This window comes from Osmerus eperlanus, chromosome 9, assembly GCF_963692335.1.
Source record: "Osmerus eperlanus chromosome 9, fOsmEpe2.1, whole genome shotgun sequence".
Taxonomy (NCBI): Eukaryota; Metazoa; Chordata; class Actinopteri; order Osmeriformes; family Osmeridae; genus Osmerus; species Osmerus eperlanus.
The window spans coordinates 9,077,585-9,148,536 of NC_085026.1; the positions used below are offsets into that span (position 1 = coordinate 9,077,585).

Sequence of the window (70,952 nt, forward strand, 5' to 3'; positions counted from 1 at the left end):
AATGGAGTTTGGTACACATATGTAACCCCCCCCCCCCACACACACACACACACACACACACACACATACATACACACTCTCCATCTCTCTTCTTAAACAGGAGGCTGGCTGTCGAAGCCTCCTAAGAAGTAGCAGCCCTATGATCTGCTTTCTATACCCTCTCTCTGAGACAACGAATGGTGTGCAGTGAGACTGGCTTTTTATACTGAACAGAGACACACAAGTGCCACATCGGATTAGAGGCACCGAGGGGACACTATACTGTTAACCTGGCTTCTCGGCTGGCTTCCTGGAAGCCCGCTGGGAACACTAAGGTTTTTATTCCAGATAATTACATCAAGTGGAGGAATGGGATTGCATGACCAATAGATTTTTTGCCATTTTACTGGGAGATTATATTTGTCGTGTCTCATAACTATCTAGTCTCGTGAGTTTACAGGGTAGACAGCATTCTGATCTTTCGTGGTTACACTCTATGTTCATGCTTGTTGACGTTTGTCTTGTAATATTCTGAAGAGATGGATAAATCTAAAATTTCACAAAACGTTGACCTCTCTCACAATAAAAACAAAACATGAAGATCTAATAATGTAGTGGATAATTGGACTGATGTGCTGATACAAGTAACATTGTGTTCAGTAGTTGCTTATCCCTCAGCACCGCTCAGCCCAGCGACAGTTACGATGCAAAATTCCCAGTGTATCATTTCAAAACCTCATTTTTATATCCTTAAGCGGCAAATGTGGAGCGCCACCTAGAGACCAATCTGGCTCAGACTTTCTAAGAGCAGAAATATGATGAAGTGAAATCAGAAGTACATTTCAAACAGGAATGAGACTTAAGCCTGTCTCTTATGCTCTTAGCAAAATAAGTTGAAGTTCTAAAATATGTTAAACTTTAGTAAGCGCAACAAATGAAAATATCCTGACCCAAATGTTACATGTGGTAATATGCATAGACGTAGCTAATCAAAAGAACCTGAGGGCTGCACAGAGTGTATTCATTTCCACTTCGAGGTATTGGCTGAAAAAGTCAGTATTAGTTCCACACCAGAGTTGGAGCCAGGATTTGACTGAGGCAATGTTTCACTGGAACTTCCTTTAATCAGCATGACGCACTGTCTGCCAAGGGAAGATTCAGAGCTAGCTAGGGAAACGTAAACACAACATAGAATAAAGGAAATACATTTAAAACGGTGTCTCATGGAGGTTGAAACACAGGTTAACAGAGGCCTAGGGATGCAGCCTGGGAAATGAGTTTACAGAGGGGAACTGATATCTGAGCCTCACTCCCAAGCCATGCGCTGAGGACAAAAATTAAATAGTGTTGATTTCCATAAAAAGGAAGGCAGTCGCTCAAAAAAGGTTTACAGAAAATACAGAAATTGTGTTTTTTTATAGCATTTCCCTTATAAGAACCAATTAAAATAAATCCAATGACAATCTAGGGCTATAGTAACATCTTTAATAAGCAATCAGGGGGAAAACACAAAGCCAGGCTTGGAACAGCGAAGTGAGGATGTTCTTACAGCTGTACTTGCTGCAATCTTTCTCCCAACAGTCCAGTCTGCCAGCTTTAAATACCAGAAGGGCCCTCACAGGTTAAACAAAACATGACTAATGAGGCAGCTCAAATCACGCTACACCAAAACAAAAATAAACATCATACATGTGGATAGAAGAACCTAATAATTTAACTACAGAATGGAATAGAAATAAATAAACCTCAACATAATTAGAAATATGGGAGTCAGATAATGCTAAGGAGGCTGTTATTGATTATCTGGTGTTTCCCAGGTACTCAACAAACTCCTCTTATCTGGAAGGTAATTAGCAAGAGAACAGGCTAGTATTGATTGTTTTATTTAAAACAAAGGCACAGTAATGGTTATTGGTTGATTACATGACCTTTGGCAGGAAAGCTTCAACTTGGTCTCTGGAACTGCAATAATGACCACAAAGTGAGAAGGGAATTGCCTTTGTATTGAACAAAGTAAAAAAAAAAAAATAGAGCAAACATACACAAACATAAACATTGAATTTTGAACCGATGTGACTACTCTGATATGTTTTATATGTGAGAACTAAAGAGACAACACCTTTCCATGTGGAGATGGAGACGTTAACTTTTTTCTTGCGCAGATAATTTTGTTTCATTACTTGTAAGACAGCCCTCTGTTCCTCTGAGGAAGAGGTGTCGGTAGTATGGGGTTGCTTTCATTCTAGCACCATCTGCTGGTGAGAAATATAACAATTCCAGTGCCATGGAAATAGCACATTACGTTTAGAAATTTACATTTAGTCATTTAGCAGACGCTCTTATCCAGAGCGACTTACAGTAAGTACAGGGACATTCCCCCGAGGCAAGTAGGGTGAAGTGCCTTGCCCAAGGACACAACGTCAGTTGGCATGACCGGGAATCGAACTGGCAACCTTCGGATTACTAGCCAGCTCACTCAGCCACTCAGCCAACTGACTCCCACATACAAATGTATCAAGTGTAAAACAAGTTAAATATTTAAATGTAAGTTTTAATTAATGGGTGTACATTACAATCACACAGCCTAGTCACAGAATGTAAACAATATCCATTCATGAACATAATGTCAACTGAAAACCTAACATAATTTCTGTGTCCTCTTACGTAATTACATCGGCATGAGCAACATATATTATCCTCCTAAAGGTGACCTGAAAGTCAAATTGCGTCAGAGTGACGTACTTTCAACAGATTTTCAATGTCATCAAAGCGCGTTATTCACACCCCAGCAATCTAACAGACAGAGAGAGGAGTTGGGAGATATATGGGACAGCCCTTTTTACACTACAGCTGCACGTCTCATGCGTGCAATGGTGGTTACCCCGGAAACATGATGTCACCGTGTCAGGGGTTTGCAGTGGAAATCCGTTTGGGCTCTGTTCATGTCTTCTGCATCTTAGCTCTCAGAAGACATTCCCATTCTCTGGGAACCAAATAAAAGACTTTCCAGATACACTGTACACCTGCAGTATGTTCAAACTGTGGCACATGAAGCACAAGTCAACACAATGTCATAGTGTTTGACTAGCTTGCAGCTTTGTAGCACCTTTACCCACCAACTATCATAATATTATGATTATCAGCACTACTTCCAATTTTCCGTTTAGTCCTTGTTGTATCACTAAAAAGAGTGCATACAAGTACATGAGCAGCTATAGAAGGTCTACACATGGAGACCAGAGAGCATGATGGGATGTAAGCAGATCTGTGGCTGTCTAGACTTTCTGACATGTGGTGTTTGTATACCTGAGAGAGGAAGAGGTCCCAGACAGCTCTGTTTAACTGGAATACCTATCAGTGGGCAGTTTGCTTGTTAAAACATTCCCTGTAAATCTGGTCCCCATGGTAAAAAAGTCTACTTGACTTATTGAGCCTTCTTGAGAATATTCTTATTTTTGGTTACGTGCAAGGGAGAATAACCTCTGAGCAGCCATTCACCATTCATCAAAGAGAAATGGGATATCTTGAGAGTTCTTCTGAAAGTGTTGAATAAAGTAGTGCTTCCTTTCAAGGAAGCACAACCCTGTTCTCTGGAGTCTCTGTGGAGGGGTTTCTTCTGAGCTATAAGAAGACTGAAAACCACAGAAATGCCTCCTACTAGCTGGGCTGTGGCCTCCCTCCCTTTCCCCTTCACTCGCTCTTTCAATCCTCCCTCTTCTCTCTGCTCTCCTCTTTTTATCCTATTTCTCTATTTTATTTGTCCTCTATTTCTCCTTCATGTTCCTCTCTCTCTCTCTCTTTCTCATTGTTTCTCCCTTGTCTGTCTACACTGTCCACCCCTCTCTCCCTCCCTCTATCGTCCTCCCTCCCTCTCTCCCTCTCTCCAGCTGTGGAGCCTCCCTCTGCTCTGGGAGCTGTTGAGTTCTTATCCAGATGTTCCAAGCCTCCTTTGGGACTGAAGAATGTAACAGTGAATAACAAAAACGGTCTGGTCAGAAATACACAAACACAGTCACATAAGTACATACCACACATATCAAGAATAAGGTTTGGAAACTTTGAAGATGAAAGTCATGAGTGATGACGTTGCCCTTAAAGGCCAGTATGGTGTCTTTGACTTTGTGGCTCTAGGACACATACTGTATAGCTGTGTGTTTGTGTATGTTCATCAGAGAGAGAAAGCGAGAGATTGAAAATGACTGTTAGCAAACAAGTCCAGCCGGTTAACTTTGGACAGCTCTTGCTGGACAGCAGAAGGACCTGACAGAGAGAAATGCCCTGCTGGTCCTTTTGTTAACGCAAGTGGACTAAACAAAGACTTACTGAGGGATCTCCAGGAAGCCTATGCTGTTGGATTGGAATTCCCCTCTCTCTTGTGTGTCTCTGAGTTCTAATCTCTCAACACTGGGTTGTGAGGCTGGGGTTTCGTCTCTGACAGGACCCCACATCCTTCTTGGCTCACGCATGGCAATAAAAGCTATTATCTGAACACAGGGAGGCAATGGGCCGCTTATTGTTGCTGACAAGATCTGGCAGACATATATCACAGTAATTACTGTGTCTTTTCTTTCTTTACAACTAGGCATTGTTTTGCGCTTTTCTAGACCCCCTGCATGTTTAATTCCTGTTGATGTGGGTTTCAGCTTGGCTATTCAATCATCATTATTTCCCCTGCAACAGATTTAATGTTTACGAATTTCTTTCTTTGCTCTATTGAAAGTCAATGAGGTGGAACTGTTCAGTTTCTCACTTGAGCAAGACTTTCTTATGTGAAAAAAACGCAATGGTGTGGGGAGGAGATAAACAACGAATACTTGAAAGGGGTTGGCCTCTTAAAATTCCAAATAAAACATGATGGAGAAGGCGGAGACTTCGCCCCACCGCGGTTCTGAGTGGTCGTTATGTAACGGTTACATTGAGCGCCTCTCTCCAGCTGTTCTCGCAGGGTCCCGGGAACTGTCTGAAAGTTTGTTCCGAGCGGGACGAGATTCGTGATAGGTCTGACCCTTGGTATTGTCGTGGCTACTTTAGGAGACGTTGGATTGTAAACAGTGCCTACTTTTCCTAGACAGTGTTCTTAGATGGGATGGGGATCTGAAGAGCGCAACGTTTTGGTATTGGTCTTGCTTATTAATGGTTTGTCAATGACCCAAGAGCTTTCACTGTTTGGGCTAAATTATTTTTGTTTTAGGGAATAGTTTAATATCAACGTAATGCAACTTCTCAAGTGGCATGTCACAACGTTGTTCATGCATGGACCACGGCATGGAGACAAGTTAATTTTTAACTTCTAAGTTTCTGGAAAACTTTGTGGGGGTCAAGAGAATCTCGAAATGGGAGCGTGTCTCAACTTTGCCTCGTAACGTTTAACAGACTATAGTGCCACTACCGAGGACAACAATATGGGCAGCGGCACAAGCAGAGGGAAGAAAGTTGCACCTGCAAATGTCAGAGAAATAACCGTCTTAAACCGAGATGATAATATAGTACATTCCCTAAATGAGGACAACCCTCTTCAACCCGTAAAAATACCAACGTTTTCTAACTTTACCCTGTCACAAAACATGGCAAAGCACGACTGTCACAGCGAAGGACACCACTCCGAATTCTCAGCAGACGAGGATGACATAGCTGAGGAGCTGGACCGAGTTTTGTCTGAATATGAACGTCCAAGAGGAATATTTTCTAAAGGAACAAATTCACCGAAAAAGTCATTCATCAGGTCTAAAACATATGGCTTCTGTAGACGGTTAAACCATGAAAGAGAGTTAAATTCGAGTCCTCACTTGCCAAGACCCGAACAGTTTGAGAAAGAAAGTCTGCCGTGCATCAGAGCAGAAAGAGTCGACAAGAAAAACTCACTACACCAGACAGCCCCTTGCCCTGAAAGCGCTTTGAGAAGTGTAAGAGCATATTTACACAACACAATAGTTAACATTAGCATTAGGCCTACATCGGATAACGAGTTATGTTTATGGTAGGGTTACGACTGAAATAGACGAGACCGATTGCATATTGATTTGCTCCTGTTAAAGACATTTCTAAAATAACGTAGGCTAACTCTAAATGTATTTGTTTTCTTTAAGATTAAAATATAGATGAACAGGGTATGGAACGTCTTAAAATGATGCCATTGTTGTGTTAATGATCAAACCTTCCAACAGGCTTTGTTGACTGTTGTCAGTGTCGAGTCGGGTACTGGCGCAGATACAGCCTCGTAAGTAACCAACTCTGATAAATAATTAATTGATTTGCTCAATGTGGCACACACACGATGTCTGTACCCTAAATGCCTGTTGCGCAAGATCGAATTTACCGTAAACATATCGAAATACCAAACTATTGTGGTAATGGCAGATCAGATCAGTATAACGTCCAATTAAAAAAAGAGAAGAATTTCTGACAGTGAGACTGAGAAATTACTTAGACAATAGGTAGGCCTAATCATGGTCAGTATTTTTCATCTAGCTGTATAGTCCCTAATGCATGACATACATTGATACAAAAAAAAACAATTTGAAGACAGAACCATCAGTTATTGTTTCATATTAGCCAGGTTGAAGTTGACACATAGCCTATCTCTATTTCCCTTCAGCATCTCTGAAGGTTGCCACAGCCCATCAGTGACGATGCCTGTCATGCTGTACGATGGAACAGAAGAGGAGCTGATGGACACTATAGAGAGGGAATTTAGCTAGTCTTCTGCTAGCCCAGCATCCTTCAGCCCAACATCCTGCAGCCCAACATCCTGCAGCCTAACATCCTGCAGCTCAACATCCTGCAGGCCAACATCCTGCTGCGGCACAGCATCTTGCAGCCCAACATCTTGCCGCAGCCCAGCATCCTGCAGCCTAACATCCTGCAGCTCAACATCCTGCAGCCCAACATCCTGCAGCCTAACATCCTGCAGCTCAACATCCTGCAGCCCAACATCCTGCAGCCTAACATCCTGCAGCTCAACATCCTGCAGCCCAACATCCTGCAGCCCAACATCCTGCAGCTCAACATCCTGCAGTTACTGTGACTTAATTACTGTGTTGGCTAAGAAGTGGGGCAGCAGGGTAACCTGCACTCCTCAACCAGACACATGGATGTTTATTACATGAGCCTCCGCTCTTAGACATCCTACGATAAGGTGTCACCCTCTGAATCAAGTCACTTCCCCCGAGGAATAATTAATGGTTAACACAGTGATAACTATTTAACACTTCAGCAGGGGAGGATATCTGTTAATGGATAATAGACAGAGCCTTTTGGTGTGCCGTTACATATTTTATATACGTTTATAACTTCAGCATCAAGTATTCCTTGCGTTTAAAAGTGGTGGATGGTTAAACTGGTATGGTCTGACCATAAATATATGAGCTACACTTATTTTGCTAGTCATCAGTTTTTCAGCAAGTTGTAAGTCCGGCCCTCTCTTCAACTGCTCTGGAGAGGTATGTGCAGGGATTGTGCGTTTAAGGTTCATTTCCTGACCACAGTCCCTGTGGTCTCCCCACCCTTCCGTAGAAGGATGTTGGTGTATGTTTGTGGAGAGGGTTTAGAAGGGGCTCAGAGTGGCCCCTTCTGTGGCCGCTTGTATTCTGCTGATTCTAGATGTTTCCGTGCATAGGATCTCACTGCCACCTAGTGGTGAGATATTGCAATTGTACAAAAAAAAAGGAACATAGCTGTGGTGTAAAAAGGTTTTTGACCCCACCCATGGATGCAAGCACAACAGCACACACACACACACACATGAACTCACAAGCACATCACATGTTAGCCAGTTCAGGCAAGTAACATAGACAATCATCCATTCTGTCACACAAACTCCATTATGCCATTGGCTAGTCCCAAGTATTCTATTCCATTTGTTTACTTAAAGGTGGTTAGATGTACAGTGCAAATACGTGCAACAATGTTTTGTACTTATTTTTTATTGTACACAAATAATAAATGTTATTCTTGTTTAAACCTAGTTATTTCTCATGTTTGAACTCATTCAAGTTGTCCACCAGATGTTCCTGTTCAACACAGGCAGTTAGATGTTCTTTCCGTGTGTAAGTCGGTCAGTAAGGCAGAGGGGAGGGTGTCCAACAAGCTTGTTGATTGGTCGCACCCACTAACACTTCACAGTTCTTACACTCTGATTGGACAGTTGTTACCAGGTGTGGTACAACTGTATATATTAACTGTTTAACAGTTTAAGTTGGTGTCTGTGAATGTGTGTACATCTAATGAATACATAAAAAAAGGTATAAACAAATAGTATATGCGACAATTAAAAGGGTGTTATTTAACATTTGCAGAGTACCTCCCCATCATAAATTCACAGTGGAGTGAGGATGTTGCCCAACAGTATAGCATGCAATCTTAAATCACCCAGAAAAAAAAAGAAATGTTGAACTTAACAATGAAACGCAATGTCTGGAATCAAGATTATACAGATTGATATAATTGACAGTTACTCCACTCCCCACACCCACAGATGAACAGGACAGAAAGTCTCTTGTGGTTGAGCTAAGCCCACAGGAGGCCCAGAGTAGTGGTCTGCACATTCAGCAGGACGTGTGTTCCACTTGGCTGTTGAAGGAAGAAGGAGCGGGGCAAGCGGTCTCACACCATGACACACACAGGAAGTGGCAATAGCTATTACTCCTTCCCATCTGAAATGACTGGACATAAGTGCTGACTGAATCAGCATCCTGGAAATAGATGATAAATCATGTTTTTCTCAATCAGATGACTGATACATTTGTATGAGCGAGGAGGATTGAGGAAAGTGAAGTAAACGATGGAGGCAACATGACTGTTCTTTTGTATCCCTTTATTACAAATGCGTATTAAATAATATGAAAAAGTTAACAGAGTAAGGAACAATCCCAGTATTGATAATTACTGTCCACTCGATTGTTTTTACAACATTACAACAACATTTTCCCAAATTTGACACATAAATGTAGTTCTTAATACAACACAAATACAAAGATATAGACATTTACAAATATACAAAAATCGAGTGAAATGTGTAAGACAAACTTCATAGGCTTTGGCAAAAGAGTGCATACATGTTTTTATAGAATATATGAAAGTAAACAAATATAATTCCTTTCGCAAAAGAAAACGTACAAATGAGCAGTAGAGAAAGTCCAGTGCATGTTTGAGAGAGTTTTTCCATGAGATATTTGGGAGTCCTGAGTGCTTGGCTGCCCCCTATGCCTGTGGTGGGGACGGGGTTATAGGTCATAGGTCATGATGGAGGGTTTTGGTGGGGGGGAGGGGTCACCAGTCTAGTTAGAGGAAGGGACCAGCATACCAAGTGTGGCGATGGGGGTGGGAGAGAGGGTGGGAGCGGTCTTGGATGTGGCCATCTTGTTGAGGGTGCGGACCTCCGCCTGCCAGGAAGGAATCTTCTTGGTGGTCATGTGACGGCGGGCATGTTTGGTCAGGTGGTCGCTGCGCATGAAGCGCCGGTCACACACAGGGCAGACAAACTTCTTCTCTCCTGTGTGTGTCCGCCGATGACGTGAGAGCTCATCGGAGCGAGCAAACTTCTTCTCACAACCTTCCCAGCTGCAGCTGAAGGGCTTCTCACCTAGCACAGATAAAAACAAAGGGAGAACATGTTTTAGGGTGTGAGTAAGTGAATGAGTCATTGCTACATAGTCACAAGCTAATTTGCACATGTTTAGTCAAGTTGAGTCAATACAATGAGTTCATTCTCTTCGGGGTGCAAGAGGAGACAGAGGAAGAGATGGTATATCTCCAATAGACAATGACTACGATTCAACTGCATCACTAATGACTCATTCACTTCAAAAAGGCTCTGTGTGTGTGTGTTCAGTCTCACCTGTGTGTGTTCTGAGGTGAGCCTTGAGGTGGGAGCTCTTGAAGTAGGTCTTCCTGCAGCCCGGGAAGTTGCAGACGTAGTTCCGGCGGCGGGAGAAGTCCATCTTGGCGGCGCTGCAGGGTCCAGCGGGAACATAGACGGGGGCTGGGGCCAGAGGTAGCAGCTTGGTGTTGCCCAGTGTCATGACAGTCTGGGGGCAGTTGGGAGCCTGAGAGATGGAGGACTGGGGCAGGACCAGCATCACTGTGCCCTGGGGCATGGGTGAGCCCATGAGGAGGGGCTGCTGCAGGGACGGGGTGCCAGCAGGGGGGCTAGGGAGGATGGAGGTGGTGGTTCTCATCCCGCAACTCGAAGTCTGGACTGTACCATTGATGAAAGCAGAGATCATGCCTTGTTGGTTGCTCACTGGGAACATCTGGCAGATGATTGGAGAGCTAGTCACAGGGAGTGGGGAGAGGGGCATAGTAGTGGGAGGGCTGACATGTGGTTGGCAGATTGCTGGCATGGGGGTGTGGCTGTCCTTACAGAGTCCTCTGTGAATGGCCTGTGGCTCTGTCTTGCAGTGGGAGGGTGTGGGTGTGAAGGGGGAAGATGGAGAGTGGGGTGGAAGTGGGGAGTTATTCTCTTCTGTCTTGACAGCGAGCTGCACGCATCCAGGTGTCTGTGAGGCTCCACGTGTGGCAGAGAAGGAGGGAAATGGAATGTGCTGGCAGGGGGAGCTGTCTGCAGTGTGGCGGATCACGCTGGTTGCCATGGCTTTGCAAGGAGCAGGTGCTGGGGGAGTTACAGCCAAGGAGGCCATGCCCTGGACGTGACCCTGGAGCCGGGTCCCACAGGTGCTGGGGCCTGGCCGGGTCAGAGAAGAGGTACTGGTGTGGATTGCAGTGCTGCTACTGGAGGTCTCAGCGAAGCTGGGACTGTGAGGGGGAGTCATACACTAGAGACAGAAGAGGAAGAGGCAAAAGAAACATATTAACACAGCTGTAAAGAAAAAACAACAGGAGCAGCAAAGTGCTGGCAGTATAACAATACTGGACACAGAAACTGTACTGGGTGTCCCCTGTTTCAAGTAGTAGGTGGGATGCTGCTGTTAGGAGATATTCGTGTCCCGAGAAGCATGACACAGAAGGTCTAATGACCATTTAGAGCTGTAAACTGACTTTTATGACCGGCGTGCAGTCAAGAGGATGAGCAAGTGGGTGAAGTTCAACACCCACCTGGTGCTTATCTCTGATCCACCTACGTGCCACCTGGGAGGCCCCCCCCCCCCCCCCCCCCCGCCCTCCACCCCCACCCATCCCTAAGTTTTCAGTATATGCATAACCTGGAGACTTGGGATGGGGTTATCAGCTGTCGAGAGGCCCGAGACCCAGAGGTTTACACAGCTAAACCAAGGCCCCAAGTATCTGTTTACCAACCAAACACAGATCCTTATCTTCGTATTTGTTTACACTGACCCGCTGTTTCGCTCACCTATCACTAAGGCAGGCTCAGCCTCCACACAACCTACCCCCCCAAACCTCGGTGGCTCCCATGCAGACAAAAAAAAGTGTTTCAATGTGTTCAATGTGTTGTTGAATAAAGATTTACGTGTTGGCAGCATTAAGCACTGCTTATGTAACTTGATATGCCTCTGTGTATTTACTGCCATTACACCCGCTAATAAAGAGATAAAAAAAAACATCTGTGGCATTACATTGTTTACTCTCTTACCAGGGAGGAAAGGGAAACAAAGTCCTTGGGAGTCTCCGGAGGTTCCGGGGGGAGAAGGGAGTCGCAGGAGTCCGATGCAGGGGTGAGGGGCCTGGGCTTGCAGGAGCTGGATTTACTGCTGTTGAAGGTCTGGCCCCAAGAGCTCATGCAGACCAGGGCCTCAGCAGCTTCCAGGTCTGTGTACTCCAGACTGGCCGAGGCTGCAGCACCACACAGCTCACTGTCGTACCTCCTCCTCTTCTGGAAGGAGACACTCTGGTCCATACGTTCTGCCTGGGGGACCAGAGAGACAAAGGAAGGTGGAAAGTTAGACCGAATCATATGTCTATGTCATACAAAGTAGTATGTGATACTGATGACAACAGGTAACAACACTGTAGCACTACCAGCCCATATTACTCAAACTGAGAACATTCGTTGTGGAGGACTGAACCTCGATAATAAACCCAGACCTGACTTAGAGATGCATTAAGATGAGAGATGAGTTAACCCTAAACAGTGCCTTTCCTCACCAGTCCTTTGCTCTGAGTTTCAGTGTCTCTTGCTAAGACTCATCACAGTGACCAGGCCAGGGCTGAGGGGCAGGGGTATAAGAGACAACACCCCATCTAGACTTGCCCCAGGCAAGCAGCCAAGGCACCTCCCACTGCCAAATATAGAGCACAGAGTGACGTGCTCCCATGACTAGCCATGTGAAACCCCCATGCACAGGAGACGTTAGTCAGTGGGCTGCATCAGGAAATGCTCCCTTTTCCTTATCTAATGGTGATGTGAGAGTGGTGACCCTATGTCCACTCCCTAACAAAACATGTGAACTGTTCAGACAAACAACGGAATGTGTGTAATATATAATGCATGTATATGTTTAGTTACACACACAAACATAGTAGACCACCTGGGGCCCGGGTAAATTGAGAGTATTTCTGGAGGTAATTAAATTACATGAAGACTATTTCAGAGGCACACTCTTACAGTTGGCGTGTTGTTGTTTTTCTTCGGGAACTTCTAAAGTGAGTCCATCCCAATGAGCCGGCGAAATAGACATTGTTCATCCAAAATATTAGCTGACAAAATCCCTCCGCATTTTCAGTTGAATTTTTTATTTAAAAGATGTTAATACATCAGAAATCGCGTAAATAAAGCTAGGCATTAGATTAGGCTACTTGCCGCAAAACGTAATTGTCACTAAATGAGATGTTTATAAATACCATGAAACGAATTATCATGGTCCTATATATAAGTATCATGCTACTTACCCCACATGATTCTTCCATCTCTGCAAATGTACGTGATGGCATCACTAAATAAATCTTTCACTCAATATTGTCAAGCCAATATGAAACAAAGAAGCGGTTGCGCTCCGCCTTCACAATGTAGCCTGGGTGCGCTCGAAGTCGTTTCTCACTGGGTCCTTTCTCAGCTGAGCGTAGAACATGAGGGGAAAAAAAGGAAAACAAAATTCACAACACACAAGCGGGTGGCAACATGCCACCAATGAAAAACAAATGTGTGTGAGACCTTATCCAATGGCAAATGAGACGACGCGTGAACAGTGCATGGTAGCCATGCGATTGGAGGAAATAGGGTGCGTGGCTGTTGGTGGGCGCGCAGGGGGAGTCAGCAGTGTCAGGGTAAACCCGATGAACTGCTAGTCTGAAAACTAGGCAAAAGGTCGCCCCAGTGCAGAATAAGGGGAACCGTGAGTTCCCCTCGTGTGCCTGGCCCGTGATTGCTTCACTGCAAAGTTAGTTGATGAAATTTCACTGATTTGTGTTCATCTGTTTTCCAATAATGAAACACTATGCTGTTGATATAAAAATGTGTTTCACATCTAAAACGTTTACACCAGTCATTAGATAGCAGTATCCATACAGATTGGCAAATTGTCTAACAGATTCAACATTGTATCAATAATATATTCATAGTATAATTTTTATAAATCAAAATGTTTACATTAGTGACACTAAACACAATGAAACACGAAAGGCCAATGGGTAAACGTTTTGGACCCTGTTAAACAGTAGGTAAACATAGCCTCTTGAGATAGATCATCTATTGTTGATTATTTGGCTAATATAACAATAACTAAAACGTTGTTATAATTGCATTTGTATTAATGTTGTTGGATTGCAATGAGATCTGAGTGCTTCTAGGCATAGATCAGGGTGTAGAGCTGTCTTGTGTAGCTCATTTTTCATCACCATTTGGCGGGCCAGAATTTTTGGCTGAAGTTGTAAACAATTCCTTCAAGGAACTTCAGGGTGGAGTTTCTGGATAACCTCACCTACTGAATTTTAGATGTCTTAGACTAAATCATTCTTTGTTCTTTCAGAGCTATCTGTTCAAATATAGAAACACACATGACTTCCCCAAGACAGGCAAAACACATTGTGTTATAAATGTTTTACCACAATATATGTACCACACTCACTATGTCAAAGAATTCAAATTGAATAAAGCCATCAAGTGTCTCTCAGTGCATGTCAGGGAATTCAAATTAGTTCTATTCCAGGCTACTTTGACAAAAATGTTACTGTTACATCACCATACTTATTCCAATAAAATAAAAGCCCCTTGTCAACATGACCTACTTTGTAAAAGTGCAACATCGTTTCACTCAAATAACAAAAACAAACGCAAAGCAAAGTAAAATGTAGCTGAAACTAATGAAGTAATCTGTTCAACCAACCCACTGTCTCCAGTCCCCACCCACCCCTTCTTGATATGTTTGTCCCCAGTCTGAAGTGGGCCACGCTGTTGGTGGGCAAGTGGGAGCTGTTGGGAGGGTGGCAGGTATGCCCTGGCAGGGCAGGGCATGGCATGGCATGGCATGGCATGGCAGGCCTGGTAAGGGAGTGCCCTACTTCTTTGTGACTCACTATGACCTCAGGGTGCTGTAGCAGCAGGCCAGGCAAAACAGGAGGGTTGTGCAATGCAGCACAGAACCAGCAACTGGGGAGAAGTGAGAGTTTGGAAGGGTAGGAGAGAGGGAGGACAGGACAAGAGGAGCTGGAGCAGCCTGTATGTGTTATAAGTGGGGCAGACAGAATGAACCCGTCCAGAGGAACTGGAGTAAAGGTTACGCTTGTCCTAACCAGACCTCCACTCTAACCACCTCTCCCGGATCCTGCACCCTCCCCCGCACTCCACCCCCTCAGAAACTCCTGGAGAGGACACAGGAAAGGGGGAGTGGCCCAGGCGGGGTTAAATATACCACCCCGGAGCCTATATTTCACTGTCGGGTCCACAGTCTGACATCTTACATGGCTTCAGGAAAGGGTGTCAAGTAGTTACTCCCACAAGAGGAGTGCCTTGATAAAGTATGTGTTATATTAATCTCTCTATCCCTCTCTCTCTCTCTCTCTCTCTCTCTCTCTCTCTATTTATCTATCTTTCTGTCTGTGTCTGTAAGTATAAGACTGGAGATTTCATCAAAAACAACAGTTTTCTTCAGGCCTCACAAGCCAGGCCTTCCCAAGTCAGTGTTCAACAGTATAATCAGCTGGTTTGGCACAATCATCTGGTATTTTGTTTTTATTGCAACATCAAAATATCACAAATGACTCACCGTTTCATACGTATGTCAACAGGTTTTACATTTTAGGTGCACACAAAGTGACATGAACTTTCACCTACATGCAGAGAAAGTCACATAAAGCATTGTTGAAAGAGGCCTCCTCCAGTCTTGATAATAATCACAACCAGCAAACGTATGTGGCCATTCAGGTTCAGGTAAACAAACATTTTGTTTAAATGTTATAAACATCTCACTGAACCAGAAAGTTCTCCTCATTGCTCACATGCAGTTCTTGTAAAACAGCAGATATTCGTATATATCTGCTGAAGTATATTCTAAGATATGCATCGTTTCCATGAGTTTGAACATTTGCTTGTACTGCATTGTCATATTTCTACTCAGTCAGGTGACAACAGACTGAGATTGATTCCATAGTGGAAACCTCCATGAGATCCATGTGGGTGAAAGGAGAAAACATTAGAGGTTCATGGTCCCTTCCTTGCTTCCAGCTTTTTGGGGGTGTTAGTAGGAATATTGGACTGAGCCTTTCTCACTCCTTTTGAAGGCACTCCTCTGAGATGTTATGCAAGGACTTCAAAGAGACTGAAATACTCTTGCAGTAGCTATCTAATGACAGGGAGTTTGGTATTTAGGTGAAAGGATACACAACATAATACATACTGGGTGCCTGCTGACAGTAGTCATTTTACCCACAGTGGCACATGTCCCCTGACGTATTCCAGTGCCACTTTCATAAACAGCAGCATGGCAGCCTGCGCTCACTTCTGACAGGTTGGCATTACTGGAATAGATAGAAGATTAGCCTCCCTCTTTTCTCAGGTCTCTTTCTAGCAGGTGGTTAGCCTTTACTCTATCTGGTCCACACTGGACCACAATCAAAATCCTGTCAGCAGTTTACTGAAGGATTGGTATGGTTTACAGTTACGGCATTTTGTAGATTAGATTTCAGGAATTTCTCTTGAACAACTTTGTTTCATTTCTTGGGTTTATTCCGCTGACCTGGTTTTGTCTAGTGGGGTCGATTAGCTGCATGCAGCTTCATCCGGTAGACGTGTAATAAAAAAATCCTCCATTCACAGTCCTTCAGCCCCAAATCAAACCCATATGTGTATTTAAGTCAGCTGTTGCCTATTGTTTGAGTAGCCTGACATGTATAGCACAAGAACACCCCCTTAAAGCACAGCGATGAATCACAATGGCAACAGTAGTTGCCTCCCTACAGGCCTGGGGATTGGTGGATATTGGTTTGCCAAAGCCAATCTGTTACTATGACACACAAGCATGTGAGAGAAGCTGCTGATTTGCCGTCTGTTGCCCTGGCAATGGAGAAAAGGGAGGCAGGTTTCTGAGAGCTTTTCGTAACGGCTTCCTGATAAAATTGTTGAGCTGGTCTGAGCATTTGCACTGGGCTGGCTGATGATCTCTAGAATATTATATATTTTTTAATGGATCTTCCTTTGTGTTTTATCTGGTCTGTAAATTAAGGGTAGGGGTTTACTGCTTCATGAAGAACCAAAACATATTATTCATGACAGTTTTTGTAGGGAGAGACTGCTTTCACTATGTTGCTTGTGCAGTGATTCTTGTCTGTGTGTAATTCCTGCCCATAAGCAGATAATTTCACCACTTTAAGTCCCATTTAAAGCTTATTCAGTAGGTATAAGCTTGTTCCTGTTTGCTGTCTGCAGTGTTCATACTGTAAGTGACATGATATATATACTATATATATATATATATATTTAACCTGACAGTCTAACTTTTTACAGTTTAGTTTTGGCAACGAATATGGATCACGCTGTGTGTGTGTGTGTGTGTGCGCGCGCTAAATATATCTGCATCCAGGTTTCAATGTTTAAGCACCTGTAGTCTCTTAGTAATGGATCTGCACAGGGGAAACTACTATCATTCCCCACGAAAGGCATGTCCTAGAAGTGGGTCATTAAAATTAGTTTGTGTGAAGTGATAAAAATGACTGTATTGACTATAATGTAACACTGACCAAAGTTATACTATGACATGTGGTCATATTATTACAACCAGCAACATGAACTGGGTTTGCACACCATCCACAGCCAGATCAGAACCAGGTGTTTTCTGAGGGACCGACCATTGGCTAAGATCCTGTAACAGGCTGGTAATCTTGTCAAACCTTTGTTCGACAAGCCCAAATACTGACAACTAACCAACAATGGTGAGCAATCTACAGCTGTATGTAGTCCCACAACTTGATTCCAGGCAGTTCGCACACAAACACCAGAGAGGGACTGATGATGCAACCAACAGCACAGTGCCAAAAGTGACTAAACACCTTGAGAATCCTAGGGCCAACCGCACCCAGCAGGTCAGGTTAAACACCACCCCGTTTGAACCCTTGACCCTCAGCACTGGCGCCCCCCAGGGGTACGTTAGTTCCACAGTTCTGTTCACCCTGTTCACCAACGAATGTGCATGCACCACTGCTAACAATGACTTGATTACCTGTACTGATGACACAGCTATCCAGGGTCTCACGTCAGACACAACAGATACAGCTGTGTGCAAACCTGTGATTCAGAACTTTGTCCAGTGGAGCGACAAGCATGAACTCAACATTAAGAAAACAGAGACCCCAAATCCCTTGACCAGGTCGAGTCACATTGAGCCTGTGTGTGGTCACAGGTGAAGGGCGGTGGCTTCTGAAGGAAAATATAGCAATAGGAAGGAGTGGAGGGAGGGGGATAAAAAAAATGCCATTAGGGTTGCCATGCAACCATCTCACCCCCCTTCCCAACCCCCTCAGTGGGCGAGCGGAGAGGTCTGGAGCAGAGCTCACTTGGACACCTGACAGACAACTTAGCTAGACAGCAACCAACTGGAGCTGTGATGGAGAACATCATTTGGGTCCAGCAAACCAACATCCAGCCAAACAAAGGATAAACAAAAGAAGGGTTAGAGAGAAAGAAATATAAAAAAAATACATATATACATATCTTATGATATAATAGCTTACCGTATATATAAGCTATTATATAAGCTATCATATTATTTATATTCCCTGAGATGAAATACAGAGAGATAAAGAGGACAGAGAGAATAGAGACGGAATACTGAGGAAAAAGAGGGACAACATTATCAAAATCTTGGCCCCTTTGGTTTGCCTAACCGGCATTCGAGCCAGGACAGAGGGCCACGCCATGAGGGAGAAGGAGAGATAGGGCCAAAGCACCAGATGGTTGCGTGCTCGAATGCTGTGCCAGTTGCATGGCTTTTCCCGGCCTGCTGGTTAAAGTACAACTACATCTGTCCATCTCAGGCCTTATCTCCCTACCCAGAAACCCTTTCTGACAGTCATGGTTTTACACACCTCGATCCACCCACCCACCGCACCTAGATTGCTTTCGTGGATATTATCCTCGTGCTTGGGTTATTACCCCAAAAATGACCACAGACGTCATTGACACTTGCACTTGGCATTCCTCAGGGCTGTCTATGTGGTGCAGATAACTACAGCAGCAATCTGCTGTACTCAGATTGTTGTTGACTCGTATCACTTAGTCTGATGTGCTTCCAGTCAACTGTAGCTTGAAGCTTGGTTGGAGGTTAGTTTCCAAAACGCAAATAATCTTTATGTAAGGGACAAACTAAATGTGAGACAGAAAAAGCAGTGGCTTTGTGGCAGAATTCGATTTGAAATGCCTCTTCAACGGCTCTGTAATCTTCCTTGAAAACGAGAGGTGTGGACGCGCCCCCAAAATGTCCAGGGCTACCATATCTGGTCGTGTTGGGATGAAAACTCAGGGGGTGAGGACACAAAGTCTGAGAGTTTTTAGCTAGCGAGTGTGTGGCCAGGATGTGATGTCATACCTGATTCGTCGTGTTTGCTGCCCAGACATCTGGGGTCGTGTGTATCATGCAAGGCTGCATCCGTTGTGTACTCTGGAGCTGAAGGCTATTCTGCTAAGGCCCCACACGCACTACCAACCAGACAAGCTATTGCAGCTTTTATTGGACACTTTAGATTACATACAGGAGACACCTCTTTAATCTTCTCTGCTAAAAACACGTGTTCAGTAACGCACGCATACAAGTAACATTTCTCTCTCAGCACTTGCTGTAAATACTATGCTTGAATTGTTGGAAAATGTCATATAAAAAGATTATATTAAGAATAATAGTAATATATATCTTTATATACTGTAAAAAAAGAATAAAAAAAGAACCCACCCCCATGGCTTAATAAATATAAACACATTAAGTACTTTAATACAAAAAGAAACCTGTGAAAAAACAACATTTGATATGTATTTAAAAGGCTCAAACATGAAAAAGAAAACTGTCGATCTAGTTGTCTGAGCTTAAATATCATATTGCACTTAAATCGCAGACCAAGAGGAGTAGATCTCTAGAACATTATCTGTATGTGAGTTAGTGGTAGATACAAACTTTCTCTTAATACTTACATCAAGGCCATGTTCTAAATGGTTCTTAGCAAAATGACTGCTCCCACATCAATCCCAAATCCACCTATAGAATAATCTTGGTTTTAACACAACAAAAACATGGAACATGTAGTACATGGTCCCAACAGCCAGATTGCCAGTCAGTTTACACACTAAACACTCATGTTTATAGTAAAACCATTACACTTAACTTAGGGAGTTCACACAGGCTGCTTAAGGTTCAATACAATACCTGTGTGTAGCGTGTCGATTTGTGTGCTAAGTATCCCATTAATTATAAGAATGACATTGTCAGTGCTATGGCTTACAATACAAAGACAATGAGAAAGTGTTTGCATAGCATGAGGTATAGCCACACAACATTCTGTACAGAACAAAAGAACTAACATGCGTTACGTATATAAAACAAAACTATCACAAAATCTTTACAAAAGTACCAACAACAAAAATTGAATCAATGTCAATCCTGTACATACTGTATCCACAGCAAATGTTCTTGGTGTGAGTGATGTTATTGAATAGCATTCGCTATCACATTGTATTAATGATTATAAACTGTCTTGACAAAGTCCTGTCTATTTTTGTTGTGTGGGCTTATGGCATAGTAGCTAGGTATGTAAACCACAAGTCTTCACTGATTGGATGCCCACCTCTCCAATACCTTCATCTAATTGGACTAAGGAGAGTCACATGTCTTCACCTCTGGGCCAATTAGATCTCTGTGAGGGTGAGCTTGAACGTTCCCCCCAGTTCCTCCATGGAGATCTGAAAGGTGTCTTCATTGGAGTAGTGCCTGATAATGTTGTCATCCATGTTGACCAGAATCCTGGCACAGAGACAGATAGAGCTTTCAGTAACATGTGTTATTAAGTGTGTGCTTGTTTGGATACATCTTCTTCATAATCACATTTATCTGTGTGATGTTTACCCTTTCTTGCATTTCTTGTAGACCTTCCCCACTTTATCCAATGGCAATTCATATTTTTCTGAAATCTAGAGGAAACAAAATCCTTTTAGCAAAATTCCCCCCCCAAAAAAGAGGTTATAGCAGATCAGTGCCATCAATACCAGTGGGACACTATCAACAAATGGTAGACGTGCAATGAGTTGAAGCAATCATCCCCTCTCACTCTTCGGGTACACCATTTAAAATTGTTTTTGTTGTGTAATGAGTGGTGGACATGATGCAAGTTGCTGTTGACGTCTGGTTGCTCTGACGGTTATATCACTGTCGAGAGGAGGGACACTTCCAGCCTGGTCTCCTCCAGCCCAACCCCCCGGCCCCCACTGCTAAGCTCCGCAAGACTCCGCTGGACATCCTGTCTGAGGGTCCTACTGTATGTGACCTTCCTAACCCCTCTCGCCGGTCCACCCTGCAGAGCCCCACGGCAACCCCCTCTTCCCGCCCCAGAACACCCAGAGGCCAGGCCTCATCCTGTCACAACTAATTTGGCTTGTGGTCAAGGCGGTTGGGGACCCTGGAGAGTTCCCCCAGAGCAGAGGGCACCCCACTTTGTCTAAGAGGCCCTCCCCGAAGACACAGACAGACCCCCCTGGTTAGAAGGGACCGTAGACTGTGAGAAAACGAGGGGTCGAGGGAGAGAGGTAGGAAAAGGGATAGATGGAGAGGTGTAAGGGGAGAGGGGGAGGAAAAAGAGAAGCAAGGGGAGGGAGGGAGAGAGACAGAGATAGAAAGGAACAGGCAGGGGGATTTGCAAAGGGAGGTTTTGCCACAAACAGGCCCTCCCACCCTGGTGTGGAGACACTAGAGGATGTGGTCAGACTCCCATCCGTGTCCTCAAGTAACACCACACCCATTGAGTCTAACCCTGCATGCCTTGAGCCCGATCTAACCCTGCATGGAGAAGCAACCACCAAACCTTGAGGGATTCAAGGATTGGTGTGGCTGACGCAAGTTGGGGGTTTGATGCTACTGGACTTACAGCTTCCACCAAGCCTTTCAGGGTTGGGTTCTTCAACATGACAGCGTCAAACACTTCCTCCGTCTCCTTACGCACGTACAACAGGACTACGAGGGAGAGCAGAAACACTGTGAGGGGCAGTATACACACACACGCACACATACAGGCATACAAACATACACATGTCCAGGTCTAGGTTGGGTTTGTGGGCCTCACCTGACCTGAACCCAGACTGTGTTTTCTCTGGCGGCAGGCCTGGTCCAGCACAGACCCAATGTGGGAACAAGGGCCAGGCTCTGCACAACACAGAGAGGGCCAGCTACACTCTCACACAAACACACACACACAATTTTACCACTCCAGAAAAAGATTATCTTTCAAGCAAAAAAACCCTAAAAACTGACTGAAAAGGAACTAAATTCATTGTTTCGTAAGAATGTTTTTCAAGACCTTTGCAGTTATTTTTGGAAGAGGCAAAAGTGACCTTTCAGTGAGGTAAGAATGCATAAAAAGCATGCCTTTGTGTTATTGCTGACTTCATGTTTTTTTACATTAGTGACACAGGAAACTATACAAATTATAACGTGTGTGTTATTCTGTGTGTCCCAAAGAATAGAGTGTGTGTTCATATTTGGATTTAAGCTAAAGAGCATGTCCTTGTGTGTGTGTGTGTGTGTGTGTGTGTGTGTTTAAGGGAAAGATAGGAGGAGGGGGTGTGTGGATGTGTATTTAGTTGTGTCAGGGAAGCTATTGGAGGGGGGCACCATGCCTCTGTGTGTGTGTGCGTGTGTGTGTGTGTATGTGTGTGTGTGTGTGCTTGTCTAGGGCGGTTGTTATGGCTTTCTCCCTGAAGGCCAGGTTGCTTGCCTTCCCTCCCAGGGGCAGTGGGACGTGTTTTCTAGTCTCATACACCAACACACACACACACACAAAGACACCGTACAAGGAGGGTAAATCCCTGATAGGCACGTGTAACAATAACATAAATAGAATGATGCAATACACACACACACACACACACACTTACCTTTCTTTGGCTCATCTAGTCTGGCCAGCTTGTTAGGAGCGGACCCAAACTCCTCCTCTGTGTATGGCCTCTTCATTCCAGAGCTTGATGGAGACACAAACACACATTAATGCACCATCATTCTCTGTTTTCAGTGTTAGCTATGATTGTCCAAGCATTTCTAGTAGCCAAGACCAAAACAACCAGCTAAAAGGCCTTGTGACACACACACGCACTTTCCCAGAAGCTTCCTGCAGAGTGGGGTCTTCTCCCTAGAGGGGCTGGATTTGGTCTCTCTTTAATTGCCCATGCACTTACCCCAGTCCCTGCTTCTCTAGTACCAATACAATCTCACTACACACAAAATGTGCATGAAATCAATGTTTCCAGGAACTCACCTGTCCTCACCATCTTCTGAAGAGAAAGGCTGCAGGGACAAAGGGCACAATGACATGCGTTATTAAGTTATTGATCAAGTTAAGCTGCAGGAAAACCCACAGATGGGTACATGCAATCTTATGAATTAATTATTTCCTAATTTATGCATCATTATCACCTAATTTTCAGAGGGAGATATTAGAATAATACATCAAACACAACAGATGTTAACATTTTCATAAAAATACACTATAATCTTATGTACAAAAGTGAGAGTCTGAAATATCCAGGCTTGTAGCCACAGACTACACACACATGCACTGCAGTATGGTTCAGTTTTTTTGTGTGACATTTTTATCACTGTTCATTCCCTTCCTCTACACGTTTATTGTAGCAGTGCGAAACAGAGAAATGTTTCTCCCAAATCAATGAAAACAGTTTTCAGGGTCAATCTCATAGCTTTCTCAGTCTGATCCACCTCCCAACCTTTATCCCCAAATCCTGGTCAATACTAACCACTTTTACAGGTATGTAACAGCCCTAATCTGTAAATTACTTCTATAATGCAGGAACCGGTCTAGAATCAATACAGCTCTCTCCCACAGGAAACCCGTTCACCTCCTAATAATAACTGACTGGCTGTTGGCCAACCAGGAGTTCACTGGGTTGTCATTCTGGGTTCAGCCGTCTTTCACCATGCACCAAAACACATTATTTCCCCCCTCAACCTCAATTTTACCTCAACACAGTGAGAAGAAGCAGAGAAAGGTAAACAGTCAAGGGTTATTTTCAGCTGAGCTCAGTTTGTTTATGCAGGTCAAACGCCTCGTGGCTCTGTGGAATCAGTGAAATCATTGAGCCAGGGCAAAACCACAGCGCTGCCCTCAACCAACAGGGGGCAACCACAGACTGCTTTCCACACAGACGCGCTGCACAGACTACTCAACCAGTCTACCTGGTGACCCTGCAACATCTTGTATAGCAGAAATGTGTATGCATAACATTCCAGGAAGAGGTCAGTGTAAGGACTCAGAGTCCGGAGGTGGAGGTGCGGTTGGCACTTGGGGGGGAGGGATGATCATAGAGATGATGACACCTGACAAGACATGCAGGCACAGCATGCCTCAGATGCAGGTGTCTACAGCCCTGACCCCCCACTCCCCCCAACCTCCTCACCCTTCTCCCTCATCCCCTCTCTCTCGCCCTCTTACCTCTCTCTCCCACCACCCTCCCTCCCAACTCCACTGAGTTCTTCTGCACTGAGATTTAGAAAAACAAATTGCAGCCGGTACAAATCCCTGCATTTGTTTTGATTCAATCTACATTGAAATGGTCCAGCAGCCTCCTGTCATATCCTTCCTTCAGGGAACACTTGCCAAGGCCATCTCTGTCTCTCCTATCAGAGGCTTGTGGACCCACCCTGGCCATAAAGGCAGGGACTGTAGCACTTCTCTGGATCACACTGTTCCAGTCATCTGGCAGAGGAGACTGTTTGGTCGCCTTGACCTGCTCCTTGCTCCCCCTCCCCCCCACACCTCCTCCCTCAGGTAGTTGTGTAACTGCAGTCCAGAGCTACACGGGACGTTGCCCACAAGCATAACAAACCAAACCAAACAAACTGAACCCATTGGTAACTATCTATATATACGTAGATTAATAGATTCTAGGAAAGATGTGTCAAATAGCTTGGGTTTGTGTTTGCTGAAAGGGGCTTGTGTGAAATGAGTTTGATAGTTTAAAGTTGTTCCTCAGTGTAAACACCACCCACCTGCGCCATTGAACTGCTAGCATGTCCTGGCTAGCATTAGCTGGCTAATGGCTGTTTATGAGGGGAGATCAGTTGCGCGTGTGTGTCAGAGGAACCAACATCCAACCCTTGCTTAAGGCAAGTTAAAGAGGAACCGATATTGACACAGTGACATCTGTGACACTGATGAGGGTGGCGTTGGAGTAGTCTATGTGCCTTCTGAATGGGGTCGAGTAAGGTTCTGCCTTTTTTGGGGGGGTACTCACATGGCGCTGGAAGTTGGAGAAGTGCATGTCCGGGATGAACAGAACTGGCTGGGTCTCAAAGTCCGTCATCATCTTGAAGACTGTGACATCATTACGCTTCTGTAGGAGGGGCACTTTGACGTCCACAACTATTGGAACCAATGAGAAACCGATAAGTCTGTGTGTGTGTGTATGCTTGGATGTGCTTCCGGAGGACTCCGTGGTCACTCACAGTTGCCCAGGGTGGCGTTGAGGTCCGTGGCCTTGCCCTTCCGGCGGGACTGCTTGCGCTCCTCGTCCCTGATCTTCCTCTCGGCTCCCTTGTCACAGAACACCTTGATCTGGCAGTAGGCCCGGTGGATGGGCTTGTTACTGCGGGTGTTGTAGCTGTAGGTGTCAATCTGCAGATTCAGAGGCAAACCCTTCACACCCTTCTGGGACGAGAAGTCTGTGCTCAGGCAGTTCACTGAGATGAAGATCTGAGGAAGAGAAGAGAGGAGAGAGTTTAATACCATTGGGATAACAAGCTTCATCAGTAGAGTAGAAAAAAACTTACATTTTACCATTCTGATTCGATCAATGTGTGTCTACTTGATGCTGCCTTTGACATCCTTTACTGAACAATGAGAACACTGTCCCTGGTAAGACTCGACACAACAATAGGCTAAGTGTTGTGCAATTGTGGCACCTGTCAAGCTTGCTCCCCAGACCTCAGTGTTTGTCTCCCTCTTGTGGGTGAAGCTGGTCATCACAGGTTGACTCCCTTCTATTGAGGGAAGGCCAAACAAGCCCAAAATATCTACACATCTCATACCTAGTAAGGTCATATCCCTTTGCCTTCTTGGACTTTTGACATTGTGATCAAATTAAAACTAGCTGGATATGAACCGTATGGTCACACACCACATGTTCAGTCTAACTGCAAGTGTGTTTACAGTCAGGTAGAGGCCTGAAGAGTGTAAACATTTAGTAAAGGCTGTTCCCTCTTTGAATGTCCGTTAAACAAACGGCTCCTGCGTTTAGGTTTCAAATCGCCAGAGGGCCCAACGACAGCAGAGAGAGCATCTATTTACACTCAGCAGCACGCGCTCTATGACAGAGTAGTCCCATCAGTCTTCCACATCCCTCTCAGTGTCATCCTACACCTGGCGGGACTGGGGCTCAAATAGACAGCTGCTGTGTATGTGTGTGTGTGTGTGTACATACACCAGATGAAAAAATACAAGGATGAACATCCTATAGACACAGGCCCCAGGCCACGAGACACCAAGTAAAGCAGATCCACATCCTGGTAGTGTGTGTGTATGTGTGTGTGTACGGTCCTTCATATGAGCCTGTGTGTGTGTGTGTGTTTCAGGGACACACACACACAAGCTCACCCTGTGGCACCAACTTGTCTGCTTCACTCTTTGTTAGCCTATCCTAGCCTGCTTGTCTTAGCCATCATGGTTCACAGGTAACAATAGACACGTCAACAGCCCAAGCTCAGCAGAGAAACATGGAAAGTTGCACAGTCGAGGTTCTGACTAACAAAACCCAACCAACTGGTCTGGAGTGTAGACGACCCCTCATCTGTTTATTTCCTCCTGAATTAACTATTAATCATGTCTCTCTTTTAGTCTCTTCTTGTCGGACAGGCTTTCATCCCTGGCAGTTACTTCCAGCCCTTTACCCCCTGCTGGGTTTCCTCATTCCAGCTTGTATTGTTGAACACGGCTTGCCTGCAACACGCCCCGCACTCACGTCACTTTAAGCCACAATAGGGGTGACGGGTATCGGGTTAAGAACGTCGTCCCTCGACAGTAGACAAACACACGTATGTCTGGAAACATACGCCTGCGCGTCTCTACGCAACGGGTCAGCCCCAGAAAAGACTGGTAAGACTCCTTCGTGATCTTCCAAACCACTTTCCAAACAAAGCGATAGAAAGGGAGCAGGCGATTTCAGACAAATTGGTTGGAACATCACCTGACACCGTTTCTACCGCACAACAAATGTTATCTTTTGGAATTGTCGTCAGCTGTGTTGGGTTGTGGAGTTACCAGACTAACAGTAGGTGTAACACTATATGGAGATTTTCACCATCTATAAATTCTTGGAAAAAAGATAATTTGAGAACCCAAACCTCCTCTTCTGCTCATAGTATTCACTGCCAGGTAATCCATTGCAAAAATCTCAACACAGTCCACATGGCAGGGTGTGTTCTGCAGCCTCACCTTGGCCTCCTCGTTCATGTCCCAAGTGAAGGAGATGGCATTGTAGGAGATCTCCTCAATGTTGCTGATGGTGTTGAAGCTCTCCTTGTAGTCTGCTGAGAATGACAAAGACCAAAACGGAATTCAAGAACTGTCTGCGGCCTTAGTTGAGGATGTCCAAGGTGTCTAAACAGTCAGAAGAAAGCTTGGGTGGTGTGAGGAATGAGAAGCGGGTTTAGGAACACAATTGATTTCAACTGGGGCTCCTCAGGGGGTGATGTTCCTCCCAGTGAAGCAGGTAGACACACCAGCAGTGCCCGCTCACCTACAGGTCCACCATACCTATCAGACAATATACTTTTATCTCCCAAGCAGAACTAAGCTCTTCTTTCACTCCAGCTAGAGCGCATACAGAGAGAGATTGATCAGTCTACATACACGGCTTTAAGCTGCTCTATTGTCTTGGCTCTAGACAGCACCCAGCCTGGTTTACACAGGGTCAACAAACAAGGTCATTATCTCAACCCTTCTCTCAACCATCCAATCAGGTATATGGGTCTAAATGGGTTTATTAGAGTATTACCAATTGTGGATGTGCTTTAACTAAAAAAGTATGTATGTGTCAATGTGTGAGTGTGTGTGTGTGTGTGAGCAAGCCTCTTTTGCTGGCTGTCTTCCTGGTGTGTAGCTAGCTGGGGCATGCAGCTTCACCTGGGACAGAGGGAGCATGTGACACGGCAGAAAGAAATGGAGGGTAACGGTTGCACAACAAGCCAGCAATCAACAGTGAATCACGCCAGGACGAAACCAAATGAGGGACAAGGGTGGAGTGCGAGGTGCAGCCGGCAGACGTCCGGGCCGATAAAGAGACGATTCTCAGTTGGTCCATGACGGCTTCGTCAAGGCTACTTACCAATGTCCAGACACCTCTGTTTGGCCGTGTGCTGTCGGGAGTGCCAGTACTTCCAGTGTTTGAGCTGGTCGTCTCTGCACTTCTCCTCCCCAAACACAACCATCACCACACTCTGGAAAACCCAAGACACACAAGGAATCTCAAATATATACAGTAAACATTAACCCTTGAGGGTTTAGGTTGGTTGAGGGGCAGTTCTATGGGTGTACGTGAAGCCCTCTGTGATGTTGCTTGGAAAAAGGGCCGTACGAATACAATTGGATTTGATTTTGATCGATTAATACACACGCAATGCAGAGGAACAGTCGGGTAGACACGCTCGCACATCTCTCTTACCCTGACTTTAGTGATGGGGTTGTGCAGGCCTTTGCTGTTTTGAATCTCTCTGAGTGTGATGGGGTAGAACTGTCCCTTGTTGAGGTAGGTCATGGTTCCGTCATCCGTCTTCTGACGCAGAGACTTGGACGCCTCCAGAGTGTACTCAAAGTTATCCCTGGTCCAAAAACAGTACCCTTTTTAAGTCTTTGTCCCTTCAACACCTCACCTTTTTTCCACGCATCACCCACTTTGAACCAAGAATCGCCATTGCACTGCTTGTGGGGCTACACATTTGAATAGTGCTAAATCATGACCCCAAATCTGACTAGTGTCACATTGGCTACGATAACATTGTTGTGCTATTGTGGTGGCATTGTGACTTTCACACTAGGGCTGATCTGGTGTCTCCCCAGTGGCGCTGCTGAATGAGGCCATTCTCGGGAGTCTCGTATCAGGGTCTGAATGGCCGAGTGAGAAGGCGGGCGGGCGAGCGGTGGGCTTACCCCTGCACGGTGTCAAACGCACTGTATTCCTCGGGCGTGATGGAGGCCATGCGTAACTGGAGATCCCCTGGGAACGGGAACACCTGTGACACACAAAGAGAGAGAGAGGAAGATAGAGAGAAAGAGAAACCAATGTCAGATGGCTGCTACTGCATACTACTCTGAGTTATCACTGAGTAATGGTCTGTCTGTCTGTCTGTCTGTCTGTCTGTCTCTTGGTCTGTCTGGAAACCCTGCCAATTCCTTTACTTTCTGACTCTTTCTTACAAATAATGACACAAGTACAGTGCAGTAGCTTTAGTATATGTTCTTATTGCAGAGCATTCATGGGATGACAGGTATGAAGTTCTACATGGTCTTCGCTCTCTGCTCTTCCTCTTCTCTAGTTCTCACTGTCTCGCTCTCGCCCACTGAAGGGGAAACAAGGAAACAAACCACTTCCCTTCGCTCCCCTCCCACCATCCCTCCTTTCTGTCCCTCCCTCCTCCTCTCCCAGTGTAAGGGGGTTTTGTTGGGTTATCCCTTTCTAAGGTAATCCCCCTCCAGGTTAGATAGAGAAAGGGGAGAGAGAAAAGGCTTTGGCTATTGTAGGAGAAAAGTACAGCACTTTATTGTGTTGGCCAGACAATGGCATAATAACATGCTGGCCGCTATTTTGGCATGTTCAAATAAAACCAGGGAGGCCTGAGCCCACCTCTGGCTGCATGGGATCAGGTGAAAGAGCCATTGTCTTGGAGGGAGAGATCTGAAAGAGGGGTGGTGGGGGTGGAGGTGGAGGTGAGGGGGGGTAATGCAGAGTGAAGGGATGGTGGGGGTTGGAGGAAGGGGTATTAGATCCCCCATGTATAACCAACCTCCTGGGAACCGTCCTTGAAGCCCTCGGTGAAGGTGGAGTCGGGCGTGTGTGGCTGGGTGTTGGGGCTGAACTGGCTGTGGCTGTGGGGGTGAGATCCGCTCTGGGCGAGCTGCCGCTCGAACATGGAAGCATGGCCGTCCTGCTCACCTCCACAGTGGTTGGGCACTGTCACGGAGAAGCCGTGGGAGGGCACCTCGGTCTTCACCTGGTAGTTTTGCATGGCTGCTATGGAGACGGTCACTGTGGTGTCGGGAGGGGCAAAGGATAACCTCTTGTCCTGGGCCAGCTGGTTGGGGAGGAGGATGTTGAAGGGGCCCTTCAAGACCTGGATCCTGCTGTCTGAGGCCATGGAGGACTCCTGGAGAGGAAGCATCGTGTGTCTGGAACACAGTGTCAATATGAACAACCACAACAGGAGAACTCAAGCCACACGGTTTGGGGGTGAGATGAAAGATGAATATCAGACCAAAAATCTTTTTATTCAAATGTTGTCCAACTCAACACATACACCCCCCCCCCCCCACACACACACACACACACACACACACACACACAAACACTAGCCCCCGAAATACCTCTCCCTTGCTATGACCATGGAGGTTGTTGTTGAAAAGGGATGCTACCTTTTGTTAGGATCCACATCAGAGCCCATCACATCGGTCTTGGTCTGGGATATTGTTCTCTTCTCCCGGGGCACCTGGGGAAGGTAAACACAGCCGCTCACTGTCAGTCTGACCACAGCACAGCAGCAGTGGCAAAAGCCTGCTGTCTAAATGGGCAGTTCAGTGTTTACACATATGAAGCTGGGTAGCCCTGGCACAGACTGCACATGATTTTATTGTAGTTCAGCCATGCAATCTCTGATCTCTTATTTTGAAAAGGGGGGATTTTTTGCCTCATTTATTTTGACAGAAACAGGAAAGGCAGGGGAGGGAGGGAGGGAGGGAGGGGGAGGGGGGTCACATGCAGGAATTGGGCCCCCACGCCACCCTCAGCTATGATTTTGATGCACTGTACTTTCATACTCTCATAGTTATAGTCCTAGGGCCTACACATTCTCAATACAGTTCCTAACTTTCCAGACTCTATTCCTAAATTCCAAAGCCGACGTAAAGCCGGATCCGGGACATTAAGACTCGAAAATTTGAACTTGTTATAATTACATTCCAACCTTGTGGGTTCTTGTCCCGTTACCTTATAGTAGTCATAGAGCAGGCCCAGAGCAGCGGCGCTGTCCTCATCTCCATTGATGCTCATCATGGCCTTCGTGGCGGCGGTCAGCGGGTTCTCCAGAAAGGACTTCCAGGCTTCGTCCTCTGTGGTGAAGTTCCGGCGCTGACCATAGCCCGGCTCATTCTGCAGTACCAGGACCGCACGCTTACTGAGGCAGATAGGGAGAAAGGGGGTCGGGGAGGTCGATGAAGTGGTCCTGGTATTGATTTAGACTTTTAGCACCAATGGAATGATGTATTGTAATGCAGAACTTAGGGGGGTGACATCATACATGTATTGGCGGATATGGCCCTCGTTTTCTACAGTACCTTTTTCAGTTAAAAAAGCGATCTAAATATTGAGCAAGGACTTAAACCTAAAATCCACAGAGCAAAGGCCTGTACAATCAATCAAGCCTTGTTTCTAAGTGATCAACGGGTTGTAGAGATCAACAAGGCAGTGTTCTCTCTGTTCTGAACCTGCTTAACTTGTAGTGACACTGTGATTATGCTAGAAATCTCAACACCTGACAAATGACAGCATTCAGAGAGATGCTCTACTGGCTCTTCCAGTGTGACTGCTTTAATCAGTTAACCTGACATATCTACACAGAGCGATCTTACCTGGAACATTCCTGTCAGTGTGACCATTGTTGTTCACAAGGAAACCTGTTGTAGAAAAACTAACTCAAGTGTCATCTTCCTTCTCTTTCTCTTCCTGGTGCTATTTACCTTCTCATCCTCCTCTTCCTCCACCTCCGCATAGCCCTATCAAACTCAACTGTAAACATTCCTAAGGTCAACTTGTCATGTCTCTAGATAAATCAAATAGTCAGGTGGACGGAGCAGGAGGAACTGTCTTTTTTTAGTCTTTTTCTTTTTACAGAACGTACTTGTCACGAAGTGATTACGTAGAGAAAGCCAGCAGGATTTAGGGATTTTTTAAAGCGGGTAGAGTAAGATATACAACATAACTCTATGTAAAAAAGATAATACATTTTAAGTTTCTACTGTCATAGTAAGACAACGTTTTGCGAATTACTCTATATAAATTATAACAATTAAAATGTTCCAAATGGCTAAAGCCTTCAATGGGGACAATCAACCAAAACATTTTACCCATCCATAAGACACAAAGCAAGTCTACGATTGCCACTAGAAAACGATCAAAGATTGTGGTCTCTAAGGAAGCAAATACTTATTCTCTGAATGGTCAATGTAAACTGGCAATTAGTAATCCAATATCTAATTGTTTCTTTGACAAAATGTCGAGTGTGGAGGTGTTAGGGATTTGCAACCCGATAGATCCGTTATTCATTGGCAATAACAATTTGATGACATGCAAACTTGGTTAAGAGAATACATGTCCCTCACAGAAATGTAATAGTCCTATTGTTGAGGAAAAATCGGCCTCGCCAATTACAAAACCTATTTATGCAAAACCAATTATCCTTTATTTGTATTTTTTTTATTTTCTGATCTAACTAAACTAAAAATAAAACAAATTAACTCTTACGTTTTTAATTAGATCAATCTCAATGAATTAGGTAAATTAAACAGATTTTTTAGAAGTATAAATTTAGAAATTAGAAGTTTAAATGTCATCCTTGTTCGTCAGACAAGAGAAAGCTTGCTTACATTGTCTTTCTTACTATAGGGGCCAACGCCTAACAGGTGTACGATTTCACTGGTGTCAACAGTCTCCTTGCAAATGCCCTCAAATTGACAAAATACATATAATCATTCTTTGAAAGAATATTAAATAAATACTGGAATATTTTATTTGTTTCAGTGATACATTTATTATAATACAATTTGATGGGCTATAAAGGCTATAACCTAAAAAAAAAAAACATTAATCCAAAAGCAAGTAGACCAACGTAAACCAACATTTATTAATCTGACAAGAAAAACCTTAAATCCAAAAATTTTTCTAACGCTTGCAGTTCCTGAACAAACAAAAGTAAGGCTAACCACATAACTGTAAGCGAAATCAAATAGTGATCCACCCAGCAATTTCACAGGACGGTGAATCGTTAGACTAGGCTACTTGGAACTAGCGCTCCGACTCGCACGACAGGTGGATACACCTGTGCGCCATGCAGGCAGGAACATGACAGGTGAAACTGCGATAAACCTCAAACGCTTCTCCCATAAACGGATCCCAACACCGTGTGAAGATGTTGAAAGACAAAAGCCTACTCCTTTTGGCAGGCTGGTAAAAGTAAACTCTGCCACGGTTGTGGGACAACAATCCACCTGAACGTAGACAAATCCCTCAAAACCTTGCAAAAAGAAATCGGTCGGGCATTTTGCACCAGACCTGATTATAATAGGCTACAGTTGATTCTTCTGGACTTCCAGAGGTGAATGAAAACACTTACTTGTCATGCTCCTGTGACATCTCGGTTGGTCGAACTGGACTTTCTAGTTGGTACTGTAAATCCGATCCGTCTTCTTTGCCCTGAAAAACTCAATCACGACGCAGGATGAGGGATACGGCAAAAGTGTCTGTGAAAGAACGGGTTTTGTCGGCTTTTCTCGCTTTTTGGGATATACCGACAATCTGAGGCCGGTTTTACCTGTGACAGGGCATCGGATTGGATTACAACGGTCTGAAGGGAGGGGCCTAATAGTCAATAACATTTGTTTGTACTTTTCATTGGTCCACCAGTAGGCTCGGTTAGGAGGCAATGAACTGATTGGAATATGCAAATAAATTGATCCGCCAATTTTATTAGTCCAATATTTTTTAATAAATTGTCATCCGTGATACAAACCTTTTCTAGCCAAACTCATACTCATACATGTATACGATATGTAAAGTATGCATTTTACCAGAGTTTACAATCGAGTCAAGGACATCATTATTTAAACCCACTGCAATTAAGGATCTTTATCAGTTGGTAACTACATGCAAACAGCAAGGAAATCAGACTATCTTTAGTATCAGACTATCTAGTATAGGCCTATACATGTTCAGGTAAACTTTGTTTTCACAGTTACAGAAGTACTATAGAAAGTAGAAGAATTACAAAGAATTGCAACAACAACAATTGAAAGAGAAGTATAAGACGTCATTAACAAAAATGACAAATATAGATTTAATAAAAACAGAGTGTAGTGACTTGAAAAAAGCAATAGGTGAGGAGCAGAAGGATTTCATCTGTTTGTTGTAGCACACAGTGATCACATCTCCCTCTAAGCTCAGCCTTAAATCCACGGCAAACAGTTTTAGGCCGATCAGAGGCTGAAAAGAAACACTCCAAGGGAAAACAAACAGCAGTTCTCCTTAGTTAGGGAGCTTTAGAGATGCTATCAGTGATATTCAAAGTCAAACTGTATCCCTACATGCCACAACAGAGGCACTGTGCAGCAAACAAACGTCTGTGATCCTGGGTGCTGACTAACTGTTTATTTATCCCACTGGAGGGGTTTCTGCTTCTCCAGGTCACCCAGGAGCTTGATAGGGGGCTTTGACGATGCTATCAGCAATATTTCATGTTTATCCCAACACTCGGCAGCATAGGACCAATGGAGAAGCAAACAAACGACCCTGATCCGGCATCCTAGTCAACTGTTTATTTATCCTACTGAAGGGGCACCTGCTTCTCCTGGGCTGCTAGGAGCTTGTTTGTGTTTGCACTAAGGACATGAGACAGAACCAGGTAGGGATACAGGCAGGAACTGGGATGAAGCCTGGGGCTGGGAATACAGTCATAGACCTGAGATAAAGGAGAAAGAGAGAGGGGGGAGGTCTGAAGAGAGAGGCCAAAAGGATAGAGAGGGAGGGGAGAGAAAAAGAAAGACAGAGAGAGACAGAGGAAGAGAGACACATTTTAACATACATTACTCAAGGGGTCAACATCAGCTACAATATTTGTACACAGATCCATTTGACATTATAACCTTGAGAAATGTGCAATTGATAGATTTCTAAATCCAATGCCATACAAATAAGAGTTTTAAAGGTGGACATGATAACATCTTAATTTATTTTTCCGATTCATACGAAGGCTTCAACGAACAGACTTTTTTTAAATTACAAGTGCTCCAGGCATTGGTATAACCGTGATACAGATTCTCAGCAACAGAACTCTCACAACCAGAGTTCCACCAGCGTGATGAAACAAGATATCCGCTGCTCTGTACCCTTAGACAAAAAGTCAAGATGATGTCATTTTGTTTTGAGATGAGACAGTGATGCCGAGAGCGGTGAGAGAATGGGGATGTTTTACCAAACTTCAGATGCAGGTCAAGTTCCTTAGTAATTACATTGGTGGACAGTACTCAACCAGAACAGATATCTTACAGTCTTCCAAGATAGATGAGTAAGCAACCCTGTTCTAATGTTCAGCTGTCCATAAGTTCACAGCTCCTCCAGGATGTGTGCTTTGTTCTCATGGATTAGTAGTGTACGGTTACTTTCTGAGGTGGGAAAAATACCCCCCCCCCATCACCATCCCCGTCCCCACTTTCGGATCCCGCTCATCCTGGAGTTACTGACAGTTTGGGCTGTCGTCCTGTTCCTCTCCACCTCACTCCAGGTATTGTCTGTTTAACCAGGATACCATGGAAATGAGATGCAAATCCAGCCCTCTTCTCCAGGCTTGTGAGCACTTGTCTAACAGTGTTGATGAGTGATTCATGTTGGAGTGTGTACATCAGGTTGGGATCAGGACGGTGTCCCGTCTCAAGCCTTGTGTTGCCTGACTGCTGTTAGTGGAAGATCTATGTAAATATACCAAAGTGTTGGCAGTGAGCCTCTGGATGTTAGGTAAACAAGGCTTTCAGCCGTGTGCTAGTTGTATGGGGATAACAGTCATGTAAAATATCTGTAATAAAAACCCTTCAGGTCTTGATTTGAATTTGATGTGAACAATGTAATTATATGTGCTCTGTGACTTTGCTTTTTTTTTGGGGTGTCAAGGCTACAGACTTGTACATGTGTGGAAATGTGTGCAGTCATGGAACACGCCGGCAGGATGACCAGAGGTGAGAGATTTGACGGTGTTTTGCTGAGGCTTGGTGTAGATGTTATCACACTGCTCTCTTAATGCTTACACTACAAACACCCTGATACAGCGATGGCAAGGCTGACCCGTATGGGGCTCCCCCCAGTCTCTCTATGTCTCTGCCTCTCTGTCTGTCTCTGTCTTACACTGTTCTCTCTCTCTCTCTCTCTCTCTCTCTCTCTCTCTCTCTCTCTCTCTCTCTCTCTCTCTCTCTCTCTCTCTCTCTCTCTCTCTCTCTCTCTCTCTCTCTCTCTCTCTCTCTCTCTCTCTGTCTCTCTTTCGCTCTCTGTCTCTCTCTGTGTCTCAAAACTTGAGTATTGAACTACAGTAACATGTAAAATATAGTCCACGTTTGCTGTCAGGCTATGCATATTGTGTTTATTATTCTTTGTAAACATATTTGTCTTTCTCTACCCTAACACTGCTGTTGCTGAGACCATTTTACAGTTTTTCTCGATTGGTTACACACATTTTCTGAATGCATACCTCATACTCTCAGAACTCTACACACAAATCACACACACACACACACAATGGGAAAAAACCCTCACTTCTCCTGCAAAATTAAACTTTACATTCAAAACAATGTTATTTCTTCTCAAAATGGTATTTTGTCTTCAAATGACACACACAACCCATCATATGAATCGACATTTATAAGAACCATTTGAACACTGATGTGCTCAATGTAAACCACTATCATCATAGTGATTTAGGCCTTTTTTTGTTCAGTGTTACATTTACTACAGACAGTACATACATAAGTGTGTTGTGAAATATTTGAGAATATTGTTTTTATACTCAGAACACAGAAATACACGGTAACAAATATTTTACATATATGTACACAGTGTACATCCCAACCAACACAAAGTTGCACATACAGTGGTCTACATACAAAACAACAGAATAATTTACTGTATAGTGTATACAGTTACATTATTATTATTTTTCTTTGTATTTGCCGTAATGTTATGGTGTTATTTTCTAGGACCATGTTCATTATTTCAGTTTCCTGTTCAGGAGACAGAAGACGTTCCCAACCACCTTGTGTTGGTAATCTTTCAGTTCTGCCAAACAAATAGTAAAATACTGTAAATACTGTGTAGGAAAACAAAGTAGGAATACATTTTCCAAATACTTGAAACATACTTTATTTTTACAGTCCTACAGAACAGTCCACAGGCAATACTGTACTACTGTACTCATTGAGTACTGTATTGATATGCAGTAGGCCTACTGCAATTTTGTAGTGAGAGTATATTTCTTACCTATTCTCATTTCAGAAAGCCCGGATGATGGATGCTACAGTGTACCTGCTCAAATTTGTCTGTACTCTTTGCCCAGCCTCCCTCATTGTTAGACCATGGTTGACTACATGGTCAACCAAAGCGGCTCGGATCTCCTCAGAGATTATTGTCCTTGGCCTTCCTCATCCTCGTCCTCCCCGTCCTCCTCCTCTTACTCCTCTGCCTCTGTTTCCAATGTTGGCATCCATTGCTCAAAAACAGAAGAGGTCACCTGTTGCCCTTTTATGCTAAAGCTCTGATTGCTAATTGTAAAACTGTGTGACAGGTGTTTTTCCAAGCGATGAGTCAGTGTGCATATTTGAATGGCAGTGTGTTCCTTGTGAAAACAAAAGATTTTTCTTCATGAAAATTGTGCCAAATGCAGAGAATTGTGTGTAGTGTTTTGAAAAAAGTGTGTGTTAGAACTGCAATTTGAGTGTAAAGCAGGAATTGTGCTTGTAGTTTAGCACAATTGGTTCATGGGGTTGGTGCATGAGTTACATGTTGTGGTCATTGTGTCTCAAGTACCAGTATTTGTGTGTAAACAATTGAGAAAAACTGTAATTACTTTCACTCAACCCAGCAGGTAAACCACAAACCCATTTTTATTCACAATGAAAGGAGAGCATGGCATCTGAACCGTTTGGGTGAGATACAGAAAAAATGACAGCAGGAAAGTAACCTGTAGGGTAAACTGCTACAGGCCCAGACATTTACATGAGCAAATGAGGTGTCACAAACACATCCAAGTCTCCCTCTCATCAATCATTCCTAATCCACCTCTCCACTCTGCTCATTCTCTCTGGATAAGAGCGTCTGCTAAATGACTAAATGTAAATGTAAATTACCAGGAGAAGACCAACACAACAATGGGCTGCCTTCTTATAAATGTTTGCACCTAAAGCATGCCGCATGTTCTTTTTTGATTTTTCCTCCCTTTCATTTTTTCTTTCCGTCGTTCTTTCTCTCAAATTTAACTGGTTAACTTTATGAAAAGATTCACAATGATTATGTATGTGGCTTGCTTTTTTCCACAGGTACACTTGCACTTATAGCAGTTCATGTTGTTTAATTGTAACTTGTTTAACTACATGCTCTTATGGTTCTTCCCTTTGGCACTTATTTTGGTTGTTCACAATGTGTGCTTCATGTTTTGGCTACTCGCAATGTTTTGTGGCTATCTCGTTGTTATGATCAGTGACCTATGCACTTTGTAAAGCTCTCTCTTGGAAGTCGCTTTGGATAAAAGCGTCTGCTAAATGAATAAATGTAAATGTAAATGTATATTATATTCATATATTAGCATTAGTTAATGTTACCACCAGTGGTAAGTAAGGAATAGAGTTGAGAGAAAAAAGAGGTTAGGTGTTTAGAGATATGCCTTCCTTCGGAATGCAGGCAAACAGAACAAACAGCATTCCAGTTCCATCTCCGAGTGTGTGAACATGTTTTCTGAAAAACCAATACCCAGTGCACAGTGATGTGTTGTTAAAGTAATGATCATGCTCTTAAATTTAGGTAACAGGTGCATCTTCCAATATTTTGTACACTTGCCAAAAACGTTTAATCGTCTATACCTGTGTGAATGAAACACAGCCATCTGAATAAAGGGAATCTAGAAATGAATGACATGACAGACTAGAACCTGCTTAATTAATCAACATTTAGAGATTATTATGCATTAAATAATTCATCAGAATATGATCTGAACAAAATCCTTACGTTCTTTACAATGTCTGTTATGGACAGTGAACTTGACACTATGTTCCCTGACGTCTGCCATACGTACAGTATGAATCATGGTGTTACGAAACAAGCGCTCCCCACCTTCAAATGGCGTTCCCAGGGGAGTGTCTCAGACTGTTGAGTGAGGGACAGGCTCCATAGCCTCGACTCCACAGCAAAGGACCAACCACACGCAACGTGAGATGAGATCTCATCTGTTAGAGAGCTCCGATCCCCACACCAGGCCTCCGGAAAAAGGGCCATGGTTTGTGAGACGCCAGTCCAGTGGCTTACAACTTGGTCTAAAGTTTCTGCTGAGGGGACACTCAAAGCCCCCTTCTCAGACCTCCGTTTACACAGGTCTTTTGTTAACCACGTTTTTGTGAGATGCTCTTGGTTTTGCAATACCAGTTTAATTGACTAACAGAGATGCAGTTTGCTGCAGTAATCACATCCATTCTCCAAAGTTCTTCAGTGCTTGTCTTTGGGGCAGTGTGATCTGTCTGTTACTTCTCTATATTTGACCAGTGTTAGCAATCTTCTTTGCATTTTACACTGCCTGTAGTAAATATACCTGCATTTAGGTGCAATGTTTGCACTGAGAGTCCCAACTAAATCTGTCTTTGGATTGTTGCGATCGGTACCCTAACAATGGCATTGGCTTGTCCTTATAACAGAGTAAGTGCTACTTGTTGGGGTAGTCTTCTCTGACTTTTACATCTGTTATTCATACACATTGTGTTTGTCATGTGCTTCTAAATTCCACTATTATATTACTTTAAATTGAAGCCTTGATTGATTTCAATGTTCTTCAGTGCTTGTCTTTGGGGCAGTGTGATCTGTCTGTTCCTTCTCTATATTTGACCAGTGTTAGCAATCTTCTTTGCATTTTAAACTGCCTGTAGTAAATATACCTGTATTTGGTGCAATGTTTGCACTGAGAGTCCCAACTAAATCTGCCTTTGGATTGTTGCGATCGGTACCATAACAATGGCATTGGCTTGTCCTTATAACAGAGGCAGCAGGCTGTTTTAGACAGAGAGAAACAGGTTTCAGTGATTCTGTTTGAAATGAGAAGACAGGATACTCCGCTCCCCATCCCCTCTGTCTGCATATCTGAATAAGCACTGGTTTATACAGTGTTGTTAAAGTCCGCAAGAGAGTGACTGGTGTTCATTTCCTCACCATCCTAATGGTCCAGACCAAAAATCCCCCAAACTCATTTCATCATTCTCACTCTGACTCATTTGAGTTAGGATGGTGAGGAAATGAACACCAGTCACTCTCTTGCGGTCTTGCACTCACATAAAGGGCTATTGACACCTTGCTCACAGATGACAATAATTAGCAGGGAGTTGACATGTATGTTGACGGAGTTCACAGATCGGTTGGTTCTAGGTAACGAGGAGGACAGCCTGGGTGACCAAGTGAAAGCGTGGAAGCATGGGCGTTCACACGACGCCAAACACTAACCACACTTGTCCTGTTCTCATCAGGCTAGGCTTCTCTTTCAGCCCAATCTGGTTCTGTTCATGGCACAGATTAATGACACTCATTGTACATTGTACATTGTGCACAGCACACACAGACGTTGACACACAGACGCTCACACACACACACACACACACACACACACCCACACACACACAAGTCACACAAGTAAAGTAGCAGTGCTTTTTGAACAGATTTGTCACCATTTGTCATGCGAGTAGAGACATGTAACTGTAAGTGAATGTACTCTTCTTAACACAAAGCTATAATGGCGGGAAAAATATGTTGTTTGGCAAGTGACGTGTTGTTGTCAGAAGTTTGCCTATTTGCTGTTTAGAGCAGTGCATGGCTATTTGAAGCCCTGCAGTTCTTCTTTCGTACTGTTGGTGGTGGTGTTGGGGCCAGTGCCACCTGCAGAAGCAGATACGTCCCTGTGTTCAGAGAGGTGAGATTCTGAAACCACATTTGGAATCATTGAAACCATTTGAACATAATAAATACAAGAAAAAAAAGGCTCATTTGAAGATATCCGTTTGTGTTTGACTATGGATGAATGACAATGGAGAAACCACATTAATTTTGAACATTCAGGGACAGCTATCCACCCTTGTTACGTAACAAGAACTGTGATCTTCTATCTGAAAGCAGATTTACTGTATATCAACACCTCATTTCGTGCATCCCGCAATGTCATTCCTGGATTCTCACTTGTCGCTCTAAACTGATAAAGTGCTGAGCAGTTCCTTCACCTAATGTTAGTCTAAGCCTGAGGTTAATTAAAGGCAGCAACGGCAGAAGCTGTCAGGGACTTTGGAAAAATATCTCTCGGTTTCGCCAGCAGTCCTTAGATTCATTTCACTGAGAGGGTGTGAAAGAGGAGGGTGGCATTTTAGCTGTCCCCTGTCCCACGATATCTCCCGTGATCCCATCAACCACATACCCTCTGTGCTCAAGTGTGCATGCATTTGTGTGTGCGTACGCGCGCACTAAGGTTTTGTGCGTGTTTACATGTGTGTGCCTATGTTCGCCCTGATCCCGCCAGTCAGATCCCTGGGCAGGTAGGAACAAGCTGGAGTTTCTGTTGTACGCCAGCCAAATTGACTGTTGCAGGCAGATGAACGTCATCTGAACATAGACAGGAACCACAGTCACCATCGCAGAATCATTCCTCCTTCCCTTCTCATTCTAACATTGCCGTGGAAGTGGGTGTGTTGTCTTGGAAAGAAAGAAACTGTCAGAAAGGCCCAGAGCTATATCACATTTCATAAAGAGCTTTTATGAAGAGCAGTCAACCGCTCATCCACTATCGCAAAGGCGAGGCTTAGACAGAGGGCAGTCAAGGTGTCACCTGATTCATAGGAGAAAAATTGAGTCCTGTCAGGTGGATAGTGCAGGTGTATACAGCACTGTCAGTGCATTGTATATATACTGTACATCACTCAACATGCTTTGGCTTGTGTCAGCACACTCTCTTAACCAATAGGTAATCTGGTCTAATCTCATGTCTAACCAGTGGGTCTTCTGGTCTAAGCCCATATCTAAGTAGTAGGTCTTCTGGTCTAACAGGTCATGTGGTCCATGACACCTTAACATCAACCAGCACAACTGCTTTACAGCTCATCTAATCTGAGAGACAGATTTACTGGAAGATATCACGGCAACCAAAGGGACGTTAATAGGCAGAGAGAACCTGAGGAGTTTCACTTGAACCCGAGCCAAGGCCTTAGGCCTGAGGGGCATGACTGGTGGGGGGAGTCAGGTGGCTGAGTGGTGAGGGAATCGGGCTAGTAATCCGAAGGTTGCCAGTTCGATTCCCGGTCATGCCAACTGACGCTGTGTCCTTGGGCAAGACACTTCACCCTACTTGCCTCGGGGGAATGTCCCTGTACTTACTGTAAGTCGCTCTGGATAAGAGCGTCTGCTAAATGACTAAATGTAAATGTAAATGACTGCCATTATGCACTGGATGCTCCAGGCAGCTCGGTGAATTTTCCTTGCTTCGTTCATCACAATAAAGATTGTGTATTAGGATCAAACACTAACAGACTAGGACATAGAATCACAGATTTCAGCCGTCCAATTCATCTGGTGGCATGCTGGAAACTGGGTAGAAAACCGGTTTCCTCCTGTTCTTCCTGTCACTGTAGCTTTTATGCAGAACGCTCTGCAGCTAAAACAGCTTGGACCTGATTTCTGGTTGTTTACATTATACTCTCATCAACCATGGCATCCACGCAACTCACACTGAAGTCTGTTACTGTAACTCAACTTAGTCTGAGGAATTACTTCTTGGTTGAGAGTCTTTTGTTCTCAGAGCTCCACCAATCAAATCAGCCCTTGTCTACTGTCCTGGCCTGGGTGGAGCTGACAGAAATCATTGCTCCCCACAAGGCCATAGGATAAATCCAACTGTCATCTTGTTCCACGCTGAGAAGAGTACGAAGTATGCCCAATTGGCCATAGTCAGTGTTTTTGTTTAAGTTGAGGACACCTAAAGACACATTAGAATTACGTCCCTTGAATTGGGGAGACTTTGCAGAGGAACACACGATTTCAATATTCAAAGCTTGTGATAGGGATATTACTAACCCAGATCTCAATAGGGTTCTCAACTGATAGAACCCATCTGAACACAGCAGACTTGGAACACAAGCACAAAAGAGGCGAAACCAAACTTTTCATTTAAGGGAGGGAAAGATGTGTTGTGCAAGTGACACTCAAGTTTTTCAAAAGAGGCAAGTGAAGAGAAGGACACAAAAACAATAAAAGATGAGTCAATTCTTTCAAAGCTGTGGGGTGAATATCTTTCTCTGCCTCTCTCTACTCTAGTAACTCATCTGGGCCTTGTTCAAGAGCCCTGACATGGTTACACTCATGGGAGCAGAGCTCAACCTTATAAGCCTAAAACACACAAAGTGCTGCGACCAGAATAACGTGCCTTTTATACTTTTGCTGAACAAAGGGTTGTGGGTCTGAATAACCAGATGTAGTATGCTGGCTCATATACTGCAAAATACTATCGGATGTGGTAGGACATCCTGGTATTTTTGGTGTACTGGACATCCGTCTCTACTAAATATTTTGGGAGTATGGGATGCAACCCAGTTCAAATAGCAATCCACTACTATGGCCAGCAGAGAGCAGTACAGAATCACTTTATCTGTCACTGGGGGTCTGCATCGCACACAGTCTAAACCGAATTCCCTTAAGCAGTGTATTCTTTCAGAACTGTTAATATATGTTTTAATCATTTTAAGTATATTAGTGAGACGATGACCCATTGGTAAAGCAGCACAGCATAGCAGACATGCATGCATGCCCACATACACGCACCCACTGACACACACGTACGGAAACACACAAACACAGGAACACAAAACATGTGTTATGTATACTAACCCTGGTCTGACCCTTGTATTTTTATGCAAAGTTCTCCTGTTAAGGCCACTTGTGTATGGAAATACGTAACAGGGTGCAACTGACGCATCGGTCTTCATGAAAGACACACTGTTTAATGCAAGGACTCTTGTCTGGTCAACGGCTTCCTCATTGCCACTCATTTCACTGAGAGAGAGGAGAAGAGGGGTAGGGGGAAATCAGAGGGCACACACACAAACACACACACTCATGAATATTTTACCCTTTTGATTACCCCTGTTGCGTAGTGTCTTCCTGTTCGATGCTAATGTGCTGCTGATTCGGACTGGGCTTCTCCTATCAAATATCAGTCCTCTTTCCATCCCTGCATCCTCTTTCTTTCATATTTGGAGAGGAGGGAGGGTATTGGTCTGATCCCATCTCCACAGGCCCAGTCAGGAGAGAAAGCAGGATTCATCGTGCCTCTCACAGCCCTGAACAGGAGCGCAGAGGTGGTGCTAGCTTGGTAATTAGCCAGTATGACACCCAGGGGCGCTAGTTTGACTCACCCCAGTGTGGTGTTCTGTTGTGGCTTCCGTCCAGTGCATAGAAAAAATCAACCCCAACCCCATTAGATGTCTGTATTCTGCTGTTTAGTGGCTAAAGGATTCTGTCCGTATCTACTGGGATGCCCCCCCCCCTCATCTCTCCTTATTAGTCATGACTCATAACCGACAGCATACTGGGCTGAGTGAGGGATCCTTGCTTTATAGACACATAGACACAGACTCAGGGGCAGACAGACCCAGGCAGAGATGAGTAAAGAGATAGACAGAAGCAGACAGGTACAGACTGAAGACAGGCAGGAAGCAGAGGCAGATCTCGACGTGATGTGGCTGGTCAGTGCAGTGCGTGTGGAGGGGCGTGGCAGGGTGCAGTCATAGCCTGAGGAGTCTGGAACCCAGCCAGTGGTTGAGAGAGGTTCCAGGACAAACATTGTTCACGTTGACTAACTGAGTGTTTGACTGACTGCCTGACTGACCAACTGACATGCCAACTGACTGGCAGTAAATAGACAGACGTCTAGGTCAATAGACACACACACGCACACAGACAGACAGACAGACAAACAGATGGACAGACAGTGGGGAAAACAAAGGAAGGAAGCAGGAAACAGGATACGTGGGCAGGAAGTCAAGTAACTACATCACTTCTTCCATATTGTTCCGCCTCTCCGCCCTCTGACCACTGCTGTTTAGGCCACTGGCTTGCACACACACACGCGCGCGCACACACATACATACATAAACACACACACAGGCACACAGATGTTGCTCTTTTATTCCCCTCCTCTGCAGATTTCTGCCCACTTGTAACAGCAGCGTGCTGCCAGTATCCATGGAAACCCCAGGGCTGTGTATTGCTATTGAAATGTATTCACAGCTTTGTTCAGCTCTGTGGTGGACGCTGACATTTGGGTGTGAATGAGAATATCAATCTGAGTGCTATGGATCTCTTCTTCGATGTATCTTCTGTAAAATATTTGTTCAATCTGCTACAACAAAACATGGTTGGTCTGATTTGATCCCATACTATGTACGGTATGTTTGTATTCCTGTATTTGTGGGCTGTGCAAATCTCTCTGTCTCCACCCATCTTCTTTCTGTGTGTGTGTTTGAGTGTGTGCATGCGTGCGTGTGTGTGCATCACCCTTGTGCACACGGCCAACATGAAACAGTTTGTTGTCAGCAGTGTCCCGTCCTGAGGACCAAGCCCTGGGCCATGTCCCAGCTGTCTCTGAGCACTGTGACATCATTACTCATTACTTGGAATCCAATCTTAGACAAACATCTAAAACTAAGAGTCGTTTACTTCCTCCAAACCCCACCCAGTCTAGAGTGTGTGTATGTGTGTGTGTGAGTGTGTTTGTGTACGTGTGTGCTAGTCACTAGTGCTGGCCACAGCAGAGACCAGTCAGCAGTCCAGACGTCTATTGGTCCTCCATCTCTGTCTGTCTCTCCACGGAACACATGACCTCCGGGATGCCAGTCAGCACGTCAGCCCGTCACGTCTTACTGGCCCACTGTCTCCATGGCAACAGCCAGTGCTCCTCTTCACAAACACAGAGATACAGTTGATGCTGCAGTGCTAAAAGGTGAGATTGGTGCAGGTTCATACAAGTTATTAATGGGGAATGATAATAATGTATAATTGCTGAGGGTCATGTTGACTTTTTAATGTTGACAATTCTGAGGTGACAGAATGACAGTGATGAAAAGGGCACCGTGTTTTTTGTCTGGCGTCAAGATGTACAGAAGGATATGTTCTACATAAGACATGCAGTATATATCATATTTGCCATGTACAGAGCGTTTAGTATGACCTGAGACTCAAGCTTCATAATGCAATCTTGCACACAGGGATATGGAGGTCGTTTGCAAAATACAGACTCAGATGTCTCAAGTGGGACAAAATTAGGACATGGGAAATATCTGAGTTATGGTTTCATCTTGGAGGGTCACCTTGGAGAGGAGAAGAGAGGGAAAGAGAGGAATGAAAAGGAGAGAAAAGAAGAAAAGAGAAGAGAAGAGAAAAGAGGAGAAGTTAACTCATGGTCATCAGAGCAAAACCTAGCCTCAGGACAAGACACAGATTTTGAGTCATTGCTCTATGCGGCAGCCTCTTAGTCTCACAGCCTCTCAGCCTCACAGCCTCTCAGCCTCTCAGCCTCTCAGCCTCACAGCCTCTCAGCCTCTCAGCCTCTCAGCCTCACAGCCTCTCAGCCTCACAGCCTCTCAGCCTCTCAGCCTCACAGCCTCTCAGCCTCTCAGCCTCTCAGCCTCACAGCCTCTCAGCCTCTCAGCCTCTCTGCCTCTCAGCCTCACAGCCTCTCAGCCTCACAGCCTCTCAGCCTCTCAGCCTCACACCCTTTCAGCCTCTCAGCCTCACAGCCTCTCAGCCTCTCAGCCTCTCAGCCTCTCAGCCTCACAGCCTCTCAGCCTCACAGCCTCACAGCCTCTCAGCCTCACAGCCTCTCAGCCTCTCAGCCTCACAGCCTCTCAGCCTCTCAGCCTCTCAGCCTCACAGCCTCTCAGCCTCACAGCCTCACAGCCTCACAGCCTCTCAGCCTCACAGCCTCTCAGCCTCTCAGCCTCACAGCCATTTTCCATCTGCCTCATCTATCTCTGGCCAGCCTGACATTTTCATACTCCAGTCAGACCCAACCAAAGCCAACAGGTGCATGCAAAGGTGTCATGCTCAAGATACCACACCTGAACAGATCTGTATATAATGAATCAGAGCACATCCAGTGTTTTGTGGGCAAGTGTGTGTCGACACACCCTTAAGAGAACACCCACAGTGTCTCGCCCATTGTGTGGAGACAGATTTGAAAGTAGAACACATGAAGCCATATTCAGAAGTATCCTGACCTCATATCTTCTCATCACAGTTGCCATTAAGGTTGCAGATTTGTACCACTTCCTGTAGCCAAACTGTTTCCAGGAAGAGCACACTTCCTCCTAAGTTAACCTTTGCATGCTTGTCATGATGTGAGGTTGGCTTGATGTTTAAGCCAAGAATCGGAAATATTAACATGAAAGGTCTGTTGTTGATGCTTTTGTTTTCACAGCATTAGCAATTTGTAGTCCTTAAAGATACTTGTGTATGCGTATTTAAGATGGAGGAGAACATGGACATTCGTAAATTTACAGTAGTGTGAGTGGGTTGGACATAACACTCTGGTGAGGTCTGTACAGTTTCGAAACCAACCAGTCCATGCCCTGACAAAAGGAGGCGTGGGCTAGCTCCTATCATCACCATGGCAACAAGAACGCAGCCTCTTGCTCAAAGACACAAAGAGAGAGGGAGAAAAGGGAGCAGGCGGGAGAGAGGGAGCAAAAGCGTGAAAGAGGGAGAAAGAGAGAAAGAGAGAAGGTAGATTAAGGGGCCACCTCCTCATACACTGAATGGCTTTTTAAATTGACAGTCTATCAGATGGACAATGGCATGGATGACAACCACTTTGTAAAAAGACTGACTTAGCTTTGCATTCAAACTGCTCCGCTTACGTACGTGCCTGGGCCTCCCCTGCTGGTCGTGTCAGACCAAGATCACTAAGTGGGTTGTCTGCATTAAGCCGTGGGTTCAACACAGGAGGTCTGTGGGCTGATCAGGGAGGCGTTAGGGGCTGGTAAACTTGCATGAACCTTTCATAAGAGGGCTTAGAATGCTGGTCCAATTTCCTGTTTTTCCTGCTTGTACTCTCAGACATCGTTTTACGGGAAGAGAATACGTTATTTGCGTGCAAGAGCAAACATTCAACAGTGACAGGTTTAAACGAATAGTCGTCCTCTCTCTCTCTACATCTTCCTACTCACCCCTGACCTAAACAGCTGCTTGGCATGAAAGTGCGTCAGTCCTACCCATCTTTCTCACCAATCGGTGATCGAACGGGAACGCAGCCAACACAAGACCAGTTTTTCGAGGTCACCGGGATGCTGACCATGTACTTTTTATGTAATGAGCTGTGCCTACATGCATCAGGGAGGGCTCTCCACTGTAGTGGTGGAGCTGTGTCGTGCTCCGCTCTGCTCCGCCCGGCTGCTAAGTTTATCACTGGGCCGATCGTTGCCCCCCAGGCACACACACAGCAGCAGCAACCCAGAAAAGACAGAGCTCCCTGTCACAGCTAGCAGGCAAGAGGGAGGGGGGAGGGGGGAGGGGGGAGGGGGGAGGGGGGAGGGGGGAGGGGGGAGGGGGGAGGGGGGAGGGGGGGGGGCTGGCTTAGGCCTGTTCTACAAGGCCTATTGTGATACACTAAGGGATGGGGGAGAGAAGACAGTTATGAAAGTATGTGCGTGCGCGCGCGTGCGGGCGAGTGTGTGACAGCTGCAATCGAACCCTCTAAGCCACTAAATACATGCTTGTGGGTCTCAGAGAACATACACTTGCTTGGCTAACCCCAAAACAACCATCTTTGACCTACAAACACGAGAACAATTCTTTCCTCGAAAAAAAAACCCTCTCAAGCACAGTAAATGCATTCTTTGTAAATGTCTTTACGTTCACTCTTTCACTTTCCCTTTTTGATTTGCTCTCCCTAGATCTCATCTCTCTGTGAAACCATTTCAAACAGTTGCAGAAGTAGATAGCATTAGCACCCACATTCTAGCAAAACAACCAGACAATATTACTACTTAAGTTAAATCACCATGGCCCATGGTCTGCTTTGCTGTTGTGCTGTGTACAGTGTTCTGTTTGTTTGTGCATTGGTGTTGTTTTGTGCAGGGTTGTGTTGCTTTTCCCCACCCTACCCCCACTCCTCTTCATCTCAGATGCCCAGCTAATGACTCATATATCTAGCAATTAACACCTAGACCCAAACCATTTCATTTGTCCCATACTAATACAGCTGTTGTCACAGTGTGACAATAACAATGATGATGTTTACCATACAGATAGACTGAGAGACCCTGTACCAGAGCAAGCTGTAGCATGGATGCTAGTCTCCCGTTAGCCTCACTAGATAGCTTCTACGGCAACAGCAATGACCTGGCATGCACACTGATGCATAGATAACTATGGACTGAATCCTTAAGGAGATCTAAGAATCCTTAGAGAAGTTTCTATTTTGATAGATGCCTAAAAACTGAGCCCATGTGACTAGTTCTGTCTAAATCTCTGGAGTAGGCGTACATATCAGTATTGATGGACTAGAAAAAAGCATTAAACCAATATGCATTTATTGATCTTTGGTTAAACAGATGAAGCCTTTTCCTGGATAACACAGAGGTTGTGACCTATATATCTATCTATAGGCTGACATCATCGCGCCTGCCTGGAGACCCGACTGCCTGTAATGGAAAAGCCCCCCCCCTACTCTATAGAGTAGTGGATCCCTTTACAAGGTGACAGTGTTAAGAGCTGTGTCCATGGCATGTTTCTGGGCATTGTCAAAGGGCTGGCATGACATGTTGTCCCTCACAGGGGCTCCAGGAGGGTCTTAGACAAGCCCGTGTGCGTGCCTGTGTGCACAGCCGCCACCAGCTAGCTCCTCTTCTGACTACCCCTAACCTAGTTTTCAGGAATGTGGCAGCCATAGGGGTATTACCCAACCTACCAGGGTGCACGGCTATGAGGGTGAGCTGAAAAGGCTTCTGACCTCAGTCTGTAGAGATGGATATGGTTTGCTGTGAGCCTTCTTGGACTGCAGGGTTCCCAGAACACACTAACGTCCACTCTAGGTCCGTCTCCCATAGAAATATACCATGAAAGAGCGTTCATTTCAGCCGTTATCACAGAAAATGACAAAAGGATTTTCACTAAGGAAGGCAGGCTTAGCCGCCAGACAGGCTTTTCTCTGCTTGTAAATCCCAGTAGCTGGCCCAGTAGGGCAGTAAGCTGAGATGGAAAGTTACTAAAGTTACTTGTAACCACATCTCACAGCACCCCGCCCTGTGGTCTACCTGTGGTGAACTCACTGGCATTCTAGTCTGTAACGAACCCGCTCTGTAATGTTCTCCCAATGACAGGGTGCGGCCCTCAGACTCATGACTCCAGACCAGGCGGAAACAGAGAGGGCAGAAATTCCTTCAGCGTCAGAAATATACATATTTTCTAGTCCCAGAAACGTATGCTAAGCTGCAACAGTGTTCCCCTCACTCCAACAGAGGTTTTGACAGCTTAGAGTGAATGTTCTTGCACTTTGAGTTAATTTGTAATACTTTGCTGACTTCTATTCTTTCGAATACATGATGACTCATTGCCATAGTGAATCAGCAGGAGGGCGTTGCCTCTCTCAGCCATCCAGCCAATGGGACAGCAGGAGCTGCCCTATCTATGCCTTGACATGCCCAAGGTTCACCATGGGACAGGCTCTCCACACTCCTCTCTGATTGGAAGAGAACAGTCCACGCAGGGAGAGTCACTCAGGCCCAGTCACTCATTCGTTGACGCCTAACATGACATGTTGGAACCTACTCTGGTGGTCCATTCAATGTGACCTTTCAAAATTTTCTGTAGTTAACATAACTTTGATGACATTTAGCTTGAAATGGCAGAAAGTTCATCCACACCCATTCATACCGTGAATTTCTTCCTGACAAGTTATGTGGTTCCCTCCAAAACAGACTTCTCAAGACATCCTCATTTGCCTGAAGACTTGTGACATAGATGGCAACCGGTCAGGCTACATTCCTGCTCTAGATGCTGTTACCCATCCATGTGTGCAGGTTATTGCAGGAAGATGGTTTGCTGTTTGATCTTCTGACAGATTCCTCTACAGTATTTGGGTGTGTACAGAGAGTGCCCTTTAGCCCATGCTAGCGCAGTACAGACAAATGTCATTTACTGTAAGCCCTTGTATGCTTGTGTGTGTGTGTGAGCGCGTGTGTGCACGCAGTATGCAAGGGAGAAAGGGGAAAAGAGAAAAATGAGAGAAAGAGCGGAAAAGAGAGAGAGAGCCACTTCAACCTACACACACAGCGGCCCTGTGTGCCTCTGAATGTACAGCAGCACCCTGGGTGGGTGTGAGGATGCCTGCTTATTGCGTAACAGTGTTTCCCTCCTCCACAGTGAGGAGAACACAGAGCTGTACGAGGGCTGCTATTCTCCCTGGCTTCATTTCTCCTGTGTGGTCGTCGCAACCTTTCATGTACACAGTAAGATCCCACAGTAAGATCCAGCTCTTCCAGTAGGGACAGTTTGTGTCAATGTTTCACTGCATATGTAGCGTTCATCGTGTTCGTTCTCATTGAAGAACAGTGGGCAACCGTGCTTTTGGGAAGCCGTACATATTTTGGAACCCATAACACTGATGTTTACTCTTTACGTGTGTTTGTGAGTAAAAGGTTGAGGAGTGCCCACAACACCAATAACATCTGCATCCCCCTCACATGGTATTGATATGCCGACATTAGTGTTGGGACGTGATTCTGACTGTAACCAGTGTCTACAGTGGTGCTGTACACATGCTCTGCTTGGATACATACTCCCTGCATGACCACTGTCCACCAATCCCCATAGGAGAAGGAAAAGCTAAGTGAGACACAAACAGCAGACAGAGAAGAATGTTCTAACTTAAATTAACACAGCATCAGCACAGTGTCAAAAGCATTGAATTCATCGGGAAATAATCCAACAAAGAAGTGCAAAACGCATTTGGTGTAAGCAGTGAATTAGTCAAAATAGTTATTAGAAGGAAAGTGGAGAGCTGTAATTTTATGTAAATTGTACCATCCTCAAAAGCAGTTGATAATTTGGTGAGAAGGCTGGATGAAAAGTAATTACCACCACACTACCACGCGAGCACACTCAAAGCCGATATTGTATAATTTAGCACAGAGCAACAAAAAGCTCTTTACACTGATTCCCACACTGGGGTTACTGTCATTGCAAGCAAATCAAATGTTCATCGAACCAACCTCTTTCTCCCTCTCGTTCTGTGTCGGTGGCTCCCAGCAGAGTGGAGCAGATTGACAGGGAAGGAGACCCACTTCCGGCGGAGTGTGCCACCACAAACAGCTCAGGGCTTCAGCGGAACAGCTATTGCATTTCCCACTGATGTGGAATGAAGCTTGGCAACCATTGCTGTGAGCCCTGGAGTGTATCTGGGCCTATATGAAATGCGCAAATCCGTTTGGGATGGGGGGGGAGGGCAAGCGCAGAGGGTCTCGTATGTGTTGTTTGCGTGTGTCGTGTTGATGTCAGGATGCACACGCCTGACAGAAAGGGACAGCACGTGTACCCTTGCATGATTGTGGGTCTATGATGGAGTACATATGTGCATCATGGCTAACATGGCTGAATGTGACGGAGAGCGAGATAGGGGGAGGGGAGAGATGCTGAGTCAGTCGAGCCGACGAGAGAGAGAGTAAGAGTGAGAGAGACAGATTCAGAACCCCCCCATGCCCTGCGGGTGTGGGGGAAGGGACGGCCAAAGCAAGCAGAAGAAGAGACCACTGCAAGGGCTAGGGAGTGTTGAAAGAGCATCTTGTCTCGTGACCCTCTAGAGCTGTGAGAGGGACAGGCTCTCCTCCCAATGTCTGGAAAATCACAATCCTGTTGGCATTGAGAAAACTCAAGTCATAAGGGCAACCAAAATAATGTATTTTGAATGGAATGTAGGATGCACCAATCAGAGGCCATGATGAATCTTGGACCCAGGAGAACTGATTCCCTAAATTCACTAAGACCGATTAATCTTTTAACAGCACAACCAGACCACAATTAGAACACCATGAATTCAAGCATGGTTAGACTCTAAAACCTACAGGAAAAGAGTCAGCATTCACAGCAAAAGACTGCATCCACAAGATGATAAGTTACTCACAATGTAGCCCAGTCCTGACTTGCTATTGCACTAGTAGCACCTTGGCTAATGCATGCAGGGCCATACTGTGCCATACACCCTCATAGCCCTAGGTTCTGACCTGTAGCATATTGACCTGTCATCTGTATGGTGACAGCTATCAAGGACAGGCCAATTAAAACACATCGTCAGGGGAGCAGAGCAGCCTGAAACAACAGCTGACTTCCTGTCATTGTCGGCAGGAGCCGTGTGATTGATGCTGCAGGTTCAAACCTGCCACGGACCAGTCCACATCTGCCCCCGCTCCAAACGGAGACACTGCCTGAGTCACTGTGTGTGTTATGGTAATAACCTTGCAACACCCTGAGCTGACAACCCCTCTTTCTCCCCCACCCAACCCCACCCTTCACACACGCACACATCTCAATGACAAGGACCGGTTCGGACTGGTTGTCTGGTGTCAGTGTCATGCGCATTGCTTGGATGAAAGACAGTGTGGTGCTGTCCCTAGCCAAGTCAGTTTACAGCAAGGTGCCGCACTGTGCTCATAAACACATTTATATGTAGACAAGGTCTAAAGACACTGTAACAGAGCGATCCACCTTTAAATCTCACACAAGCTCAACCTAAGCTCCCATTTTACTGCAGAGGAGAGAAGAGGGCATGGAGGAATCAAGTAGCTCACCTTGGTGAAGGTCACGCAACCACAGTCCCATGCACGTGCATGATACAATGCTTCCAAACAGATATGGGAATGCAGGCATGCTTGCACACCTGACCAGACACACACACACACACACACAGTAGAAACACACAGACACAAACACATGGAGCAGGATGCATCAGAGCTGTGTTCCAACGCAGAGGGGAAACTGCATCATGCACTTAGTAAGCACAGGGACTGCATTATTCATAGAGACAGTCAAAGAATATCAGAGAAAGCAAGACAGCGTGCTGCTGGGCTGCATCGTCCCTGCATACCAAGCAGAGCTCGGCTCTCACACAGCGCTGTACAGCAGTCCTTACTGAGAGCCGAGGGCTCTCAGTAAGGACTGCACATGCTTCACTTCCTGTGTGCACGGAATGTTAGCAGTTAGTAGCAGTTAACAGTCAGTGCTCGGATTCCGTCGCATATCTGCCGAGTAATTGCCGTTCCCCCATTAACATGTTGACGCGAAACAGAACCGGAATGAAGCACGAGTGGAAAAAGGTCTGTCACGTCAAGAGCCCCCCACAAAAGGAAAGGGAGGGTACGCAACCATTTAGACTCTACTGTTGTGTTATCGGCTCTAATAAGCTCCCAGTGCAACAGTGGCAGCAGTAACAGAGGGGAATGTAATAGAAATAATAACTACGTCCTCAGCGGCAGGCTGAGTAGGACTAGGAGACACATAGAGAGCTTGGCGTTTTAATTGCCTTTAATTACAGCAGGGAGAGAGGCTGTGAACTGGAGTATAGAGGCCTAATTGCCATGCCAACCAAGCGCCCCCCACGCACGCCCCCTCAAGAAGAAGCCGGGGCCACCCCCTGTTCTTGTCAACTAACCAACCTGCCAGTTAATAGACACACACTTGCACATATTCACACATTCATACACACACACCACTCAATCTTTTGGTAAACATTACATATGGTAACTCCTTTCTCACCGTGATCTCAAAGGTTGCTTGAGCACATTTTGGAGGTAGAGAATATGACAAAGGTGTATATTTTAGTACCATACATGCACCTAGCAGAGCCTTGGGATTCCAGACTTGTGAGTTGGTGGGGATTTGTACAACATGGCCCAAGTCACATGATTTAGTTGATCTTCTACATCAGTTCACTACATGTTAACACTTTAATTACCATTTGCAATAATGCAGCAATACAGCTACGGAGCCAACAAGAACATTATATTGATGGCTGTTGTTCATAATACTGGATAGTGTTGTTCCCTGTGTTGGCAAATATCTAATTGCATTCATCATTGAAATTATCCACTCATGGACATGGACTGTACATCAGTTGGTCCGCCTCGGAAATAACTGCTTCCATTAGCTCTCCCTTGCTGGATGGTAGAACAGACAACAACAATATTACAGCCTATAAGAAAAAAAGGTGTCCAATCTTTCTAACCTGTTGACTGTCAGCTACATCACATCAGAGTTTGAGGGCTGCCTCTTGTGTGGCTTTGATGTATTGCTTTAAGTCAGCCTGTCATCCACCTGTCACCACTTTCAACCTGTCCTGTGTTGATTGAATCTTCTCATCTGTTGACTTGACAATGACAGTGAACCTGGGTAGTTCTTCCATACGAACTGCTGTCCTGTTGGCTGATATCCAGATCAAGAGCTCTAAACTGGAACTGAAGCCCTGGGATTTCCCAACCTATTAAAAGACTCTATTTATAACCAGCAGCACTGCTGTGGACTGGAGACTCTCAACTGTCTCAGAATGTCAGGTTTAAAAAGAAATGGACATTGTCTCTGGGTGGGCCATACTGAGTTTAGAATGTAAGTACATTAACTCACATGTCAAAATCTAGCCAAGAACAATCTTTTGAGTGAAATCATCATGCATCTGGATCTTTGATTGAAAATATATCATAAACTTATGTTTAGCAGAAAAACCACTCTGTAGCCTTTACCGTACATCTGATTTCAACTACATTAACAGCAGTCTGTGTAATACTGTTTAAGACTTTATTTGACTAACTTATACTATTGGTTATTGGTCTATCTCTAGTGGACTTGTCATCTTTGTGCTATACACCATACCACACACATCCAGTCACCCACTGTTAAGTAGATAGATAATTCTTCCGATGATACTATACACTTGACTTTAGTCCTATTTAACTTCCCTTCCTTGACTGATCCTTACTAGGAACTTGTACTGGAACATCTCATGTTTTGACCAGTGGTGCTATGTAAACACATTAGAGTACCGCACCTATACTCCTGTTGACTCATCTGTCTTTTCAGATCTGGTTTCAGTCTTGGAACAATGTATTAAATCATGATCTAATAACGCCACATGACCATGCTGCATAGAGTGTTCAAGTACAGCTAGGGTTTGGAAGCTTAAGCCTCCTCCCACACAGCCTTCTCCAGGTAGCCCACTCCAAAGCCATTCTTTCTTGCAGCAATGTATACAATGTTGTCATTGCTCAGGATAAAAATTCATACAAGGATTAGGAATATAGTTTCATAAACTATGTAAGGTTCATGTCTTGTTTGAGCTTCTGTCTCCTGACACCAGTCTTCTCACATAGCCAAAAGGCTGACTACCGTGGACAAGAAAAAATTCCAAATTGAGCAGCGTGAGAACAAAGTCTATCTTTATTTCAACCATTCTCTTTTTAATTTTACAGTTCTCGAATCATCCTTCAAATTTTGCTTACTAGTAGTCAAACTATTTCAACAGGACAAATAACAATAATAATATTCTAATACATTTCAGGTTTGTATATATTCAGTATGTTGCCTCTCTCTCTTTCTCGGTTGACAGTCATGACAACATGTAGAGCACTGGGGTGATGACAATAAATTAATTAATTAATGGGATTGGTGCTTGGAGTGTACTTATTGTCATGTACCTTGGAAACATGACAGCTTGACTCAAGGAACGTACGTATCAAAACGCTAATAGTGTCTCTCTTTCTGTCTGTGCAGGGGAGAGAGAGAGAACAGTAAGAGAGAGCTGTTGCCAGGCAGACAGGTTTCAGTGGAGACCAACAACACCCAAGGGCCTCTGGGTGTTACATAAGCCCACGCCTGTTCAGTTACGCAGCAGCCTGTGGGATCCAAAGGTGGCTGTCAAACTGGTGAGTGGAGTGATGGTAAGCTATGTCTGCAGGAAACAAGATTTGGGGATTTCTTGGAGAGAAAACAAAGTTCCTTTCAAAGCAGTGTTTGTTGGCTACCTGTCGCCCAGTTTCTCGAGGTCATGCATCACAACTGTTTGTGTCCTTTTATGTATCCTTCCCTGCTGAATTCATGAAGAAATGCAGTCCGTCACAATGGGATTGGGACACACAGCCATCTCTGTATCTGGGAAAATAAATCAATGATAACCAGGAATCCAGTAGCTGTGGGTTTGAACCTCTACTCATCCATGACAGGAAACTTCTAGAATTACAAAATTGTGAGGAAACATTCCAGAACTGAAACAGATCCCATGAGAGGCAACTGCAGAGTCATTCTGATCCACATAGACCATTGTCCCTTCAACTCTCATGCCATAGATACTTAAAGACTGTAGAATGCATCCGGACAGCATTGTCAAGACTGGGTAGAGCATGAAGGAGAATGTGACTCAATGAACATTTTGGGTCATTGGGTGTGCTCAAGCCTTCGGCGAGAGCACAACCTTTGTTCTCTCACATATATATTATTATTATTCTTTTTGCCCCCCTAAAACTCAGTCAATATTTGGCCTACATAGACAACCTAGGTGTCAAAAGTTTCGTCTTGGTAGCGATTGAGTTGCTTCTATTGGGATTTACGTTCCGTTGCATGGTTTAGGCTCAAGTTAAGTTTTTGTGGCGAAAAGTGAAGCTAACGGTGGCTAATTTGCTAGCCACAGTCACTGACGTTACTTACGTCACTAACGTCACGAAAACACGCGTGACTACCTGTATCAGAACATTCGTTTCGCATCTGTTAACTTGGGGGATAGCTAGGCTAACTATAGCTTTACTGCAAGGCAGCTGCAGAAACGCCCAAGCAAAGAGGCCAGGGTGATAACTATTTACTTATTTTACTTTGTGATGTGAAACACAATTGTAAAATGTAATGTACAATATTAGCTGATATTATTAAGGAAGTAGGCCCACATCTACTTTCGGAAACGGTAGTCTACTATTTCACTGAGGCATTAGCATGACATTAGCCTCTGTTACCCGGGCAACACATACTACAGTGGTCTACGATGCATCTGTTTTCAATCATTAAAATAAACATTCCTCACAAATACATTTTCGTTGTAGGATGTATTATGACATTACAAGTAAACGATTTGTTGGTGAAATTATCATTACCTGTGGTTTCAAACCAGTGTTGCTCACTGCAACGCTGTAGCCTACGCGAGACACTACAAAAACATCTAAGCTACACAGCTGTTTAGGAAGTCAAACGGCGACAGAACATGTTTGGCACTCCCCTTACTTAAATCAAAAGTCTTTCAATAGGTGAAACTATCTGACTACTAACCTGAACTTCATTGCCACAGCCTAAACTTTGTCAATCTGTTCATGAAAATCATTCATTTCAGCCTAACCCGTACAACGGAACGTCAAATCGAATTCAACCAACGCAATCACTACCAAGACGAACACAGCAGTAGTCTAGTACTGTACTGTAGTAGAATTTACCGGGGCAGCTTCTCCACACAGGGCTATATCGCATTTTGCGTTGTTACTGACAATGATCGCTACCAGTGAGCTTTTTATGAATGAGCGATTTTCCACTAAATAAATGTCAAGCTTATTTACGTTTTTGGGGGCATATTTTCAGTTAGCAGATGGTACTGTTTGAATCGCGAGTCTATCTTCTGCCGGTAACGTCGTAGAATAATCTTCAAAGGGGTTCTTTATTAATGAATGAATGCAATATGAGTAGGCTAAATGCCTGAAAATATCACGAGAAGGGAAAACTTAAAAGGACGTTTAAGTCATAGAGATTAGGTCCATTTTTACACCGGTCTGCCAAATGTATTCGTTTTGATTCAGCTATGAGGCTGCCTCTTGCAGGGGAAATGAGAAGACATCATATTTCATTCTACACTTCACTCGTATTTTAAGTTGTAAATAAACAGAAAAAAATATGCTTTTAAATCTATGTAATCTTTATAAATAATAAGTATGCCCTATGCATTTTTATATAAAATATACAGACCCCTGTGCAACCGACACAAGCAAGCACACCCTACAATTTCCCCAGAAATTGTACCCTCTCTAGTTCACAGTTGCTCTCTCTTTTATGTCTCATGAGACACAGTACTCAAATACAGACTTCTCTGTTTCACTGTTCTCCCTAAACATCAGTATGTTGGATTGGAAGGACATGGTAGTGCTGTCTTGTTTGCTTTGCAATGTAGAAACATTATTCTGTATGGCAGCATGGAAGGTCTGTCGATAAGAGTCTGGATGCCTTTCACTTCAGCTAATGCACCCTGCCAATTATCTAACAGTAAACCCACAGGGCACACTAAATGGAAGGCAAAAAATGGCTTAGAAATGTGCCTAACAGGGAACAACAGGAATGGTGTTGTTTCTCTCTCGCTGCCGCAATGCTTCAAGTCAGGGAGGTAAAAAAACTAACACAAAGTAGTTGCCTAAAGAGAAAGGAAGGAAAGGAAATTATCTAAAGAGAGAACACTGAGAACACTTCAGAAATCAATTTGTAAGTCTTATTGGAAGAAAACATATGATGTGATCAATGTATAATGATGACTAAATCAAAGTGGTTCTAAATCAGAATAGAAAAGTTTCTAGATTTATTTAGTCTCCAATCTTGATCAATATGATTGAATATTAATCAATGGCTTCCAGCAGTGAACATCTGCCATCAGAGGATATCACCAGAGATTTGTAGCAAACTGAGAGGACAGGTGGCTGGATATCTGGTGTCTGTGACTGAGCCCAGGGATAAAAAGGAAGTTGCTGGCGGTCGGTAGCCAGGTCTATTTCTGTCATGATTCTGTCATAAGCTCTATTACCTCCTGAATAGAATCCTTCAACTTTAGCTTCGTGGTCTTATTCTCATCTGAACAATCAAACGCATGGTATGCTGGTGGACATAGTTATGCTAATTCCAAGATAAACAAATATGAAAGAAAAAATATCTAAATCACCGTCACTTAAGAGAACTGGGTGCCACGCCCGCCTCCGGGCCCCTCCGAAGCTGTTACTGCTACAACGTGTGAAGGGGGCTGGAAGAGCATCACTATGGTAACGGTGACGTCTTCTCCCTTGCTCTAATTGGAGGAAACCCCGTGGCCCCAGCCGCAGCCTACAAGTCGGTCTAACTTGCGCTAAATACCCTCCCCTTTTCTTAACTCAAAACAACCATTGGTCAAAATATTTGGAAATTACTGTCGATCAGCAGAAAACTCTATTTGTGATTGGACAGCATTTTTTTTTTGTAACGCCCTGAACTAATACGTTGAGTTGAACTTCACGGCTACTGTGCTGTTTTTCGCTTTGCTTCACACCAATCTCAAATCGGATCAATTCGAAGGAGCATATTGGCATCTTAGAAGGTTAGAAAATGGGCGAAGCTTGTTTCTTTCTTTTCTCTCATTCATATTTTGTAAGATGTGATAATGTAGCAATGATTTGACAAGGTTTTTTTTTGTTAGCAATGCATGCCTGTATGGAAGGAGTGGCCCAACGCCGAGCCCGAGAATAGCTAGCAAAAACGAGCTTAGCTGCTATCCTGTATGTAAGCTAGCCTAGCTGCCTTGATAGCTAGCTACGCTAGCTTTCAATCGGCAGCTTTATGCATTCTTGTGGCAGAGCCTTATCTTGTAATAATTGACAAACGTTAGTTTGGACGATAGACTAGCTAGTCTGGACCAAGCCTGGTTGCTGGTACAGTAACCGAGAGGTAGCCAACATATGCTTGAAGGTTTAGCTAGCAAATATATTCACATGCTAGTTAACATGGCAGATATTCGTCTTGTTCGGATAGTTTAGTCAAGCACCTACTACTAGCTAGCAAGCTAACGCGTTGTTAGCTGGCCATCGTCATCTACTGTAGGCTACTTGGTTGGTGAATAGCTAACTAGTACCAGTAAACCACAAGCTCAATACGTTCGGGATCAAGCCGGGTTTTGTCTTCAGCTTTCAGGAACTGATGTCGAAAACTATGAATTGGTTACTGTAGCTAGTCTACAGTAACGGTACAATTGCTTTTAGTCTGACATCCGTGTGTCGTTCTCCGGTCCAGGGCTAGGTTCAGGCCAGGGACTTGCACCCTCAGGCCCTGAGGCAGGGAGAGCGGAGCGTTCACCAGCTGGCAACGGCTTACTAATGGGAAGCAAGCTTGCTGCAGGATCGTTGATTTGTGAATGGATGAAGGCTAACGACTTTAACTTAAATCTTTTCCTGTCATCATGATCTAACGTTACACCCTTTTCACCTGCAGGTTTTGACTGTGGAATACTCTGCATCTCCACCTTTCGACCTTTAACTTCCCCTCTATCCATTCCCTGTTGCATTCCTGGACTATTTTTGAACCAGACTTTTGACGAATTAACCTAAGGTTAAAAAAAAAAAAAAAAAACAATGGATAAAACGGAGCTGATTCAGAAGGCCAAGTTGGCTGAGCAAGCCGAGCGTTACGACGATATGGCCGCATCCATGAAGGAGGTAACGGAGAAAGGAGGCGAGTTGTCAAACGAGGAGAGGAACCTGCTATCTGTCGCTTACAAGAACGTGGTCGGGGCTCGGCGATCGGCATGGAGAGTCATCTCCAGCATCGGACAGAAGACCGAGGGAAGCGACAAGAAACTCCAAATGGTCAACGAATATCGGGAGAAGGTGGAATCCGAGTTGCGCGATATCTGCAATGACGTTCTGGTAATTACTGTAGTTTAATTAATTTCAGCACAAGGCGTGTGTTTAGTTTATAGGATGCTGTGAATCGGCTTTCTACTGTAAAACTGGAGAGGGTACAATTTCTGGGGGAATTGTGAGATAAAACTATGGAAGATTGCAGGGCAAACGTAGGCTCACAGATGGGTATAAATAGCCAAGTTCAATTAGCCATGTTCAATAATGTGTTGCTGAATCAGTGCACAAACGACACATTCTTGGAATTGGGTCCACGTTTGCCGTTACGCTTTTCCCATTGGTCAATATGTGTCATGATCACTGAAGGTTACACGCGTTTGGTTGCCATCTCATGGCAGTCGCTTTTCTCCGCCTTCTTCCCAAGGCGTCTGAGTGTAAGCACGAGACATCAGTTATTCACCCAACTCCAGCGGTGCCGCAGGAATCTGGTGTCTCTTTGCTGCCTGGGAAGATTGGGGGGAGGGGGAGAGAAAGGAGGCATTTCTCACTTGGATGTAGCTTCCCTGTGAAGACTAGGGTAGCAGTGTAGTTGGTGCTTGGCTTTAGTTTGCTTTCTAAAAGCAGATCAGTGTAACTGCAGCCAGATCCAGTTTAAACTCTCATTGACACTATCGAAGAGGTAGGCCTAGTGCATGTAAAAAGGCACCTGTATACATTTTTGGAGGGTCAGGGCATGTAATCAACTTATTGTTTTGAGTCCTATTTGGATCAAACATAATTTGACATCCTGTGATTCCCCCTTTTCTATAAATGGTACCTCCACCCAGCACAAGAGAAAAGGAAGTATTTTATTGTCATCCCCGATTCCTTCCTTGTGGGAATCTGAAACAATGGCTGCTTGAACTATGCGAGGGTGTGAACTGACAAAGTTCATGAATGACTGCTCTATACAGCAAGGTGTGCCAGTCAGTGGGTGGAACAGACAGGACCAGTAGTAGCCTAGCCGAGCCAGTGTAATACAAAGTGTGTGATACTACCCCAGTCTCATCTGGTGCACAAACGTAACTTGTAATGTGGTTGGCCAAGTGAAAGAGTTCATTTAGAATTGTGTAACAGGGCTGCCATAACCCAGTTTGCTCAATAGGTCTCTGATGAGAACTCCCATTGGGGGACAAATATTGATCAGATTCAGACTATATGGAAGCAAGGAATAACTGAAGTTAAATTTCTAAACGAGGACTCTTGCGACATACTCCAATGGTCTTTATTTGATGTCAGTCAGGTCCAACTATACATTTGTCTAGTATCGTCAGGGTCTGTTGCAACCTATCTTACTTAGAGAGATATGTTTTCACTTGTTAAATCTAAGACAGCGGGGAATGGCTCTTCCCATTATTCCTATCCTGTCTTGAAGTGGATTAAGGGAGATCGAGGAGGAAGCTTAGCCGGCAGGCAGTAATCATTTCCCTGAGCCACTGGCCTTCTAAACACTAGGTGTTCATGTGGGCCTCGTGGGGCTGGAGATGGGGCAGCTTCCTTGGGAAGCAGTTTGCCTCATCACAAGCTGTGATCCAGAAGTATTAGGTGATTCATGAGGATGAGTTGGAAATGTCACGTCTGCTGTTCAGTCTTAGTCCTGACTGACTGATCCCTTCCGCTAGTGTGACAACGAGGAATGAAGGATGCGTGTTGCAAGGGTTTAATTCCAAAACACTACATCCACCAATTGAAATATGACTGGTACAGCTTGAAACATGTTTACTTACATGATCCATCATATGCAGTTTGATGGTATAGCCTACATTATGAATAGTCTCATTGTGATCTGGCAAAAGTGGACCATCATTTCATGTTCTAATAAGAGGCTCCCTGCTTATCCAGCAGACACATTGCAACAGATGTGAACCCATTGTTCTCCTGAGTCATGTTTGCGTAAATGCGGCACAACATCTCGACTACAATAAACCCACCCTCAGACCACACCTTGCTGCCGTTCCACTTCCTGTGTGTGTGTGTGTGCGATAGAGCGAGCAGACGTGTTGTGCACGTTCCTGTCTCAGCCAGAGCTTGTTGGCTGAGGGCATGGTGGGCTGAGGGCGTGGTGGGCTGAGGGCGTGGTGGGCTGAGGGCGTGGTGGGCCGAGGGTGTGGATCACACCTCGTGCCCCAACTCGTCCCCCCGCTTAGATGGGCTCCTCCTGGTGACCCAGAGCAGGTGAGCCTCTCCTCAGCTGGCAGGGAGAATGCCCCCACTCCCCCACCAGCACATGCCAGACTGAACATGCAGGCTGGTGCCTTTCATCCTTTGCCCCAGCTTGGTTTAAGGCTTCACCCAAACACAGCAAGGTGCCTCAGCTAAATAGATGGTGGTGTGCACAAGCACACACACCTTTCGATGCATTCATTTATGTTGTGGAGTACAGAAGTTAAGTTCTATCTGCATTGTATTGTCCCACTTTTAGTCAAAGGTAAAGGCAAAGCAGGCCCACTTAGACAGTAATGTAGGCTGGGTTTACTTGCCTCCTGGATATAGGCTAACCTTGGCAAGACGCATTTCTCAAAGTCAGACTGGTTCTAGGTTGTCATGGTGATGGCCCACATTGTCCGCAATGCTACCCAGCCAGATTTATACTCAAAAGTGATTGGCTATTCACAGTTGTACTCTTGTCTACATAGCAGTGAGCCACTTTGACCACCGCCGCTAATTGTGTGTGTATTCCTGTCACAATGTAGAGAATTTCACTTTTTTTTTTTTTTTTTTTTATTATGGAGAGAGGTGTGCCTGTACGTTAGTGAGACAGAAATTTAAGCACTGTGTGAATTCATTTCAAGCAAGCTAGGCCATTCTGTTTTAGGGAATGAATTGGGCTGGAATGCCTGGCACTTGAGACATGCACTTCTTTCACCTAATCTCCTATTATCTGACAGTTAATAGATGGGTGTGGCCGAGGGCTGGCATGCTGGCTGGCCCCAGTGATTTAGGTGCTGTGATCTGCCCTGACCTGTCAGCCGCTGTACCCCTCTCTAATCCTGAGTCAGCCTTTCCTCTATGTGCGTCTCAGGATGGAACCTATCCCATCCTCAGAGAAATGGTTTATCTGGTTTTTAAAACCATTAACATGACTTTTTAAACCTAGTGGTCTCCCAGACACAGATTAGCAGTAATCTGGCCACAACAGGACTAAACATTCCATGCATGTATGATGTCTTGGCTAGTGTAGACAAAGTGATCAATATGTCTGTCTTTTTTCCACAGGAACTGCTGACGAAATATTTAATTGAGAACTCCACAAACCCTGAAAGCAAAGTCTTCTACCTAAAGATGAAGGGGGACTACTATAGATACCTTGCTGAAGTCGCCTCTGGAGCCGACAGGACAGGTATGGGATGAAACTGAAAACCTAATGTTGCAAATGTACTGTCCCTGAGCTGAGTCTTAGCAGCCTACTTAACAAAAACAAACGTGTCTGAACTTCGTTAATCCCTGTTCTATTCTTCTAGAATGTGTCTGGCTGGTTGTAGACATAAAAAGAAACATTCTGGGCAGATTTGCGTCCCAGCAGTTGTCAGTCGCTGTGGCAGAGATGACTCCTAAACCCGCCAAAATCTCCTGTTGATTGTGTAACTAACAGCAGGAGATTCATCCTTCCCCCCTCGGAAGTCTCAGTACATAAAAGCCCAGCCCCCCTCCCCACACACATACACACACACTCCCAAACTTCATTACCGAGCCATTTTTCAAGGCACATTCTGTCGCATGCCATTGTTCTAGTCTGCCTCGGTTCAAACTAGGCCTCCCTCCTGCTTTGAACTCAGGGGCCCCTTAACGAGCCAAAATAGAACGGCACATTTTGTCAGGGAGCTGGAAATGGTGTCAAGCAGGGACTGGTGCGTCACACTCACGTGACCATCGTGCCTCATCTCATAGGAAGGGGAACAAAAAGGGGAGGGGTGTCTGTCGGCGCTATGGGCCTCATTTCTCTCTCTCCTCTCTTCTTTCACGAGGAGGCATTGTGTAATCTACACTAAAGAGACCTCAGTCTGTCTGCCCCTTCTCCTGTGAGGAGAAGGGGCAGAAATGTGAAAATGTGAAATGCCCTGCATTTCACATTTTCTCTTTTCCCCTCGTGTGCTTGCTGTCTTGACAAAAAGGAAATCGATGTGCTAATAGATGGCACTGTTTCCCTGCAGGTTCATGGCTCTGGCCCCACTGCTGTGATATGAATGTGCAGTCATAACCGAATCATGGACTCGCCTTTTATCTTTTTTTTTTTTTTTTTTTTTTTATTACCCACTATGTTTAGTGATGGGACTTTTGTGAAATTGTCTCTTTTTTGTTGTTAAAATGTACTACATGGAAAAATAGGAATTGTATTGTGTATCAACTGCTGCCTTTCTTGGAAAAGGCCTATTTAGGAACACATGGCCTAAATGTAGGTCTCCTCTGGTCTCCCTAGCAACCATCGACAACTCTCAGGAGGCTTACCAGCAGGCGTTTGACATCAGCAAGGAGAAGATGGACCCCACACACCCCATCCGCCTGGGCCTGGCCCTCAACTTCTCCGTCTTCTACTACGAGATCCTCAACTCCCCAGAGAAGGCCTGCTCACTGGCCAAACAGGTCAGCCAACCCTCAAACAGCTGGACTGGCCTCTGGCTGTGTAGGACATGGATCTCAATACTGTACATTACTGTCACTTCCTGAAATGACAACTGAGTGCTGCTTAGATGTCACTGTGTAGATTCAGGGTTGTTTTTGTTTTTTGTTGTTGCTGTGAACATCAAGGGTTTTGCTTTTGTCATGTTGGCAGGCGTTCGATGATGCCATTGCAGAGCTTGACAAGCTGAACGAGGAGTCGTACAAAGACAGCACTCTCATCATGCAGCTCCTCAGAGACAACCTGACAGTAAGTGTCCCTCTGTCTGTCACAATGACCACAGGAAGATCGTGCTCCCTGAATTAATAACCACATCTTTGGTCTGTGTCATTTGACTTATCGGGGAATTTGCCAACGCATTTGTGGCACCTTTCCCAGGGAATGCATGTGTTTCTCTGGAATAATATTTTTCCTTCCCTTCGTCTTTTTTTCATCCTTCCTATCTCTCTTTCTCTGTCCCTCTCTCTCTTTCTCTCTAGTTATGGACGTCCGACAACGCGGCTGAGGAAGGTGAGGGCGGGGAAGCAGGAGAGGCTGGCGAGAACGAGAACTGAAGCTTCCTCGGGTCTCCTCCCCCTGAAAAAAAAAAAAGAAAAACCTTTTTACACGTCTCCATTCCTTATTGCTCCACTTAAGATTTATTCTAGTAATGAAACCCATTTACTGAAAGAGCTGTGTATGAAAATTCAAAATCATATAGTCTTTTCACACCGCTGCTCTTGGTCAAAAAATGAAAAAAAAAAAAAAAAAAAAAGAATCCTCCATTCCATGGTTTGTGTTCATCCTGGCCTTTCATATGTGCAGTTTCTGCTGTAGAAAAGTATTAATAGCTTCACTTTGTATCGACATAGTTCAAATTAGAGATGAAAAACAAAGTTTTAGGGCCTACTGTTGAGCGACAGACATCCCTAGTCCCAGCAGATGAAGGAGTTTGGATTATTCGTCAAGGTGGAAAATATTTGTCGGAATAGATTTGCAAAATAGTACCCTCCCCTCCTCACTCTTGTCTCTTTAAACGGTTATGTGGTACGGTTCCAGATGCTGACACCATACTATCAACCCTTACTGCAGGGAGCTCCAGTACAGATGCTGACATTGACAGTTTCACAGCCAGGTGATTTCCATTGGTTTAAAGTCCCCTCCCCTTGGTTATGTATTCACAGTCAAGCATGTCTAGTTGAGGAGAAAACAGTGGGGCTTTCTAAAGACCAAATATAGGAACATGTTAATGGAAAGATGAAAAAATACAAAAATAATTCAGTCATGCATGCCATTTAATAGTACACTGGAATGGGACCCAATGCTGTATACACACAGTCCAAATGTTAAATTTTAGTACTTTTCAATGCAGGTTTGTGCACATGTAAGAGGGTGTTTGGTTAGTCCAGTGATTGTCATTAGAGATTTGGACCACTATTGTGTTTTTGCTAATCATCGATTGTAGTCCCCAAAAGCCTTGTGGAAATGTTTAATGCCCTATGTATCAGCTATGTAACATGAATAAAAACAACATTTTATAAACCAAGTAACATCTGATTTCTTTTTTTACTGATTGATTTTTCTGAAAAATCTATGTTCAATTTAATTACTCTTTCATGTAACGTGGAACAATAATACCAGCTGTAAAATAGCCAGAAGCTCATTTACATTTTTTTGGTTAGCACATTTTATGTACTGCCTCAGAATTGAGAATGTTGTTGGAAATGGTGCATACACATCATTTCATCTATTAAGTAGCCTGTTTCCTGGAAGTGATTGCTGGCTCTTAAGGTTGCCCCTGACTGAGGCGAGGCACCTCAATTCAAGCTCTCAAAATGAAGCCTGGTTGGTTGAAACCTTTCAAATATTAATGAGAGAGAATATTATTTTGGGATGGTGACTATGCTTCATTCCAAGGACCTAACAGTGAAGAGCCAATTGTATCCCTAACACAAATGCAGTCATTCCATGACCAGAGCTTTGCATTATTGCCAGTAAGTGCAACCTTGTTCCTTCTGTTCCCAAGAGGCCCTTGGTTACAGTCTTTGACTTGCTTTCCTTTCAGGTAATTTGGAAACTTTAAGTTCTCGCCTGTTGTAGCTGTTATTGGTATGCGGCAGTAGAAATTTTAAGATTGTGTGTGTGTGTGTACTCCAGAGAGAGCTTCTGTTTGTGTTTGCAGAAGTGCGTGTAGGAGTGAGCAGTGCTAGAGGTGATGTTATGCGGCTCGAATGTCAAAGGTAGAAAGGGAAGAGGAGGATAGTAGGAGGAGGCATTTGGTGGGTGTTATCTTGTTCTCAGAATTTACAGCTTTACATTAATAAATGCCTTTCATCTACGAACTTGTGGTACACTGGTTAGATTAAGAGTCTATTATACGAAGCCCACGGCTTTTTTATTCTTTTGTGCTGCCTGGAAATGTAAAACTCATTAGAATAACAATGAACTGAGGGTAGATACAGAAGCAGCTCTCACCCTGTCGCTTATTCAAGAACACTGGTTGGAAAATGAATGGAGCTGAATGATCTTGCGGCGGAGGCATTCACTTTCATGGGAGCTCTTGTGCGTAATGAGATGGCTATGACTCGCAGTTCTCCCACTGTTGGTGAGGAAGCCAAAGCAGCAGACCCACGAGCCACCCACCCACACTCCCTGACTATATAGCAGCCTATATAGGAGGGAGTCAGGTGGCTGAGTGGTTAGGGAAGCGGGCTAGTAATCAGAAGGTTGCCAGTTCGATTCCCGGTCGTGACAAATTACGTTGTGTCCTTGGGCAAGGCACTTCACCCTACTTGCCTCGGGGGGTATGTCCCTGTACTTACTGTAAGTCGCTCTGGATAAGAGTGTCTGCTAAATGACAATGTAAATGTATATAGACTATAGCAGCCATGGTCTCAATACTATGGAGAATCTGGCTTTCATTGTCTCCTGCACTCAGACCACAAGGAAAAGGAAAGGTGTAAGACCAAACACAAACTCTGTTCCTGGAACGATGAGGTGATTGGGAGAACATTTATGAAGTAAGCCTTTTTTTGCGATATTCCCACGTTTTTGTTTTCCAGGATTGGGGTAGAACACATGATCAGGAGGTAAAAAGGGGAGGGAGGAGGCTGGAAGGTCACTGTGAGGCCTCTCCCTCCAGGCTCAGTGTGACACAGCCCACTGAGAGGAGCACACTCATGCAAGATTTAGACTGCTTTGTTCCAACAGACTGGCTCCTACTAAGGACCTCGGTCTAATTCGAAATTTTTAATGGCTCTGTAGTTGTACTGCTATTGCTATGACTAAACTAGTGACAGAGGGAGACTGGCCTGGTTTGTTTTAATCAGTTTGTTCATCTTTCTCTAATCGTATAGTCTCCCTGTTAATAGTGAGCCACTCTGTGCCATCTGCCTGTATAAAAAAAATTGATGGACAGGAAAGCACTGCCCTCAACTACCTACACACACACACACACACACACACACACACACACACACACACACACACGCACACACACACACACACACACACACACACAGACTACTTATACAGTATATCTGTTTAGCTTCATTGTTGTTTATCCACCACATTAACTGGTCCAATAACACCACCTTGAATCGGAGTTAAAAAACTATGATGAGCAGGTCCAAGTGATGACCTTGTGTGCGTTGGGTGTGGGTGTGCGCGGGTGGATGCATGAATGCAGTTTCTGCTCTTGTGATTGACATTGGACACCACCGCAGAAGTTTTGGATCATTGAAAAATCTCAACAATTATGTGTTGAGTGTGTCAGTGCAAGGCAGAGGAGTGAAGTGAAGGATGACTGCAGCCCTAATTCAATTTAGGAAAGCATTTTTCTGAGCAGTGTCTGAAAGGCGTTTTTGTACGCTAGCGGGGAAATTCGATTTGCTTCACTCGCCTGTTGAATGAATGGGGACACTGTTAGTGTAGTACAACCCCAGCGCTCTCTCGCTGGGCAGATATGCGCTGCAATGTTGGAGCCGTCCATCGTGCCCCCCAACCTTGGACGAGCCTCTAATGTTTCCATGCCATTGTCGACAAGGAGCCGACAAGGGCACCAGCTGGCATGGTGGGCACACACCGGAGGGAGTACAGCATTTAGGTCTTCTGAAGAGGTCTATCCCCTTCTGTCAAGGAGCCAGGTTACCTACACCCTCATTGGACCATCACAGAGAATTATGGGAAGATCATCCTAATCAATGTTCCTTCCCCTTGCTCTCTGCTTCCTGTCTCAATAGCACCCTCTGCCTGTAGAAGGCAACCAAGCCAGTCAATTCTGAATTGTGTAATTGTTGACCGGGTATGTTTATGTTCAAAGGGCCCATGTCTTTGTTGACATGATGCATCTTGTCCTCCGATGATAATCATGTGATGATCGTATGGAAATGTGTAGCGCATTGTTGTTTTTAACTCAGACAGCCCAGCTCAGCATGTGACCAGTGACTGATTAGAAAGCCTGAAGGAAGTGCTGTTAGTCAGTAGACATCCATATAAGGCCAGTAATCTGCAGATATGTTTGTAATTAATTCAATTCTGTTTTTAAATAATTTTGTCGCGTCTCCTTAGGACTCCTGTATGGAGGAGGGGGAGGAGCTTGACCCTAGCTTGCTCCACCTCAACAACCACCTATTCTACTCTGCAGACTACAAGTCCAGACATGATGCAACTATAGTTCTGTAAGAGTTGCCAGTTTAATCAGGCTGGAAAGATCTGCCAGCAGTCCTGATGAGCCCTTGTGACACTTGTAGACTTCTGAAATTGTGAGATGGCATCCCCTAGTGGACACTCGAATGAACTAGTCATTCACTCACTTTACTGCCTATGATAA

General features: G+C 44.6%; 4 protein-coding genes and 1 long non-coding RNA gene across 7 annotated transcripts in view; 3 read left to right on the plus strand and 2 right to left on the minus strand.

Moving 5' to 3' along the window:
- The first annotated feature begins 4,864 nt into the window (after positions 1 to 4,864).
- On the plus strand, positions 4,865 to 7,938 carry LOC134027150 (uncharacterized). Its single transcript, XR_009931424.1, has 3 exons — positions 4,865 to 5,882; positions 6,144 to 6,196; positions 6,575 to 7,938. It is a non-coding gene; the product is annotated as an uncharacterized LOC134027150 (long non-coding RNA).
- Positions 7,939 to 8,772: 834 nt separating this feature from the next.
- klf11b (Kruppel like factor 11b) lies at positions 8,773 to 12,974 on the minus strand. 2 transcript variants are annotated; one of them, XM_062469587.1, is made up of 4 exons: positions 12,784 to 12,974; positions 11,528 to 11,800; positions 9,815 to 10,751; positions 8,773 to 9,559 (listed from the first exon to the last, which is right to left on the minus strand). In XM_062469587.1, the coding sequence occupies exons 1-4, from the start codon at positions 12,823 to 12,825 to the stop codon at positions 9,255 to 9,257; spliced, it is 1,557 nt and encodes a 518-aa protein (XP_062325571.1). In that variant the 5' UTR covers positions 12,826 to 12,974; the 3' UTR covers positions 8,773 to 9,254. The 2 variants fall into 2 exon arrangements, with proteins under 2 accessions (XP_062325571.1, XP_062325572.1); XM_062469588.1 differs by lacking the exon at positions 12,784 to 12,974 and adding an exon at positions 11,980 to 12,734.
- A 6,056-nt stretch (positions 12,975 to 19,030) lies between these two features.
- grhl1 (grainyhead-like transcription factor 1) lies at positions 19,031 to 33,361 on the minus strand. Of its 2 annotated transcripts, XM_062469374.1 has the most exons (15): positions 33,183 to 33,360; positions 30,782 to 30,968; positions 30,211 to 30,284; positions 29,586 to 29,967; positions 28,732 to 28,814; positions 28,247 to 28,403; positions 27,911 to 28,022; positions 27,019 to 27,113; positions 25,035 to 25,281; positions 24,824 to 24,951; positions 22,831 to 22,859; positions 22,454 to 22,536; positions 21,448 to 21,533; positions 20,433 to 20,497; positions 19,031 to 20,330 (listed from the first exon to the last, which is right to left on the minus strand). In XM_062469374.1, exons 1-15 carry the CDS (start codon positions 33,200 to 33,202, stop codon positions 20,216 to 20,218), a joined length of 1,863 nt encoding a protein of 620 aa, XP_062325358.1. In that variant the 5' UTR covers positions 33,203 to 33,360; the 3' UTR covers positions 19,031 to 20,215. The 2 variants fall into 2 exon arrangements, with proteins under 2 accessions (XP_062325358.1, XP_062325359.1); XM_062469375.1 differs by lacking the exon at positions 20,433 to 20,497 and having other exon boundaries at positions 33,183 to 33,361.
- A 26,723-nt stretch (positions 33,362 to 60,084) lies between these two features.
- On the plus strand, positions 60,085 to 67,667 carry LOC134026216 (14-3-3 protein zeta/delta-like). Its single transcript, XM_062468740.1, has 6 exons — positions 60,085 to 60,230; positions 61,118 to 61,551; positions 64,741 to 64,864; positions 65,942 to 66,105; positions 66,296 to 66,391; positions 66,622 to 67,667. The coding sequence occupies exons 2-6, from the start codon at positions 61,258 to 61,260 to the stop codon at positions 66,694 to 66,696; spliced, it is 753 nt and encodes a 250-aa protein (XP_062324724.1). The 5' UTR covers positions 60,085 to 60,230; positions 61,118 to 61,257; the 3' UTR covers positions 66,697 to 67,667.
- The window catches only part of mgst3b (microsomal glutathione S-transferase 3b), a 167,322-nt gene continuing 159,612 nt past the window's right edge, over positions 63,243 to 70,952 (plus strand). The window contains exon 1 of the mRNA XM_062468743.1: positions 63,243 to 63,263. The gene's annotated coding sequence lies outside the window, so the exon portion shown is untranslated. The remainder of the gene's footprint in view (positions 63,264 to 70,952) is intronic.

Coding starts and splice junctions, on each gene's coding strand:
- klf11b (XM_062469587.1), bottom strand. CDS start 12,825: ATGCCATCACGTACATTTGCAGAGATGGAAGAATCATGTGGG. Junction 11,801..12,783: donor AGATGGAAGAATCATGTGGG/GTAAGTAGCATG, acceptor CTGGTCCCCCAG/GCAGAACGTATGGACCAGAG. Junction 10,752..11,527: donor TTGTTTCCCTTTCCTCCCTG/GTAAGAGAGTAA, acceptor TTCTGTCTCTAG/TGTATGACTCCCCCTCACAG.
- grhl1 (XM_062469374.1), bottom strand. CDS start 33,202: ATGTCACAGGAGCATGACAA. Junction 30,285..30,781: donor TGCTCTATGACTACTATAAG/GTAACGGGACAA, acceptor TACCTTCCCCAG/GTGCCCCGGGAGAAGAGAAC. Junction 22,860..24,823: donor TCTCCAACTTCCAGCGCCAT/GTGAGTACCCCC, acceptor TTGTCCCTGCAG/CCTTTCTCTTCAGAAGATGG.
- LOC134026216 (XM_062468740.1), top strand. CDS start 61,258: ATGGATAAAACGGAGCTGATTCAGAAGGCCAAGTTGGCTGAGCAAGCC. Junction 64,865..65,941: donor CTCTGGAGCCGACAGGACAG/GTATGGGATGAA, acceptor TGGTCTCCCTAG/CAACCATCGACAACTCTCAG. Junction 66,106..66,295: donor CCTGCTCACTGGCCAAACAG/GTCAGCCAACCC, acceptor TCATGTTGGCAG/GCGTTCGATGATGCCATTGC.